Source organism: Anas acuta, chromosome 3, assembly GCF_963932015.1.
Source record: "Anas acuta chromosome 3, bAnaAcu1.1, whole genome shotgun sequence".
Classification (NCBI taxonomy): domain Eukaryota; kingdom Metazoa; phylum Chordata; class Aves; order Anseriformes; family Anatidae; genus Anas; species Anas acuta.
In genome coordinates, this window is record NC_088981.1 from 107,817,642 (window position 1) to 107,889,730 (window position 72,089).

General features: G+C 37.3%; 1 long non-coding RNA gene across 2 annotated transcripts; it reads right to left on the reverse strand.

Moving 5' to 3' along the window:
* Nucleotides 1-21,139: 21,139 nt before the first annotated feature.
* LOC137854800 (uncharacterized) lies at nucleotides 21,140-57,867 on the reverse strand. 2 transcript variants are annotated; one of them, XR_011095401.1, is made up of 5 exons: nucleotides 57,667-57,867; nucleotides 54,557-54,817; nucleotides 53,415-53,639; nucleotides 29,188-29,354; nucleotides 21,140-23,887 (listed from the first exon to the last, which is right to left on the reverse strand). It is a non-coding gene; the product is annotated as an uncharacterized lncRNA (long non-coding RNA). The 2 variants fall into 2 exon arrangements; XR_011095402.1 differs by lacking the exon at nucleotides 21,140-23,887 and adding an exon at nucleotides 27,581-29,054.
* Nucleotides 57,868-72,089: the final 14,222 nt, after the last annotated feature.

Consider the following 72,089-nt stretch of genomic DNA (forward strand, 5'->3'; position numbering starts at 1 on the left):
TGCATCTTAAAAGATATTTATAAATATTCCTCATCACCAGTTCTAGTTAAAAGCAAAAACACTTTATTCTTGTTCACAATGGCTGCCAGGTCTCAAAATGTTCTACTCACAGGTTAAAGGTTGAATAAAATCACAAGCATTGTAAGTAGTTCCTCCTCGTGGGAAAAGTACAATAGCTCATGTAGTCTTCCTTAGCCTAGCCAAGCTGTCCCCTTCATCAGCCAGTTTGGTAGGAGCACCCTGAATACTAAGAAAGGGACCAGAAGGAGGTAGAAGGAGGACATGAACTGCCAACACCTTCAGATCTATGCAGGGCCCCCAAGGCCAATCTCCAGGATATACTTACTAGCTATGACACGTTCCACCATGTAGACAGAGAACTGGACAACTTCCTTTTATCTTTACACTGTCTTCAAGTTAGTAGACTGGTGACATTTACAGTCATGCTTAAGATATTTCAATATATGCCCAATAACTGTTGACCACAGAACAAATATAATTTGCATTGTTTAGAGCTGTAAAGGGTAATCCCACTTAGTTTCAAGGGTACAAAGACGAGCTTGTAAATTCTGTCAATTTTGAAAGATTTATGATTTTTGGCTCTGTTTTTCTACATCTCTTAGACAATTCTTGGAGGAGAAAGATTTTTTTTTTTTCTGCTAAATGCACTAATTACTAGGGAGACATGAATCTGAGGCTGCACTGATACTCTAGTTCTGCAGACATGAGAATTGGCATCAGGCTCTTCACAGTGAACTAAAATTAGCAATGGACCTGAACCAAGACCAATTATATCAATATACTCAATTTCTAAAACCATGATTCCACCCACAATTACTTCAAACCTTCACATTTTAGGGAAAAGTTTCCCACTTTACTGATTTTCAAGTGACTGAGTTTGAGATTTTTTTTATTAGAATTCCACAAAATAAAATGTGCAACATTTCTCCTAGGAACTGTGGGAGAAATGTATGGAAAGGCTTTTATGATAAATACACTCAGTGGGCCCTTAATGGATGAAGCAAATAAAAGACAAAAAGGGGACGATGTCTGAAACAAGGAGCAGGAACAATCTCTAATAATTCTGCAATAGTATTTTTCATATTTTTATATCTAGGATGTTAGTGTCACATTGCACAATGACCTGCTTTTCTCACACCTCCAGCGTGTGGAAGCACATAGGTTAGCTCTGAGCAAGCAGTAATGGAATGAAAAATGGTGTGGTTGTATTAGTACAGATTTGCAAACAGTGCAATAGGTTAAGGAGCCACAGCACGGCTTTGGTACTGGTATGGGACACTGATTCTCTTGCACTGTTCCAGAAAAGTGAGCTAATTTGGAGGAACACTGGTGCATTGTGCTCTGTAGATGTTTTAGATTTTTCTGTGTTACTACAGGATTCTCAATACACTGCTCTATCACATGGAATACATGTGCTAGAATGGCTTTCATTTGGAAGGGTAAAAGCAATTTTCAGACATGGAAATGTAAAGCCAGAAATACATGTATTCATACCACTGCTCAACATAAGATAACTGGTCCATTGTCAAAGTATGTGCAGAATTCACCTCCTGACTCACTAATGAGTAACTTCTCTGTTAGATCAGAGGAATACTTATGTATTTCAACTGCAATTTTATTCAACTCATTAGGGACTATACAGATGAACTTATCTTCAATATAACAAATGCCAAGCTCATAATAATGAATAAAAGAAAGATAAACTGTGCAGTCATAACTGTTGATGAATTTTCACCTACACAGCTTAAAACCCAACTGCTTTGGTTCACAAGAACTTATGAAATTCATCCCCTATTTTTTCCTTTGCAAGGACTTATTCCTTTTTAACATAAACCACTGGGTTTTATCTAGTTGTGGGTCAAAACAGTGCATTTTCCCTGGCTTGCACCTGAAACCATAACTCAGCTTAGACTTGCTTCATCCAGCCTCAGACCTTTAGAGCTGTGAACTCTGACAAACCCTTTAGAGAACCTGATGTGAGTTTCAGGTTTGTAATGAAACTCAAGCCTGAGCAGGTTTTGGGTTTCATTACAAAAGTTTTGCACAGCTGCACTAAGAACTCAAACCAGGTTTCATAAAAGTACCTGTTGTGTTTAAGCCAGGGCATCGCACTGGGAACTATATTTAATAAGTAAGAAGTTGTAGGAGTGCTGATGTAACTGTGTAAAAATTGTTTTTAAAATACAGGAGATTTGACATGGAAACCCTTTCTTAAATACAGTGGAATACTTGATCTAAAACCAGCACATTACTAGTCTCAGTGCAGTGCCACCAGTGCCACTTCTGAGAGAAAGGACGGCAGACCCTATGAAATATAAATCTTGAATGCATTATTATTCTGTAATTCCTAATTCTCAAAAAGTGAGGAAAAAAAAAAAAAAAAGTGATAATTTTTAGCAACAGTGGTGGCTGGGCTACTTCTCCTTTCACAACCAATTGTAAAACTCCCATATAGGGGACATCACAGATTTTGTCTGGATCATAACATTCTTTTGAACTGTACATCTACTAAGTTACATAGGGTAGTTTCTTGCAAGAAAATCCAGATGCAGTCAAATTACCTAATTTAATTCTGGTAGGAAATAGAGTCTACCCTGCACAAGGTAAGTGAAATCCTTTGATGCCCTGCTCTGTTATCCATTCCTGCTGAGATGCTTCTAGAAAATATTGTGTGATGTTCAGTCCAGGTCTGTGCATGAAGTTCTCAGAGGAGGAAGCAGTGAATCTTTTCATTCTATGTTTGCATTGTATTAAACATAACAGGATGCTAGTCTATGCCTGGGACTCTTAGCCAGTTGTCATGTTTTACATAATAAAAGTAATAATGACAGTGGTAAGTATCAGCTGTAAATCAAGAGGCTACTCCAAGCTTGAAAGAAACTTGTAGTGCTCTGACCCATCAAAAATTTTAATACATATTTGCTTTAAGCACATATGCATGTCTGTAGATCAACTCATTAGATTAAAACAGGATGTTTAGATTGCTTATTTATTGCTTTTTTACATATAAAAGTATACACATACACAAAAAAAAAAAAAAAAAAAAAAAAAGTGAAAAACAGAAAGGTGTTGTCCTGGAATCTAGGAGGTGAGAGAACACATAGGGCAAGATACAGGCTCCAGGCTATGATCTGAGTCCACTTCCAAGCGAAGAAATTAAAAAACAAATGCCACAAGACAGTCTAAGCCGTTAGGAGATCCAAGCACATGGGAAAATGATCTAGAAGCCTGAAAGCAAAGCTAAAGACAGTAGTGGCAAATTTGTATGGGGGAAAAGGGAATCCTTAAATAATGACAGTGAGGAAATTAAGAGATGGAAAACAACAGCATCTTCAAAACACAGAATGGGCAAGAAATTAACCTTATAAAGAATCACAGAAAAAAAAAAAAAAAAAAAAAAAAAAAAAAAGGACATTTTTCTTTATAAATGAGTGGAGTGTGAAGCAGAGATGTTGCCTATTGTCCACCAGCTGACAAGCTTAAATTACAACCCTCTACATACTTTGTATAGCTAAATTACAACATGTTTGAGGGTTATTCAACATTGACGCTTTTCTCAGTGGATCAGCACAAATACCCAATACAACTGTTTCTGCATTGTGTGACACTGAGAAAATCCAGTATTTAATGACTCTCTGATGAATACCTACACCTCTGAAGTTGTATGGTGATGTCGTTGTATAATATTATTATATTGGGCAATAACATAAAATATTTTGGACTATTGGCTGGGCCAACACCTGCTAAGCATTTTTTTCCCTGTGACACCCTCTGTAATTATTAAAACGGATGTGTTTTTTTTTAACTTTTACATTTATTTTTAAAACACATTTTTTAAATTTGATTTTAAATTAGCATCTGCCCAAGTCAACTGCCAAAACATCATTATGACATAAGGTTAAATCACGTGATTTACATGCTCTTTTTTTCATGATATTTGCAAGCAATTCTTCTTGCTTCCTTCTTATATCCCCATTCCTAAACTCAGTTTTTCATTTGTCTTAACACATTATAAATTCTTCATACTTCAGAATGTATACTTTTGAATCACATAGTGTCTCATTGTGTGATTCCCATTCTATAGTAAGTCCATCTTGAAATAAACAATAAAAAACTATAAAGAACAAATGAAGACCTGGATGAGAATCCTTCCCTTCACAGATATTAAAATTTATGGCAGTTCAAACAGCTATTATTCATTACATATGCAAGTTAAATATTCAGTCGGCTCTGCCTCTGTTACACAGGAATTCTTCAAGCATATTTCTGCCCTAAACTTACTACGTTATACTTACTATGTTATATACATGCAAACATTTAGCATATACATATATGTATGTATATAAATATATATATATAAGTATATGTATATGCACACATATTTATTAGTGCAGAACACCCACTGGCAGGAGGTCTCAGCACAGATCCTATGAGGACTCACATCTTCCACAGTTAAGTAATTATTTTGTAAGTCAGCACAGATTTTGTGAACACTTTTCCCCCTGTGTGTCTATAGATGAGATTAGACTTTACTCCATTAAATTAAGTTTCTCCTGAATATGAGATTCCCAGCTGATGAGAAGTACTGAGAGTCAAACCATTCATTAATTAAGGCCACTGAACATTAAGTTTTGAGGTGAGATGCATTGAATTAATGTAAGCAGCTGCTTTAAACACAAAGTGTGGTCTCTGTGTTGAAAGGCAGGAGCTGTACCTGCTAAGATATAGAGCTCTCCCCACTTTTCACCACTCTTATAGTGTAAAGGCCTTAGCAGAGACATAGGGTTTTTCACTTAGGATCTTATGACTGCTTTCCTCTTTGTACAGGTTAATTAGAAGTGGAGGAGGAGTCAAGCAACACTAGTCTCCATCTGTTCTGCAGCTGCTACAGCTGAGGCCAGAGGTGCTGATTTTTTTCCAGTGTCATGCTAAACAGTAGGTGTGCTGGTTGGGAAGCACTGTGTTGCTACTAGTATGAGACCCACTGCTCTCTTTAAAAACTTTTAGAAGAAGCCCGGAGGTTTATTTGGCTCTAGAAGCTAAATAACTTCCTATTTATTCTCTTCTGCATTTTAAACGTGTTCACATTAACCATTTAGTTTACTGCCTTATTAAATAGTTCTACCATTTTCCAGCTGATTTCAACACAGCTTCACAGAGAAATTAGAAGAGAAGTCACTGTAAACTCATGTGTATGATACGGTTAATGTGACCTACTGGGTTTTTGAGCATAGGATGAGCATACCACCCCATGATCATAGCTGGATTTGTAATCCTTTTTCTCTGCTGCTGGAGTAAGAATTGTACCTCTCACTCAGTGCTAGCCAAGACTGGGCAAATGTGGGGATTCTTCTGGCAACTAGATATCTGTGTCTGAACCAGTCCCCTATTCTAGTAAATATAGTCAGTGCAAGGCACAGCTCATCTTGTTATGTAGAAGATGTCTAAAATAAGTCAAGAATCATTCTGGATCAACTCATTTTCTCTTTGACAAAAAAGTAGCCTCGAATGACTAGCTCAGATGTAGACGTATATACTGCATACACCAAAAGTTAAGCAACATTACTGTTTACTCCAGGGACTTGTTGAGGCATAGCAATTTAATTTTGTTTGTGAGATTTAGTGCAATAAGTGTTATTTCTTTTATTTGCATGGCAATAACATGTAGAGGCTCGGATTTGTTTGTGCCAAACCTTACACAGATAAAACTTCTTTGTCGTGGTCTTCATAGATAAAGTCATCCCCTACATTTCTATGTCAAGAACCAATTGAAAGTAAATGACCATCTATGAATAATAAATCTGGGTTGAGTAAGGGACATACATACAAATGTATGCTATCCGTTCAAGGTTACTAAAAAGTTGCTCTGCATTATCATAAAGCCACTTTTTACCATTTTTGAAAGGTCATGGAGAGAAGATGTCACAGATCACTAGAAAAGGGCAAATACACCTATTTACAAGAATGACAAAAAGGAAGATCCAGGAAACTACAGACCATTCAGTTTCACTTCTGTCCCTGAAAAGACTATGGAATAGATCCTCATGATAGACATTTCTAGACACATGAAGGGCATGCAGGACATTACTGGGAAAAAATAATAATAATAATAATTAAAGAAAAAGCAACAGCACAGACATAGCAAGAATATTTTGTACTTGGCAAACCTTATTATCTTTGACAAAACACTTTGCTCAGTGATGAAGGGGAAAGTAGATATCATTTATCTTTATTTTAGCAAGACTTATTCTTCTACAACATTCTTGTTGACAACATGCTAAGATATGGACTGGACAGATGGAAAGACAGGTTGAAAACTAACTAAAATGCTGAGTTCAATGGGTGGTAGGTAATGGCTTAAAGCTGAACTACAGCCCATTACAAATGTGAAGATCCTCAGAAGTCAGTCAGAGGTCCCCTCCAACCAGAATTTTTCTATGATTCCATGACAAATAAATAAATAATTAATAATAATAATAAATCTTCTTTTCCTCTATTAGTAGAGCCTATAAAATATAATTTAACCTGAAATGTTGCTTTTACCTAGGAGATTTCACAGATGGCATTATGTTGACTGCAATCTCTACTGACTACAATGGGAGTGCAAATTTCTAGTGCACATACAGGTACTCACACGGAGATATATCAGTGAGTGTCTGAGCAAGAAACACTAGGACAAAAGGGACTAAAGTGGGCAGAAATCTCTTAGAAAAAAAATAAAATAAAAAAATGTTATTAGGTTCCTGATAGCTGTTCTGCTTCACCAGTTGTTTTCTCTACCAAAGAGATATGGAGGTTTCTGCTGTAGTATTAATGCCAGGTCTAGATCAATTCTGTCTAGATCAATTCTGCCTTGTTATAACAAAAGAAAGTGAAATCTCCAGTGGATTATGGGTTTGTGTAGAAACCATTAAAGCCCTCTAAAAAAAAAAATAAATGTTAAAAAGTAAGCAAATAAATCACTCATCTTCTAGCAAGTTAAAAAATAAATAAAATAATAAATAAATAAATAAATAAATAAGATGAGACAAGATACCAATAGGAAATGAAACAAATGGAAATAATCATTCAGATAGTTATGATAAGCATTGGATAACTACTTAATTATAGGGAGTGTTAGTGATGCAGTCAAATAATTTTGGACTGAAATATACTCACATGGTCAAATAGACTGACCTTCAGGATTTACAGTGGTTTGAATGGGAGCTGCAACCATATCTCTAAGGCACTCTTACTTCTAAATCAAGGTGCAATATGTTACAAGAGGTACCACTTTTCATGTGAGACACAAAGTGCAAGGTCCAGAGTTTGACCATTCATCATTAAAGACTGAATGACAATTTTCATACAAAGAAAGGTGTGAAACCTAAAGTTCAAGCCAAATTCTAAAATTTGAAATATAGGTGATTTTTAATGGTCTGTAACTCAGGTGCATTTTGGTGGCTTTTCATCAAACTCTGCTGAAGAATTCTTTGCCCTTAGACTAAAATCAGCAATTATCAGCTCAAGTATTTTTGTTGTTGTTTTTGTTATTGTTGTTGTTTTTCCCAAGTGAACATTATAAGGTTGTAAAACTGAAGTCTTGCAATGGAAGCTGATGGCCACTGTAGTTATGGAAAACCTGTTATTTCTTCATAAGTTCATAAAGCTGTGTTTACATCCTTTAGGGCAAAATAAACTGACTAAAAGTAAGTTGTTATTAATTACACTAAGTGGAAAAAATATAGACAACATAAAGGTCTTGTAACCCTGGGTGGAGCACTAAAAATTATTTGGCTTAGCCTATAAACTAGCACTTCCGTGTTAGAAGGTCAGATGTGTGTTTTAGGTCTGGAAACTGACAGTCTTTTAGATCAGAATTGAGCAAATGTTTCTTTCTCTATTTGTTATAATAAAGGGAGGATACTCTGCCTCTAAGTTTTTGACCATCAGGGCTGAGTCAGAGGTCTGTTCTCAGTGTGAAAAAGAACAATGTTTTAATTCACATTACCTACAGAGATCACATAAATTTGCAAGTACTTCAAGACTAGTGGTTTATTCAGAAGAAGAATCTTTAAATCCCAGATGAGGTTTAAACATTGGCATAGTATATCTAAAACAGCAACTTTACAAAGTATTTTTCCCATGAACAGATAATAAAAGTACAATACTCAAAAATATAATGTGGTCCATTCCTATCACACTGGATGAAGAGGAAAAAGGGGAAGAAGAGGAACAAGAATAATCTTTTCCTAAGATTTTATAAAACATGATCATGGAAAAGGTTAGGTATTTAACACAAATCTTGTTATTTGATCTTTTGCATTATTACAATGGTGTCTTTGTAAAGACATAACTAAAAGAACGTAGCTACTTTGGTACAATATTCTACGCAGATGTGCTGCACTACATGTGAAAGTGTTTTCCATTGTGAAAGTAATTTATTATTCTACAGAATACCCAGGCTGATATACACCAGTATAATGAGCCTGTACCAAAGACTGGACAAGTTGATAGACTCACAGAAATATTGTTTGGAAGGGACTTCTGGGTGGACCATCCAGTCCAGCCTCCTGCAGGAATGTAGCTGTCAAATCAGCTGTGGCTGTTTGACTAAGTGTTGAAAATCTCTTAAGGATGGAAATCTCACTACTTTGCCTGCTGAGTAAAGGTTTTCCAGAATGTCTAAACTGATACCAATTTTTTCTACTCTAGGTGAAGCCTGAGGGACCACCCTTCCACTTAAGCCAGCATGCAAGGTGTACTCACAGCTTGGCCCAACACCTGCAGGAAATTTTCACTTTCACAGGGTGAGAGTTTCACCATGAGCAGGCAAATTTCCTCTTATTAATGAGAAACAGGGACAAAGAGAGAAGATGAGACTTACTAGCTTCTTTGTTACTTTCTATGATGAGATTTTTTACACCACAAAAGAACACTGTTCAATTTCTGTTCCTCAAACTGCATAATGTTTTCACAGCTTTTTGTCAAGCAGTATCTCTCCATCCTGTGTATTGTTTTAACGATCAAGGTGTCCATGATTTAAAGGTGAACTTACAGTAAATGCTGACTGCTTCACTGCAAAAAAAAAGTCTTTCTTTCACTTTTACTATGCAATTGGTAGAAACATTGCATGTTCTTGGCAAGAAAAATAGCTAGAAACCTCAGGAATGCATGATTTCTAATTTCAACAGAGTGGTAGTTGATTATAAGTATTAGCATAGCTTAACTTTATCCACTATCCAAACTTAATATTATCTTTTGTTTAATACACTGATAGGAAAGAAAAAAGAAAAAGAAAAAGAAAAAGAAAAAGAAAAAGAAAAAGAAAAAGAAAAAGAAAAAGAAAGAAAAAGAAAAAGAAAAAAGCACTCTCCTCTGTATGACTCTATTGTTTTCATTCTCTGAGGCCAAAGTCAGTGTTGACATAAGCAGGCTCAAGTCCACTGAAGTGAATGAAGTAAAACCTCATTTGCCAGCAATGAAACTCAGCCTCTGGAGCAATGCTAATTATGGTTTGTTTGTATCAATTAATCAACACAAGGTTAGCTTTCAATCAGCGCATGAAAAAAAAATAAATAATAATAATAATAATAATTAACTGAAAAACAATGCAAATTCCTTCAAGTTCCCATGAAGTAGAATATTTCTGTAACCACACAGAACAAGAGCAGGAAGAACTAACCAAAGTAGCTCTGAATATGCAATCCCCTGACTACAACCATATCATTAGGACTCAGCTCAGGGATTATATAGCCATACTTCCAAGCTGCTGTGCTTCTTAGAGCCAAACTGGTGTCTTATGTGGCATCACGCTGTTCCCTATGGACATACTAACTCATTTAGTGCAAGCTGACAGGTCTCAATCATGGTGCTCTGTTGTGTAGCATAGATATGTTCAAAATATTAGGTGCTCTAAAGGAGTGAAATTTCACCCAGTAAAATTAGGGCTACTTTTTTAAAGGATGGAAGAAATATTCTAGGTTTCAGAAGTTGTTCAAAATGCATTAGCAAACAGGATGCAAAACCCTACCAGATATACTGAAGAAACTATAGATACTGAAAAGAAAGTACATCAGAAATTTCACAGTGATGCCCATCATTCACTCTGTCTAGCTGCTAAGTGAAATAAAGACTTTGTGTCTTTGACTAAATGCACTGCTCAGAACATAAGATACTTTTTTACTGAGAATGACAAATCAATAGTTGACAATGACAAATTAATAAGTTCCTTGAAAATTTTTCTCATGTATCACACAATTATGGTGTAGAGAATTCAGAACAGTGAAGAAAATTATTTCTCACCTGTACAGAAAACAGTGAATATCGAATTGGTCTAATAAATTAAACTTTTATTTTGTTCTGTCTGTATTATAAGTGTTTTACAAGAACTTTACTAACACAGGATGGTTAGTATTTCTGGGTTTTATTTTATTCAAGCATTGAGCTTTGAAGGAGCCAAGTTCAAGCACCTCACTGAAGTAAGGCATAGTTTGAACACCACACTAGTTAGTAGAAAGGTAAAAAAATGAATTTGGATGGTAAAAAGTATTTCATTTCAGAAAAGACATTTCCCATGAGCCAATGAGACAGTGCTAGGAGAGTTCTGGATTTTGAAGGAAAAGTTGAAAACAAAACTGATCATTAGGTAACAGGAAAGTACTGAACAGACAGGTCTCTCAACTCCCGCTCAAGAAAGAACATAAGATCATGTGGGGTTTAGAGAGTATTACATAGAATTGCTCTCTCCGTGAGTGTCTTATGCTTTTGATAAGATAGCTTTGGTGCTTGTACAGTAAGTGCTAATGAAAGGCTTTCTTTTAAGCATTCTGTAGATGGATATGTGGCAGAGATGTAATGCATGATGTATTTGAATGCAATTATAATCTAAATTCCAGCCTCCCTTTAAAGTAAAGCAATCTGCATTACAAATAAGGAAGAAATATTATAGGCTAAGTCTGGAAATAACTTACAGAGCAAAGATGAACAGTCAAAGCTCAATAGAGTTGCCTAAAAAAAAGATATCCCAGGGAATTCAGAATATCCACGTGGGACTGTCAGATGGCACATAGCACCCATCTGCAAACTGAAGCTAAGAAAGATGCCCTAGAGTTTCTCAAATGGCCTAAGACACCTATGAATTGGATTCCCATTGTGTCTGTGCTCCTGCTCTGTAAATAACTCTGAACTCCTGTTTTGAATAACCCTGTGTACAGTTTACCTGTCTCCTTTACCTGTATAGGGAAGGAACTGAAGAAAGGGGTCTCTGAGCTTTAGGTATTCTAAATTAGTGTGAATACTGCTTGCTCTCCTATTCACTCCCAATTTGCAACTACAGCATCCTCAAAGACACAGAAAGACTAGTTCAAATGAGCACAGTGAAATATAACCTAAATGACCAGTCAGGGAACAGGGCCAGAGATGACAACTTCTTTGCCACCAAGTCAGCTATGGAAAAAAATTAAAAGGAAGAGGATATCACATTTCCTGGAGGATGAAAAAGACAGAGAGAGAGAGAGAGAGAGAGAGACAGTCAGGGACAGAAAAGGAAGGAAGGAAGGAAGGAAGGAAGGAAGGAAGGAAGGAAGGAAGGAAGGAAGGAAGGAAGGAAGGAAGGAAGGAAGGAAGGAAGGAAGGAAGGAAGGAAGGAAGGAAGGAAGGAAGGAAGGAAGGAAGGAAGGAAGGAAGGAAAAGAAAGAAGGAAAGAAGGAAAGAAGGAAAGAAGGAAAGAAGGAAAGAAGGAAAGAAGGAAAGAAGGAAAGAAGGAAAGAAGGAAAGAAAAGAAAGAAAGAAAGAAAGAAAGAAAGAAAGAAAGAAAGAAAGAAAGAAAGAAAGAAAGAAAGAAAGAAAGAAAGAAAGAAAGAAAGAAAGAAAGAAAGAAAGAAAGAAAGAAAGGAAGAAAGTATTCTTGTGCAGACTAAATTAGATTTCCTGAAGTGATGTGAGCCATTGGTTTACTTTTATTAAATCTAAAAATATTCTGTTAAGGGATGGACTCTGTGAGCTACTACTAAAACTGCTGAAGTATCTACTTTAAAATCTGAGATAATATATTTCTAAACAAAATGTAGGATATTGTCATAAACGTTAATCAGCATCCAGTAAATGCTGGAGCAGTATAATGCAACTGGTTTTGCTGAGCAAACAGAATATTCAGACAGAAATTGCTGCATTACTTAGGAAGAGTGGGGGACATTAGACAAGTAAACAGAATGAGTGATAAAGGATCTTAAGTGAAAGTCACCAAACAGAAGAATGATGGAGAAAGAGAGTTCATCATTTAGCAATTTGAAGGCTTTTTAGTGGTACTGGATCACCAAAGGACATCTGTGTAACATTTTCATCAGTCTGACAAGAGAGCCAACATCAACATTTGTCCGCAGGAACCAAACTAAATATTTAAAGGTGAACTGCTAAGCTAAAATGAAAATTGAGTTAATCATGGAAATATGTACTAAATGGCCCTACTAACCAGGTTGCTGGAGACAATTCATCACAGAAATAATTTGATACTCCTATTTATCAAGTGGTTTTTTTTTTCCTTTTTCTTTTTTTTTGAAATTTCCCATAGATTTGGTGCTTTACAAAATATAATAAAGGAAATTTTCTGTGAGGACAGAAAAACTTTTTTGTTACCGTAGATATTTGCTGTCAAAGAATAACATAGTGTGTGATCTTTAGCGAATTAGAAAAGCCAGAGGATACCCTCAGACAAAAATATGAGGTCAGTAAAGTTATTGTAGCTAGCTTAATTTGACTTCAGTGTGTAGAAGAGCCTATTAGATAGGCACATATACCTTTACAGTCACTCCTTGCTTTGCCTCTTTGGAATTTGAATTAGAAAAAAAAAAAATTGCTACAACTTCACTGAGGTAGATTTTAATAAAGAATTTAAGAAAAATCAAGAGTTCTTTCAGCACTTATGTGATTGCTAAGTTTCTTTTGATGTGGTATTGTAAAAGGGCTGAGCAATAGGAACAAATAAATTAATTTTTCCAGATAATTATGAGGAAAAATGGAAAAATATTTGTTAAAGGTATCAAAGTGTTTTCAGAATGAGATTTCATATTCTGTTAAAAATGTCCCTGGATTCTGATTCTTGGATTTTATTGGCACTTTTTCAACTTATATTATTCTTATAGCCATTAAGTTCCCTACAATTTTCCTTTATTCCAACAGCAGTATCCAACCTGTGGCACACATACTGACTGCCACATAGTAAGCAAACAGTCCAGCTCATATTCCATCTTCTGCTCCCTTCAGAAGAATGGAAACATGCAGAAATAGAGACAGACTGCGTACACTGATTCATAAACTTTGGAGTCAGAGAAAGCACAGGGCCATTCCAAAGCAGGACACTTATTTCAAAGCCCAGAGAAACCAGTGGGAGTTTGGCCACTGAATTCAACAAGATTTGGATCATAAATATGCAGACAGGGAGACTTTGCCTGTACAGTCAGCTGCAGGAAATTGAGAAGTAACGTCAGCATGTGAGGGTGGTTTCCCATAGCAGACTGTGATTTGAGAGCCATGTGGCAGCAGTGCAGGGGCATCAAGCGTAGGTTAGCCTACCCTGCCTTGGGAGTTAGTGCATCAAGCACTGTACAATGTTGATGCAGCTCTGCAAGTTGTAGATCAGCTTCTCATCTCTCATGCCTAAGCCCTGGTGAGAGTAGCTGTGTGGTACTCTGAATCTGGCACCAGAAGGGCTCCCTGTGCAGGATAGACAATTGAACCAGAGTTTGATTACATGCAGGAACCAGAGTCCTATTCACCCTTACTGGTGAGCCCATTCTGCTTGTGAGTTTCTTCCTAACCAACTGCAGCTTGAACAAACTTTGGTGCTTGTTTACACATGTAGGTTCTCTTTCCATGCAGTGCAAGAAAAGTATTAGAACACTTTTTTTACTTGAAAGCAAGTAGAGACTCCCTTGACATTAGCACAGGCCCTGAGGCAAGGTTTTGGCAAGTCAGCCTGACATTCAGTGAAAGTTAATCAGTATTTCTGTGAAAATGCTTAATCATTAACAAATAGTTAATAAGCAATGGTTAATCAGAGAAATTGCATGAAAAGACTGGAAACAGATTTTTTATATCTTATGGGAAAACAAAGCAGAAGGTGATGGCTTCATCTCAGATTTACTAATTATTTTTCATCTATTCATTATTTGGAATCTAGTATCAATTTGGAACTGATACTAGAAATGAGATTAGAAAGAAGTCTTTTGGGACTAAATAAAGGTTCACATAAGACATAAAATCTCACAAAGTATGTTTGTTATTAAAAAATCTGTAAAGTCCTATAAACATGTGCCTGTTCCAGAACTCAGAGAAACCGATGGGACCTCAGCCACTGATTTCAACAGGCATTGGAACAGATTCCGTGTTAGCTAAGCACACAGCTATCAGCATGGCACTGAGCCTGGGTTAACATACTCTGCCTCTCATCAGGACTCTTTGTTCCATGGCATGTCTCAAGCAAGTCTCACAGCTAGTCATTAATGAAGCATGCTTGAAAATATATGGATGGAGATTTTTAAGGATGGTTCAGACCATCATCACAAGAAATTTTAAAGAACTGGACAACATGACTCTTGCAGTGATGAGTGTAAAAAGGAGACAAAAAGTAAGAAATTATTTTACTGCAATCTGTAAAAAGAGAAAGTTGATAGTATCAGGCAAAGGAATAGTTTTTTTGTAGATAAAATGCCTTCCAACAGCTGGAAACTGGAGCAATACAACTCAGGCATGAAATTACATTGAGGATTACTAACTAAAGGAACAACACACTAAAAGTTGTAGTGGATTCTACATCACTGAATATGTGTTCATCATATTGGCCTGTTTAGTGAAATATATACTCAGACATCCAGGGAATTCCTATGGCTTTTGCTAAGTAGGAAGTTAAGTTAGTTCCAACATATTAATGTTCCAATTTGCAACTCCTAACAAAATATAGTATCATAAAAGACAGAATCATTCACAGTTATTCATATGCCTTTTCTTGCTCTCTGACCTGTCTGATTATACTTTAAATCAACCACCATGGAACTAAAGGGAATTCCACCCTAGATCCTCTCCAGTTTTTGGCTTGATCAATGGTATGAAAGAACGGAAACATAAGAGTACCAGCTGACAAACAGCTTGTTGACAAGGCTACATGTAACCAGAACAACAGAAGGATAGTCATCTAGGGAAAAGTTGACACCTGCTGTAGCAGAAATTAAGAGTTTACAGATGTTGTAGTTAGGGTAGTCAGCTTCTAATCCACACCATCGTAATTCAAGCCTCAAAAATTCTTAAAACAATTGTAATAAAGAAGAATCCAAGAAGTTAGGAAAGTGAAGCAAATTAAGGCAGAGCAGCTGTTTTAATTAATGTTTTGCTTAACCTGAGAACCATACCCATGCTCACTGAGATCATTAAAATAAGTCAAGTTTTGCACTGGTAATGGCATTTTATTTTGCTCTTCTGTAGTATCACTGCTAGAAATAATCATTTGGAGGGAATAACTAGTAATGCCACAGCAAACTTTGGTCATTAAAAATAAACACCCCACACACACATGCACAAAAGCAAAAACAAATAAACAAAACGTTAATTATAAATTGCATTCCTGCCTATCACTAGAATCTGCAGTTTTATGGGCTCATCTTTATGTTGCTCTCACCAAACATTTTTTTTCCTGATGATCAATGAAGTTTAAACCACAAATGACCACTTCCACTTACTGGAGACTACTCTGCCTAGTTTTACGAAATCTAGGTTATGAAGAATGAAAAAAAAACATGTATGAGGATATTCATGTGCACATCTAATGGTATGCGAGAGTCAGGGAGCGCACAGTGAATCACAGCTAGTTCCATGGATAACTTTCATGCTCAACATAGCGGATGGGGTTAAGATTTTATTCTCTAAAACCTTCAAGTTCTATTGGATTATATAATAATATAAATGTATTATTTGTTTTTAACTAGTATACATAAATATGTTGCTGTCAAACAGGTGAAAAGGGCACTCAACTAGTGGTCTGTGAGTGCTTACATCTAAGCACCATGTTGTGTTGACAAATAGTTGTTATGTCAACACAGACACTGAGTGGAACTGGTAGGCAAATACCTTCTGCTGTGTGTTTTAACACACATCAACAACATGATGGGTAAAAATGCAATACGGAATAAGCATTAGAAGGTGGTTGGGAAAAAAAAAATATTTTTGAACGCTTTTTCCATTCTTTGACAGCTAGAAAATCCCTTACCCAATTTGAGGAAGAAAACAACTTTCTCAAAGCTGGAAAGTTCTAATATTTTGGAACTCTGTTTTGTTTATGTTTGAGAAAGTTGTGGAACAGCAACAGGCAATGAAAGCATACATTGGCACAATTAAGTCTGGTAACTCAAGAAGCCAGATATTGTTTTCACTTCTACACACATATTACTTGAAATTTGCCAACCCACTTGAATAGGCTATTTTGGAAACCTGTGGTGACAACATGTGGATAAAGTTCTGTTCTGCTACTTACCAAATAAAGGAATCTTTGGCTGGAAAAATAATGATTTGTGAATTGAAATGAAAGGAGGCAAGATGATCCTCTGGAGAAATGTTCAAGAAGAGAAAGAGTACTTATAGAAATGTTTTTCAGTATACACTTTCTCCAAAATAAAGTGTAGCTACTTTACAAGAGATAGTATCCTCATGTGTTAGCATCACTAAGAGTGTTTTAAAAATAATAAGTAAATAAATGTACAGGGTCTTCTGTGATCTTCCCTGTATACACTGCTGTTTCAAATGCCCCTCTCTTTCTGGAAAAAAAATAGATTCTAGAAAAGAGTTCTACGCTGAACAGAAAATGAGAATAAATCTCTCTTGTTTGAAGGGGCTTTATAAAGAAAGCAGACTGTACCAGGAGAGGGAATGACCTGTTATGAAATTAAATGGCAGTAAACTACCTTCAAGACAGTTTGCAAATCAATAGGTTCTTTTTGTTTGTTTGTTTGTTTTTCTGAGATAGCTTTTCTTTACAAAGCACCTTCATGAGAGAACGAGATGACATTCAGGCAAGCTCTAAATGAATATGGCAGCCTGTTGACAGGAAAGGGACTCTTTGAGGCCCAAGGGCCTTGCCCCATCATGCCCTGGTGAAGAGGCCCTGCGTGAGCAGTGGGCCAGGCCCCATCATGTTTTAAGGACCCAAGGCACCAGGATCAGGCAGAGGCCCTGCAAGGGCAGAGGGACAGTGACGCAGTAGTGCTGAGCAACATTGGCTCTTTTTCAGCACAGTAATAAGTATGTTTTAAGCATAAACAGTTTGGAAAAATGGACTCTAAGAGCAACACATGATACTCATTCATCACGATAGGTTCACTTTTACACCGGTGCATCTGGACCTCAGAGGAGAACAGAAAAAATGACTTAAGAAATTTCTTTATAAAAGAACTATCTAAAGCTAGTGATATTGGATGTGCTCAGGAGCTCCTCCATGTTAGGACCTGCAGTGCTGCTGGAGGGTCCAGGTGTTGCGGCAGGAGTCCCCTGCAGGAAGGCATTAGTGCTGTGGGTGGCTATGGACCTGTCCTCCTGCCGTCCAGCACTGGAGACATCCTGGTGACTCGGTTGCCTCCAGGCCTTCTCTTTGCACTGGTGCATGATAGTGTTGACAAGTCCATAGACATCCATTACTGTGCTGTCCTCCAGCCAGGCCACAGCTGCTGGATCTGAGCCTCCCTGTCCAGCCTGATAAAATCAAATAGCATGGTACAGTTGGAAGGGACATACAAAGATCATTGAGTCCAACTGCCTGACTACTTCAGGGCTCACTAAAAATTAAAACACATTATTGAGGGCATTATCCAAATGGCTCTTGGACACTGACAGCCATGGAGCATCAACCATTTCACTAGTAAGCCTGTTCCAGTGCTTGACCACCCTCACAGTAAAGAAATCTTTCCTAATACCTAGCCTGAACCTCCCCTGGTGCACCTTTGTGCCATTCCCATCGGTCCTGTCACTGGTTACCAGGGAGAAGGGAACAGCACCTCCCTCCGTTTCCCCTGCTCGGGAAGCTGTAGTGAGCAATGAGGGTTCGCCTCTTAGCGTTCTTTTCTCCAGACTAGAAAACCAAAGTGTCTTCAGCTTTTCCTCTGAGGGCATGCCTTCCAGAAATTTATTTGGCACAAAGTGTGCACAAAGAGCCTCTCCACTACCATTGCCTGCCACCACTGTGTCCTGTAGATGATTGCCAGATCTCACCACAGCAAGGGCAGCACAGGGTTGAGGATCTTCCAGTGCTGCCTGAAAAGTGCTGCCCAGACCTTGGTCAAGAATCCACCCATCATAGCCCTGGTCTTCAGCCCCACAGCCCCCCAGTCAGCTGGTAGAGAGGATGGAGGAAATGCTGTGGGACCATGGGGGTAAGGGAGCAGTGAGCAGTGCCGGCTTGGATGCTGGCAGGTGCTGGCACTGCAGCAGGGCAGACAACGCATTCCAGATAATCATCATCTACCCACACAGAAACCATTATGGTTGTCATACTCACCCTGGCAGCACTCTGGCTGGCACCAGTGTTGTGCTTCTGCATGACTGTTTGAGGCTACTGCAATGCCACTTCCCACTCCCCCTCCTACACTTTCATCTTCTGCTCAGTATCAGTGTTTCCCATCAGTCACCAAGGCCTCAGACATATCTTCCCAGAGCCCTGTCAAGTGCTTTTGTTCCAGTCCAAATTACCAACTGAACTTGCCTGAAAGCAGTTTCAAATGACCATTAGACATTTCCACCCCACTTTTTTTTTTTCTTCATTTTAAATGTCCACAGATATTATTACTGTTTGTATTTACAGTATTTCAGATATTACCTCATTTTCTAATCCTTAATTTGCTGCACGTATGCATTTCTTCCTGTCCTCCTTTTATACTATTCCTTTGACATTAATGCATGGGTTTTTCTTTTTTCCTGATTGAATTAACTCTAGTTGGTCTTAAGGTTATATGTTTCCTCTGATTCTACATCAGCAAACTAAATTTTTCACTAACTCATCATGCAGAGATGACATTTTGCATTATCCAAATTTTCTACTTCTTGCTTCAGGAGTGCATGGTCAGTCTTTCCCTCCTTCCTCCTTGTAAGCATCTGGTCTTTTTTTGAAACATCTCCTATTATCTCTTTGGCAATATCTTTCTTCTGAGTATGACCCGTTTTCACTGGAAATCACTCTTCCTACAACTCTCAAGTTTCCTGAACCTCAAGTCATGATTTGTGGAATTAAGCCCCTCACATCATAAGAAAAAATCAGGCTTGAGACCACCCGAGGACCTTGAACATAAAAACATCTATGAGATGGATAAGTAATCATCCGGATGGCAGCACCCAAAGACCTACAGTAAACAATCTGTATGGAAACCATTAATAAATATTGTCCCTCAAGGTTCCATACTGTGACTATTAGTATTTAATAACTTCATTACTAACATTGATAGTTTGAAGAAGACTTCAAACTATCATCAAGTTTGAAGAAGACTTCAAGATGAGTGGTGCAGTTGATATGCTAGAGGTAAGAGATACTATCTGGGGGATCTGGACTGGTTTGAGAAGTGATCCCATGTGAACTTCTGCAGCAGTACTATTTCTGGACATTTGCAGTGAAAACTACTCTGTAAAAAGCTAGAAAAGTCACTCTAAAATTCTTGAAAAAGCACTGGGATTCTTTGTATAGTCATGTTCAGACTGCTTGATTCTAATCACTGTGCATTATTTTATGCTTCTGCAGTCATTTATTGAAAGAGATACTTTTTTTTTTTTACTTTTTTTTTAAGGTGCATTTTAGGCAGTAGCTAGCATAGTAGATTACTGAATCTGCATTAGATTACTGAATCTGCATTGGATTTCTAGGTATTTTATTAAAGAACAGCCAAGCAAATATAAAAAATTTAATATTTTAACTTGCATGTGAGCTTGGAGTTTGACATGGCTCCAAAGATAAGTTTCAGGCTTTATCCGAGCTCTGAATTTGGCATTTTTTATATTGCTCTACACCAAGATAACAGCCCAACAGCCTGTCAGATAGATGGCTCAAACACTGGTCACATTACTCATGGACAAGCCTAAAAGCTGATAAGAATTAGAATTGAACATATTATCCCATTATGAAATATGTTTTCTTTTAACCCTGAATAGCAGGTTTCAGAGTCATTTCTACGTTATTTGAAGTCATCACGTGTATGCAGTGCCAGATAAAATTTTGGCACTTACAGTCATGCAAAAGATAACTTTGCCAAAAGATCAAAAAGGCATTTCATTGTATATTTGTAACAAAGAAACCATGTTCAGAAAGAAGTTAATGACCTTTCCTGATATATCTATACATAGATTCCTGATATATCTATACATATAGAGATGTGAACTGTACATGACCAATCTTAGAGCGTATGTGTAATCACCAAAGACTTTCAGTATTGGTCTAACTCTGCTTTCTGTAAAGTCATCTCAGGTCTTACACTTGGCTTTCCTGTAAGCAGAGATAGGCCAGCACCAACTGAGAAGTTTAGAACATCCCAGCTTACATATCAAATGCTAAACAATTCTGTAACAATGCTCTTGGGTTAAGGTGAAGGTGCTACCCCATACAGTCATTTTACTGTATGCAGGATCTGGAAATGCAGTGCAACGTATTTCTGTGACTGTTAAAACTATAACATCTGGAATGCCATCCTGGACATTTTCCAGGTGATTTCCATGAGGAACACTTTGTAAAAGTTGTTACCCTTCTAAGCAGAATATGTTCCCAGGCTTGCATAGGAGCAGAGATTGGATTATAAAGTGCTAAATGTTTTTTTTATAACTGCATAAGCAACAATACTGTATGGGTAACTATTCAAGGGAAATTATTTTTACAGACAATTTCAATGGACTTATTCCAGTCCTCAATAATATTCATATTTCTGGAATTCAGAAATGTAAGATAACTTCTCATCTCATCATGAAATCAGGATACTCAATCTAACACAAATGTCTTCGATCTTCCTATTTCCTCTCATATTCACATGATATTTTCAAAACCTAAGGCATGAACAAAATGGTGTGGGAGAGGGTATAGAGAAGTTGTGTTTGTAGCAATTTTAAAAAGCCAATGCTGGCCATTCTCACATGGCCTGGACAGCCATGTAATTCAAGCATTTATCAGAGCAGGCGGGTACATGGTTATGGGAGCAGGCAATAAAAGGGTCTTTTGGATACAGTAAGAGGTTAGAGACTGTTCCAAATGCTCAGAAGAAGGAACAGTGAGATGTCTCGTCTCATAACATAAATTCATTGTCTCATAAAATCATTAGGACTTTATGTCATTTATGTTCCTTGTTGGGAGTCTGTTGACTTCAAAACCTTGGTGAAGGCGTCCTGCCCTACAAACACACCACAGACACACTTCATGCTAGAGAAAGAATGTAATAAACATGACTAGTTTAATTAGATTAGAGGAGAGGAAGAGTAAGCAGTAAGGGAGTAAAAACAAGAAGATATTTGAAGGTTTTGGGCTGAGTGACTAGCACAGACATTAAAGTCAGTAAGAAAGTACAAATCTGAGACTTGTGTATGAGGAAATATTACTGGGAACAACAATAACAACAACAAAAGATGAGGAGACTAAGGAAAAATAAGTCATGACAATTTTGGCATAACTAGGTACCCATGAAAGAGTCTGAAAATGCTGCATGGTATGAAGTGCTAAAAAAAATCTGGATGCAGTCAGCAAAACATCTCAAAGAGACACAGATTTTGACAGCCTCACTACTACTATTCTCATTGCTATATGTCCTTTAAGAACAACATTTAGTTGATAATTTCAGAATCTCTCAGCACCAAAGACAAACCAACAGTCACAGCTGAGTTTTCCCCATGATTTGTGCCTCTAAAACTATCCACTCAGATAAGTCTTCTGGGTAATATACACTTTAAAAATAATTTTTCAGAAAATCACACTAATTCATGTGGCTCTACTCACACAATTGGTACATGAAGGGTGTGATAATAATAATACGAATTGGTGAAATAGTATTTTTCTTTTTGTGGGCTTTTAACACTGTATTGTTGTTTTAACTTATTTCTTGAACTGCAGTTATCAACTGGGTTTACACATTAGAGAGAATTGTTTTCCAGAATAATACTTCATGTTACACATTAATGAAATAATTGGATATAAAAGAATAGATATGTTTTTGGTTTTTTTTGTGTTTGTTTTTTTTTTTTTCAGGTAGAAAGGCCTTCTGAGTTTTAATTTGTTTTTCAGCAAAATGCTGTTAGACTATGATGTTACAATAAAACTAATGAACTTTTAAAATTGCAAATCTTACCCTGTCTAAAATGTATTTCTGATTGTGTAGATATTAAACTTAATGTTATTCAAGATTTTTTTTTTTTAATTTCCTGATCACAAAGCAAACAAGAGAGTTTTTAATTCTCTTAGTGTTATCTTATCTGTCCTAGCAACATCAAAACTATGCTGAATTTGTATGGATATATGATGTATTCTTTAAATGCCTCAGCTCAATACCATCAATTCTAAATTATATTTGACACTGCAATTGCAGAAGTTCAGTGACTTTGCAGTGTAAATAGTACCATTTAGACAGGAAACTACTTAATTGTTTCAGAAAATGACCATGAGTTCAATTTAGAGACTATTCAACCAAACTTTGTGTCTTTTCAATTTAAAGGGCTCAAATATGCAAGCCATTTCTGTGAGTCTTCTGGCAGTCTTCTGATTGGGGAAAGTTGAATACAATTACCCCATTTTGACAAATAATTTTTTTTTCTGTTGAAATAAGAAAACATTTTACTTTATAAAGTAGGATGGAGATCTAAAAACTCAATAAAATTCAAAAGATTTTGAATAAGAATAAAGAATTATATTTTCTTGTAAATAATCAACTATTATAGATAAACCACATCACTGAATGTTCAATCAGAAACATTTCAGACCACAGCCAGGACAGAAAAGTTTGTTCTGCCAGGAAACAAATACCCACAACCTCTTCTGAATTCATGTTACTGTACTCTATGTATGGGTAGGACATGTAGGCTTGAAGAATGACATATTAACCATGTTCGTTTCCTCCCATATCTATACAGCTAATGCAAATATGGGCATCTGAAATGTTCATCAGATTAATCCATTTGTGCACCAAGAAGATAAGGGAATTTATCTAAAAACTCTTTTCTGAAGCTTGAGTTCCCTGTTTTTAAAGACAATAGTCTTGTAGCCATAGTCACCTCTTACTTTAACATAACTTTGGGGTTGCTTGTTCTGAAAATGGCTATAACTTTCTCCCATGCTTGTACACTGAGGCTCACATGCTGTACCAGCCCATTCATCAGACAAAGTGAAAGAAATGGGATAAAGTTAAATAAATAAAATATTTCAATATTAGCCCTTCCAGTGTAAATCAGCTTGTGGACCTTCAGTGGGTCACATGAAAACCTCACGCTCACATTTAATTTGCCCATCCTGAAGTATTTTTCCTCCTAATGCCAAATACCATAATGCTCTCTGTCAGTGATTTGAAATTATTGTATAAGCTACATATCGGGTACACTATTGTTAATGAAATGCACACAAGATGATGAACAACTTCCTTTTCCTGCTGGAGCCCAGCTGCAACCAGGCCCTGTATCCTTGATGCTGTAAATCAGGCCTTTGTACTCCGGGAGGATTCAATCAGCTGCAGGTGTGGGCCCGCCAAGGCCCGCCTGGGATTAGGTAGCAGTATTTGATATGAGATCCCAAACAGCACCAGCAATCTACACACCACATGTGGCCAGTCTTTGGAGAAAGCAAAGGAAAAACGCTGATGAAATGTGGCACAGGACCATGGAATGCAATTTCAAACTTCCACATCTGCAGGAAAGAGAGAAAGAAAGTTCCTAATTTTACAATGATGATGTCATTGAGAATACATGATAGTGAAAATGATGTGCCAAGGCTTTCATAAATTTAACCACTTAGGATGCTGCTAACTGAAGGTTGAGATGTGTGTGTGATACTTCTTGTTGTAGGTTCATTAAAGTTCTGCAAAGCAATGTGGTGGTCTGCTGCTCTGTCACAGGGTGTTTGCTTGTGTGTTTGCATGTTTGTGATGTGAACTCAAAGACCTAGCACTGACCTGACACTTGTACTCTATGCAGATGCAAAACTGAACATTGCTAAAGCTCATTCACTAAACACTCTATGTTATTAAAGTGGGGTGATTTGATCAAACTTATTACAGCCTAAAATGGGAAAGCACTTGCCATCAACAAGTAACAATGAAAATGGTTGCTCAGTTCACTCTCTGAGGTTAAAAGTTGTGAAGAGCTTATTTTTAACATATATCCTTGATATCTGAGGGATAAAGAAATGTTAAAACAGGTCTGGTTTTGTTATTACCATAAAGATAAAATATATTGAAAAGAGCATGTCCTTGATTTTTTTTCTTTAAAAAAATCTGTTTTCCATTAGCTTATCTTGATAGCTGAAGTTAATCATTATTTTCAGCCATATATGATTTAGATATTATGTCATTAATTCATGTACAATCCATCTGAATAATGATTGTGGTTTTCTGCTTTACAAATTCATCTACTTCACTGAGAAACCAAGAGAGTCAAATTCCATGCAACATCTGGTTTCCATTTTATGTAATTGCTATTTTCAGAGTTATAATCATGTGTTATTGTAAGGACCACAGTGTCAATCATGTTGCTAATGGGGAAAATTCAATGCCTAAATACCTGAGAGAACAAGAAGCTGACTTAAACAGGTGCATTTAGACACTTGGTTTTAAGTATAATTCTGGTCTACTAATTTAAATAAATCATTTTAAGAATAAACTATATTCCTTCCATATCCTCTATTGAACCAAAGTTTATTACGAGCTTTCTACACTATGAGCCTAGTTTTGTTCCCACTGATACAAAAACAGCAGAACTGGATCCCATGCAAGTTCTACTACCAATATTCCAGGGCAGGTCTAAATCCAATTGACTTAGCTGACGTCAGTACACAAAGTTAAACCACTTTTACGAATATAAGTAGAGTGGAGAGCAATATAGTTCCTTTTAAAGAATATAAAGTTTGCATGTGGTTTATTTATCACATCAATAAAAAGGTGTAGAAAATAGATGTAGGACAAAACACAGCAATCCATGTTTTCAAGTAAACTTTTACAAAAATGCAGTGCATATATATCTCTGTGAGCTTAACTTTCATTTTGATAATATGTAGGGGAATACAAGGTATTCATCATCATTCAGGGTAGTTCCAGCCCAAGACACAGGTCATGACAGAAAGAGCTCTCCAGTTAATACTTCTGTTTTCCGGTTCCTTTTTTAAAAAGGTAATTTTTTTTCATGCAAACTTTCAGGTAGAATATATAGTTTCTGGTTAGAAAGAAAATATGAAACTCATATACATCTGTCTAATATGTGTAATATTTTATCATGGACAATAATTCATGTATATATTTAGTATATATTTACATGTGTTTTATCTCTACATATCCAGGGACATTTTTTTTTTTGGGGGGGGGGGAGGATACATTTGTTTATATTTAAGTATTCACTGTATCAACCAGCAAGTGCTCACTCACTCATTACCTTTTGGAAGAAAAAGGTAAATATAATGTAGGTACATAAAATATTTCTAATCACTGCTTTTGAAAACAAGATAAGGAGAATAGTGACAAAACTTACAACTCTGGCAGCAAAGACCTTCTGTTCAAATGGTGCTTAACAAGAGGAGTAAAAGTTTTTTGTTTGTTTGTTTGTTTTTCTGGGTTGTTTTGTTTTTGTTTTGTAAGAAAAGAAAGTTGCTCTCTTTTGTCCTAGTGAATACCATTTTGAAAACGTATCAGTTTAAACCAATTAGATGGGGCAAAACAAAGCAAAAACTAAAAAACACACCAAGTTTCTGGGTTCCTTCTCTGCAGGATGATGTCTCTAGGCCTGGAGACATTTATACACACATACACTCCTGTCATTGATACCTTTTGAACACACTCCTATTTATTTCATCCCAGCTCTCCTCCTTAAAACCTTCAGGTACACAGTGGTATAAGTATACAATCCAAGAGTGGCTTCTGTTTAAGGTAAGAGAATTGAGACTGGGAATGTTTTTCTGACCTCACCCTGAAAGCTAATCTCTGCTGGTTCCTCTGGTGAGCTTTTGAAGCTCAGGCTGAGATGAGCTGCCAAGCTGGAAGCTGTACCTGTTATTGCCAAGCCACAGTGGGCACACCCCAACTCTGTTTTCCCAGGTCTTTAGCATTAAATTCTCTGCAGTCACATCCACACAAGTAGTTTTGCATGTATGTGCAGCCTCAGCTCTGCAGGGTGTGGTTGGATCCTTTTCTAGCTTGGATAACGCCTCTGTGCACTGTGAGGAAAGAGCTGCATTTACCCATCTGGTAATTTTATAGCGACATTAATGGACGGAGAGTAAATTTATGTATTAGCTTGTAGGCACATATCAGTCAGCCACGATTATTTACCAGGATGCCTAAGTTGATTAAAGAAGATAAATAAGACTATGATACTGGATACTATGATACCCAGGAAGCCCTGAGCTGTCATGCCATCCAAATTGTAAGAAAACAGTCCATTCCTACTAGAAACATGCAAGTAAAGGTGATTCACATTTTCACCTTCCCAAGGAAACAACTGACTGAGGTGAAGGTTCATCTGTGCTACCTGTAAGGAGTGTGAAAACATGGAAACAGACACTGTGGATTAAGCCAGAATGTGGTGGAGTGCATTGCAATGTATTCCAGAGTATTTTCCCATCTGAGTTAATATGACAAGGTAGCAAATACAAAAATGCATTGTTACACAGGTGAAATGTGGTAGGGGAATGACAGGTGCCTTGGCAGCACTGGGAACCCTCATTGTTTTCATAAGGGGTCCCTGATTTGAGGGTTTGTGTTGGTTTCTCTTTTTCTTTCCTAGATCAATTTTCAGCTCAGGATTAAATGCGAACATTAGTTTCCTCTTTTTAAAAATGACATATCAAGCCTGAAGAAACTCTGAAGACTTCAAAGATAACACCTCTGATGACAGAAGGTAAATCAAAAGAATTCCAGATTTATGATTGTTTTTAATCTTTTAGTTTTGAGAGGATGCAGCTCATGGTTTGTATTGCACAAGGTCAGCAGACATGTAGACATGCTCTGCATTGTGAGTCTCAATGCAAAGCACAAGACATATACTATACCAGAAGAAATTCCTTACTTCTTCAGGTTGTTGTAAGACTAATTGTAATGCTGAATTTGTGGGTACAAGTTTTGACATCTTATATTAGTAGTTCTGGTAATAAATGTTTGCAAAACGCTTCTCTAAAGTAAGCAAATTGGTAACATTCTTCACATGCAAATAAATGAGAATTTATTGGATTTTATTCTGATTTTTCTTTTCAAAAGTATTATATTCTTTGGTTAAAGCAATAAACAAGGGTAATTACCTATTATTCCTGAATTTACTTACTTTTGTCATGGAAATCAACTTTAGATTGACGTCTGAAATATCACCAACATGAATTTTGTCATCATTTATTAAAACAAAGGGAACAAAAATATATACACAAATAAACCTTCGAATCAAAATGTAGCAGAGAAAAAAATCTTAATGGAACTCATGACAGTGAAGCAAAACAAAACAAATTTGGCATTTTCCATCTCAGAGATGAAGATGAATGTATGATAATTTTCACAGAACTTCAGTTAATTAAGCCAACAGCAATAATCTCACTAACATCTTCTAGAAGTAAATTTTTTTCAAGACACATTACATATATTACTTATACAGGACTACTTTTATTTTTACAACATCAGGGTCAACATAAAGTTAAACAATAAACTGTAAGAGAATTTCTTATTTTAGTGAACATCTTTGTTTGTATTTTGAGTATGCAGTCATGTTGTTTCTCAGTTATTGGCAATGAACTGTCTGTCTCAGTCCATTTCTTGAGAGTTATTACTGTAGTATTGCACTATGAACTCAGTAGAGGAAGCCTAATTTTCATAAATAAGCATACAATCAACAAAGCTCCAGAACATTATTTTGTAATTGCCTTCAGTAGGTTTTACACTGCTGATTTTGGACTTCCTATCAGGTGATACTCAGAACACCCACATTTAGGTTTTAGGTTGGCTATATGGTTGGGCCACTTCTATTAAGGGTGTTCAAATTTGATATCATTGATAACAATGTGAATAGCCTAGACAGCCATGAGCTAGTGTAATCATTTATTTGATAGTTTCCTGATGTGGCCATCATTTTTAAGCATATTTGAATTAGGTGTCAATGGAGTATCCCTTATTTTCTTTTTTAAACTTTACCTGTCCTACTGCTAACTAGATGCCCTAAATACACTAGTAGTGAAAGACAATAAAACACACCAAAAATTATCTTGTGTTGTTAAATTAGATGAATGAACATAATTCTTAAAGATTCTGAGGCATCTGAACATTTATATTTGAGAATTTCAAGGTGAGTTTGAGTTCATAGAATCACAGAATCGCAGGGGTCCCAGATGCAGGCGCTCGCACGTGGCTTTGTTGAACCTCATTAGGCTCACACAGGCCCACTTCTCAGGCCTGTCCAGGCCCCTCTGGATGGCATCCCTTCCCTCCAGCGTGTCAACCACATCACACATCTTGGTGTCATCTGCAGACTTTCTGGGGGTGTACTCAGTCCCACTGTCCATGTCACCAAAAAAGATGTCAAACAGTGCCAGTCCCAATAACAGCTCCTGAGGAACACCACTCAGTGCTGGTCTCCACTTGGACACTGAGCAGCTGACCACAACTCTTTGAGTATAACTGTCCACCCAACTCCTTACCCACCAAGTGGTCCATCCATCAATTGGGGCATTATGTTTAGGCTACTGAAACCCACTATGAGTAGTAGCCAGTGTAGTCAGAGAGGCCCAGGCTCAGGTGATTGTAGCACTCATTAAGGTAACTTGGTCTGAAAGCTGAAATCCACCAACGTCTCATCTGTAATCATAGTAAAAAAGCTTTTCCCTGTAGAAACTAAGCAGATATAGCCACAGATTATCCTGTGTCAAAAAGAGGTTGACCTCAATGTCCAGACTTAAGCTTAACATCCTCATTGACATGAAGAGGACTTTTCATAAGACTTCACATTAAGTCTTTTTATGTTTACCTTACTCAGAAGACTAATATTAAAGTGGACGTTCTCGGTGCAACTCAGCTGCCTTAATAGAAACAATGAACACCATCTGACAAATCCTCTGAAACATCCACACGAGGCTGGCAGCTCTGACAAAGAACCTTGTGGATCAGCAGTAGGGGACTGGGCAGGATCCTGTACTGAGTTTGAAAGATACAAGATAACATTAGTGGGCAATGAAATCAAACCTCCTATGACCAAGCCCCAGCTATGAAGGTGTACATTTGTTCCAGGCACAGCATGATTTCTGTCCTTAACACTCTAATGATCACAAATCACAGAATTTGGAAAAGACCTCTGGAGATCATTTAGTCCAACCCCCTTGCTCAAGGAGGGTCCTCTAGAGCACAGTAGCCAGAATTGTGTCCGAGCAGCTATTGAATATCTCCAGAGTAGAGATTTCACAACTTCCTTCATCAATCTGTTCTAGTACTCAGTCACCTTCACAGTAAAGAAGTTCTTCTTCATGTTCAGCTAGAATTTCCTATGTTACTGTTTGCGCCCATTGCCTCTCATCTTATCATTTGACACCACTGAGCCCCATCCTGATGATGCCCAAGAAAGATTTTTTTAATTTGCATGGAGAAGGAGACATCATGGTAAACAAAACAGTAAATGAAAACAGATGAAATTATTTAGGAGAAAAATATACTTTAAATAGTAAAATCATATTCCTAACATCAAGGTCTACCTGCCAGTTTCCCAAGGGAACTCATAGTAAAACCATTGATCAACCATTTAAAACAAGGCAAAACAAAACTTTTAAGAACAAATATTTCTGTAGGGAATGATTCTGTATGTGCAAGCAAATCAGCATGATGACCTCTTAGCTCTAGTCCATAGATATTTTCTTTGAGTGTGTGATACCAGGTAATGAATGTATAGATTCAGTGTAAAAATTAGCTAGCTTAAGAGGATTTAAAAAGTAAACATGTGGAACACAATTTGAAATATTCATGTTTTCCTCTCATAGCAGGCCAATGTAAATATTATTCCACATGTTATCAAGTAATTCCAAAGCTAAGTGTACTCACCCCAAGAATGGTCATGATCAAAATCTAACAAAGTCGTTATGAAAGGGTTCAGTGTGTATAGATTAAAGGTAGCCGAAGGAAGACGTGACTCCATTCTAGCTCTTGGGGAGAGAACTGAGAGCCACTTGCTCTTGCTAGTTCAGTAAACCATTCCCACTGCTAGCCCAGTCTGAGCTCCAAGCAACCTGTATGTGAGACAAGGAACAACTTGCTTATGCCTTTGCCTCTCAGAAAGGCCTTATTCATTACGCTTAAGCAGAACTTGGAGAATGCACATGGGCACTGCTTTCTTTGTAGTGCACACTCAGAACAGTAGCTTTCATCCAGACTGAAGGACACAACTGTTTACAAAATGAAGAGTGGTAGGATCAAATACTGAGCAATGGTATGATTTTCATTCAGCCTTCAGGGCTTGTACTGTCCCCATGACTATTGCATTCAACTGTGCAGTGGCTCAGCTCCCAGAAAAGAGGAAAGCAATGAGTTCCCTTCACATATATAGCCAGCCTGCTTAATTGCTGTATATTGAGAAAACTCCTCAGAGAAGAGCAAATATCCTTTTGAATTCCTCCGACTAGGGAAGTCACTGAGTCCAAGTTTGCAGATAATAAAGTTAGGTTGTCTCTGCTTCACATTGAAGCAGGTGAAGATTCCTAGTCATCATTCAGGATTTAGGGACTGCAGTTTGAAAGAAGATGGTTCCTCCACATCTCTATCTTTTTGGCTAGCTTTAGACTGCTCCTACTGAATTGTCAGGAGTAAGGAATGCCTCAATGGAAGTCATTCCATTCAAAACATGAACACATGCCTCCGTATAAGAAAACTATGTATTTAGATTCCCCCCCTCTGTCCAGATATGTACATATCGACATTGTACTGCCAGAAATAGATGCCCAGAAAGGCAATTCGGAACCTGACCCAATGGGAAATAATAATGACATATCTATCACAAGCTAGTAATAACATCACAAAAGGGGAAAACAATATTTTGCTATTTACATTTAATTTTGGCTATACTTACAGATTTTCAGTGAATTAGCTTTCTTTAGATGCCATAGCTGGAAAATATTCCTGAGATATGAAAATGAAAATTTTTATTGTTCCTATGTATGTGTGCTACTCTACTTAAGTCAGCAGTTATATTCCCTTATCCCAATGACGAATTTCTTCCAAAACCTTAACTGTAAATAATTACCTCCTTATGGGCAGAACCCATTTCTTAGTTAAGCTACTTTAATCAGTTCATTGTTAAAAATATTCTCTAAGTTTTGCTTCACAATCTGTTTCTGGAACAACATTATTGGTAGTGAAAAATCTTTGCTACCGGTTACATTACTTTCATCAGCCCCATAAAAGGAAGAGAAGCTGCATCAGCAGGAATCATTTATGGAGGAAACTTCTGGATACACACACAGCTTCTGCAGGATGCTGAAAGCTCATATCTTTTAGTCAATCCAAGATTCAGAAGCAGGGGAGTATGTGACTTTAGCATTGCCAAATCTCGTAATTTGCATCCTGAGTCTTATGACAGTTTGCTGTTTCTTTTCCATTAAGCTTCAGCTCCTGGGGTCATATGATTAAGCAAGAATCTCAGCTTTCCTCCTATAAAATAAATAGATTCCAGTTTTGAGACTAGAACTGCAAGCTAGAAAAATGAACCAAAAGAAACTAGGAGTTTCCCAGTTTTATTAAGTCATGTGATTTTGGGGTAATTTTTTTACCATTAGGAGACCAGTACTCTGAATGCCAAGGGCTGGCAGTCTCATGGCTCTCAGATCGTACTGCAAACAGGGAATGAAGGTGCTTACTTGGAGTGTTGCTTTACAGCATGACAAAATCCAGAGAAGATAATTGAAATGCTGGACCAGTTGTTAAATATATATTATCAAAGGGCCACCTGCCTGGCAGATCAAGGCAATGAATCTCTACAGAAATATCGAGGGTGCTGATTTTTGCACTTCCTTGACTTCAGTATGGTTTAACTTAACACATACACCTGTGAAATTGAAATCAATCCAACCATAAGTGATACTCAGGCACAGAAAAAAAAAAAAAAAAAAAAAGGAAAACTAAACAGAAAAAATAACAGAGTTAACAGGACCGGCACTACACCAGTAAAAATAGCTGATGAACCTTGCCAGCTGTTGAAAAACTGTCTGTGGGATCAGTTCCTTTGTTCTTCTCTAATAATAGTTTTGGTTTATGTTTCTTTTTTTTTCCTTCTTTTCTTTTACTTTTACTGTTTTCATTTCGCTTTGATGTCAAAAACAGCCACAGCTGCAATACAAAAATTATTGTTCCTACTTTCATACACAAGTTCATGCACTCAGAGGCAACTTTCTTTATGCATACACATCACACGTGCAAATACATATTCACACATATAAATATATACATGAAACAACACATAGAATCTATACATTTTTGTGAATGTATCCTGATGTCAAATGACTATCAAAAAAATGAACTAAGTTTTGCCTAACAAAAAAAAAATAATACATAATCTTGAAGATCCTTTCAATTATAACCTAATAACACATAAGAACTACTTCAGCTCTGCAAGTCTCCTCCAAATATTTCAGTTCCCTATGAAGATATTACTGATTTATTTTTTCATTTTAATAAATGTTATAATTGCAGCAGATACTCTGAGCATCATAAACAGGCTTTCAAATATGAACTAACAAATTTCACAAGTATAACATCAGCCCAGATTAGCAGCAATATAAAAATAAATAAATAAACCTTCACAGATGCACAGTACCAAGTAACAGAACCTCTCTTATCCAGCTTTGTCTAAAGCAGTTCCTCATATGCAGAGGAGCTAAGATAGACCCTCCATGGTGCTCTGAAGTCTAAAGCTCTGAGCATATTGAGAACATGAGGTTGTAGACTAACTTCCAAGAGCCAGAACTCTCCTAAAAATTATTTTTCTCATTTCTTAAGTCTCATGAACCTCCTGTGATGCTGATAGATACATTTGTTTTTTGATGGAAGGAAAGAGAAGAACTGGGAAATGTAAATGGCTTATTCAAGGTGACACAGGAAGTCTGTGAAGAGCTGCAGATTGAACCCAGGTCTTCCAACTCCCTGTTCAGTCTTTACATCAGTCACAAAACCGTCCTTCCTTTGGATATTTAAAATATATATATATATATATAACTTGACAAACAGTTTCTTTCCTCACACATCAAATAGGATGCCTGAAGTGGTTTTATTCCGTTTGAATTTGACTTAACTTACTGCATAGATCCAATTACACTGTTTCTTAAAATGCTAAAATGATAAGAATTTCTAACTTCTGGAGAACAACTTAGGAAAATTAGGAGAAAAATATATCAAACCAGCTCAGGTCACTGAATCATTTTCTCAAGTGGATCAGGCACTAATCCAAGCAAATAAACTTAAGATCATTGTTGCAACAATTTGGACAACATAGTCCAACACAACTACACAAGAGAATAGGAGCAGGGTTCAAGATTTTTTTGGTCTGTTTTTAACTATTTTTGTTGTTGGTAGAAGTAGTAGGAGTTGTAGTAGTAGTAGTAGTAGTAGTAGTAGTATAATTATACAGCATAAAAAATGTTTCAGGATCTCATGGCATTTGATTTCACAAGTAATATAAAAAATGCAGATCCTACTTTCTAGAGTTTACATTTGAAGACGAGATCTGCCACAGAGATGGTGAGTATTCTTTGGTAAATCACATCTATTTTCTATTTTATTGTGAATGGATGATAATCACTACTACTTCTCAAGCAGCTTAATTGCAATACCCAAATAAAAGGGTGAGGAGGTTATTTTGTCTTTACAATTTATGATAGAGACACTAGGTCCATTTGCAAGAAAATAGACCAAAGGACTGAACTCTGAAATTAGAGATAAATCTCTAAATAAACACCATCTTTCACAGAAATTAACCAGTTCAGAAATATAAATATCTTTACATGTATTGAGTTTTTATGTGTATAAATATTGAGTTAAAAAAATCAGAAAGAGGACTAGTAACTATGTCAGAACGCATACGCACATGCATGTGCATATGTGCTGAAAATACTGCTGTCTCTTGGAAATGTCTCAAGAATGTCTTCAAGTGCTAAAAATCATTACCATTACTTCACCTTACCAGGAAGATAAAGGAAATTGTTCCAAGTATCTGAATAAAGAAATATAGTTTATGGAGGTGACATGAACACAGCAAGCAGCAGCAACAGCTTATTTGAAGTTTTTAACCATTTCTGTATTTCTCTTCTAAATTACTCCCAGCTCTTTTTACAATGCCAGCAGCCAGAGTGAACTCTCCTTCCTTTCATCCTGTCTGTTTCCTCTGGACACTTCCCATCCCTGCTAAAAACATTTCACAATGTTCATTGGTGCTGTAGATCTACAACAGGAAACAGCTGGTATGGGTGGCCTGCAGGCACAGGACAGCAGGCAACATGGGACTCAGATCCCAGCACTGTAACTCCTGTGAGTGAACATGTTCTGTGGCTTCAGGTTATTACACAGTGAACTTTACCTAAAAACAGTAGCATGGCAATCAGGGGAGGCAGAGCCCTGCTGTAAAACAATGCTGACCTCTGACAGGTGGGATGGATCATTCGGTAAGAAGAGGAAAATAGGTTCTATTTTCTAGCCAAGTCTCTCTGTCACAAATGTAGATGGTTGGCAATCCATTTTATCAGTGTGCTCTGCAGACACTGAGTTCATACTTTATGATACAGTAGGAAGCAATTGTTTGGATTTTTGTGGGGGAGGTAGATTATTTCAGTTGCAGCTGGAGCCATTGCCAGCACAGCAAGAGCAGCTCCAGCTTCCTCTTGAATTTTAGTTTTCCTGGAAAAATATCACATGTTGTGATACACTCTTCCTGCCTCAGGGAAGAGGACCTAATGGGGAAAAGTCAGCTTCTCTCATATTCCTCCAAGGACTAACCATTTTTCTTACTGGAGGGAGGAAAGGACAGGAAAAGCCCGGTTTTCCAGCAAGCAAATTCTTTAAAATTGTAGCTGTTGGATGTCCCTTCACCAGACCTCGTACTGTTAAACAATGGAAGAATCCTGAGATGGACATCCTTATTTTGAATGGAGAAGTGAGTGAGATGGGAAGATAGCTACTTTCAGGATCTCTTAGGATGAACAAAAATGATATTAGGAAAGTAAAGGAAGAAGTAAGGCTATATCTCTTTGGTGGTGAAAAACAATGTATGGAATGAAGAGATAAATGAGTGGTGACAGAACTGATGATGCTAAAAATGGTAGGAGAGCTCTAGGAAAGTTTGCTGAATCATCTGATCCTATACATTTGAGAGAACTGGGACTAGGGTGACCTTCTAGGGGACAAAGTGCTATGGGGCTGAAAAGGGATGGGAAGACTACCAAAGACTTAAGACAGAACAAATAATTCAATATAATATTTTTAAAAGAAATTAGCTGAAATATACTTTTGGAATTAGTCTCACAGTTTTGCAATCCAGACTTGTGATTTTTGATCTTTTGGAATTGTCAACACTATGCAGTGCATAACCACAAATGTAATATAGCTTTTTGTATGTGAGCAAGGAAGAACATTAAAGTGTCTCCCAAAGTATTTACAACATTAATAAAATGCATTTATTTTTTCATCTCCCAGAAACCATGTTCATGAAAAAGGATGGTCCATCAAAATCATTTCCAGGAAAAGCCCATCATAAGCTTGAGCAGATGGTTAAGGGTTTTTCTGTTCTTGTCAATCAAATAAAATTTACTTGTTCCATTTATTATGCTGCTTCCATTTTCTTATCTCTTTAGGCTGGGGTTTGTTGTTCCACTTCCATGGTCTAAGATGATATAATATACCCACATGGCCTTTGTGTGCTTTCTAGCACCACATGCCAATGTCCTCCCACTTTGGTTGGTTCTCCCATATATTGCTTGACCATTCTGCTGTATACACAGAACACAGAGATGGAGATCAGTACTTAGTTACAACCCAGGATGAAAGCAGACAATTTTCAAAGGGGACTTTTGTAAAAAGGCAAAAAATATCTTCTTTTTTTTTTTTTTCCCATTCTTTATGCTGTTAGTATTCTTGTGACTGCTGCAGTCTATTCAAATAGATAATTTGGTTTCCTTTGCTGAAGTTGAATTACACAAATGATTGCATTGTTTTTATTTGACCTTTCTCCTTTCTAGTCCTGACCATTTTACCTTTCACCCTTCTGTCACTCTGTTATCCTATCAATTCAAACTACAAACTACAAATGCTATCACAGGGAAGATTTTTCATTTTATTCCAGAATGGGTAAGGCAAGGGACAATCATTGAACAAACATGACCTATCAAATTCCCACAAGGAATGAAATTTAGTAATTTTGTTAGGAACAGGTTGCATGAAGATCTTAGCATCACAATCACGGTTGATCCTAAATTCATGGTCACAGTGGCGCAAGCGTACTAACTCCAAGACAGAATCAGAATCGTTTGTTTCATCTTTTTTCTGCTGTTTTCCACTTGACAGTACCCTGTGCAAAGGAAGAGAAGGAAAAGGTGAGAGACTTTTGAGTCTATCTTCTATCGGTCTGGCCAACTAGAATACCATGACTGTTGAGTATATACACCAATGTATACCCACATCTGGTATGAAGTCAACATATATAGAATTGTTTTGTTGAGGTAAGTTCTCTGTGTTGTTTTTTTGTTGTTTGTTTGCTTGCTTCTTTGTTTCCTCAAATGCAGTTCTAAAATATTTCTCTGAGGCAAGATGTGAGGCGTTTGCACTACAGCTTCCATAAAGAGCAGTTTAAACAGGTGAGTAGAAGAGAAGCATAGTTTTAAAAAAAAAAAAAAATCTGAACAGATATACCAAGTAGCCAGAAGGTAGTAATTTGGCCTGGGCCATCAGCAAATATCACCAAGTGACCTTTCACTAGTTTTTTGACCATTTTGTGCCTCAGCAAGTTCAGCTGGAAATAAAAGCAAGACTTCACTGGAAACCAGACATTGAGTGTAAACTGTGGTTTCCTAGATAAATAAATTACAAAAGAAAGTTTTATAGGAGTCACACGGCCAGTGTCTAGCACTTTGAACAGACAATGGGTAACAAAAACCTTATGTGGGAATGCTGTGTGGCAACACTGCTGTACTACAGATTCCCCATCCAAATTTGCAATGATCTAAACAGGTCTTATTTCTGAGCCTTTGAAATGACAGTGAGCCAAGATAAGATCCCCCTGAGGCAGTACCCTCACAGCAGCATTGCAACCAGTTGCAGTAAGATATTTCACAGAGCTGAGAAATACTTTATGGCCAGAAGTGGGACACAATTTATCCCTTCATACCATAAACAAGTATGGTTCTAATCAGCTTTACTTTTCCTCATACAGCACTACTTCCCACTGACGAGCATCTACTCCAATGAATTACCCTATTGAGCTCAGTGATATTTTCCTCAGTAGTATGTGATACGGCAAATTTAAGAATGTCCCTGCATCAGCCAGTGACTGGGATTTTGAGCATTTTCATCCAAATTTGGTCATGTAAGTAATCATTTAAGTTTGCATGCATGGAAAACATTGCCCAAGTACTCAGAGAAAGCGTATCAAGAAGACAAACTCCTTGAGTCCCAGCTGACCAATTTATCTCACAAATCCAAATGACAGCCAATTATTTTTAACTTTATGTCATCAGACTTTCTCGATGCTTGTCATCTCTGATGAGATGTGCTTTAGCAGTCAGTCTCAGATTGCTTGCTACTATAATGACATTCCCAATTTTGATATGGTTAGTCATGTTTCATTACTGACCACAACTGATATTTGGAGCCTAATGTTTCAAAATCATTTGTATGCATTTATTCAAACTCAGCAAAGTTTATGAAACTCAGGAGATGAATGTTGCAGTGGAGGAAATATGAGGTAATCAGGATACCTTCACTTCGTTCCTACTAGGACTGTGGCATCTCATAAAATTTGCTGCCAAATTTGAGACCCTTAGCAGTCTATTGGGATTTACTAGCTAAGTATTCTGTCTCTTCCTGGAAATTTTGCACTCTTATTCTTCAGGACTCCACCCTTCACCTCTGCTACGAATTATCAGCATACCAGATTCCAGCCTAAAACCACTTGTTTCATATTTGGTTGATTGATGTGTGATACCAATTGAAGACTGTGTATCATGTCACAGAGGCAACCTGTATGCCTTCCTGGTCAAGTGCTGTCTCCCAGTCACCATGTGGCCGGAATGGTGGCACATGATGACAGCTCACCTGGCCCCCCACTGTGCCAAGATCCCGTTCATGCCCTGTAACTCACATCAAATCCTGCCAACCCTTTATTTCATCTTTCTCAAACTGACTTTTCAGAGGGATATCCCTGGCAGAAAAAAAAAAAAAAAACATGACTGTCAGCTGCAGGGAGCCACTCTCTTGCTGGGAATCTTATTGTTTGGCAACCAGCTTTCAACTGCCTCAGAATCGTACTGAATTGTTTCCACTCTGGTCAAAGCTAGAGAGCATTGCCAGCAGACACAGATGGGGTTGTCAAGAAAATTTGAAGTGCTGATATGGCCACGTGCAGACTATGACTCACAGTAGAAGACTATCCTCTGCAGATCAGCTGAGTCTAGGCTGACAATTTTGCCACCAAGAATGCTGTGACTTGGCTTGTGCAAACACTGCTAATATTTATGTGACCTACATGATTAAGGGTCACACAAAAGAATTCTAGATCATTACTCTTAGAGTATAGTCTGCATGTCTCTAATTAAAAGTGATTTTAACTATTAAATCAGTAATACAAGGATAATGCATAATAAAGTTTATTTCTCCTTAATTAAAGCAGATTTTTACATTATATGTTTCCAATAAAGGACCTTCAGGGGAAAGCCTTGTCGGTGACTTGCATAGGCAGAGCCCTTCAAGATACTTGAATAACACCAGAAGAAATTGTGTTCAAATTGTCAGGGACTTGACAGGAGCAGATATTGCAGTACTGGTAGCACACACTGTGGATGATAGCTATAAGCTCACTTTGCCTTGTTCCATCTTTTTACAGACACCTCAACTTATTTACTGTCTGCAGAGCAGAATGCGCAGGCAGTTCTTGCTTTGAGAGGTCCTTGCTCTGGCTTCACATGTGGCCAAAGAAAAAGAAAATTCTTAATATACACACAGTTCTTTCCCTAATTGCTTTCACAAAAGATGATCAATATGCAGCTCTCAGAGTGTGTGTGAGTGAGTCGCATTCCAGATTGCTGGCTATCTTTTGTTTTCCTCCTTGCTGTGTGAAAAGAGCAATTCTGTATATAAAAAGCCTTTGGGGAGAAACATGTTTTTTTTCCCCAACAGTGAGCAGATGGCCCACAGATTTTGTGCATCATTTGTAAATTATTTCAAAGTCTATTTATCTATTCCAAAGAGATTACTGGAATCTACATCTGCATTTTCATGTAATTGTTTCCATGTCACATGAATGAGGCATAAGAGGGTTACAAAGAAATGATGACCACCTATAACATAGCTAGCTGACATCTGCAAGAATTTGGGGAACCTCTTTCCTTAGTCCTTATTACCTTTTTTTTTTTTTTTTTTTTTTTTCCAAGGGAGATCTAGAAATCAGGGTTATTGAAAAATCTTCTATTTAAAAATCATTGACTCATAGAAATTAGAGCAGAAGGGACCTCAGAAGATCATCTTTTCTATTATCTAGAGGTAAGAAAAGATCATATCTGCCCTAAAAAACCTCAGTAGATGTTTATTTACCTTGTTCTAAAAAAGAACTTGGAGGAAAATGTTAAAAAAAATCCTGGTTATTGAAAGAAAAAAAGCAGGAATAAATGTGAAGTATTAAGCACAGAGATTTCATCTGAGATGTTAAACAAGATTTTTCTATGTCAAAGAAAAAAAATAAAAAAATAAAAAAAAGAACTTTTATAAGATCATGAGCACAATAATTATCATGACCGTTATTATTTCTATTTTTCTTCAGTACAAACTAGGCTGCTTGTCTGTTTATGGAGGCAAAAAGTTTTTAAACCAGCTCATCAGTTCTTAGATGAGGGAACAAAAGACAAGGTCTTCTCAGAGGTAACTTTAGGGATAGGCCAGAGGTAGCTGAGGTAGAATAATTATGGGCATTCATGTGGTAACAGACAGCTTCTGACATAGCCTCAAACATGTAAATGTCACAAGTCTGCTTTGAAGAAAGTGTAAGGATAAGGCTCTGATTCTGTGATTATAACATAGACACATACGCAGCTGAGCTCAACAGATCATTTATGGAAAGACTTGAATGAGGAGAGGATGGAAACCAGTTGGGTAGACCAGGTCAAGGGAGCTCTTTTAGGAAGTTCTCTAACTTAAGTAAATTTTTAAGCCATACTGAAATGCAAACTGTAAAGATATCAGCTCAGTATTAAAGATTGAAAGGTGACTTGCTCATTCAGTGCAGAAGCTCATGGATGAAAAAGATAATTTGTGAGGGAGGGAGAAGGAAGGTACTCTCCATCTGGTTGATGAAATAAATGAGAATTTTGTAGTGGGAAGATAGAATCAGATTTATGTAAGTCAAATTCAACTTTTCAAAACAATGTGACTTAATTCTGTATCTTATAGGAAGTATGAATTAAAATGGTTGTCTGGTTAAACCATTATACTTGGGAGAAACCATTTGACCAGCTTTGGAAAAGTACTGAGAACCCCAATGATACCTGATAATTCTACCTAATTATTTACTTCCAGGCATTAGTTTTATATCAGGCTATGAAGACTTGTGAGAAGTTCTCCAAGGGGCAAAAACATTGTGAGGAATTTACATAGAGACCAACCCTTATGACTGGGGACACAAACAAGTTATCTTAGTCACACCTTCCCAAAAAGATGCTTATCAAATCCAAACCTGAGATAATATTAAGTCTATGTATTCCAGTGTTACCCCAAATCTGTTGTCATCCATCACACACAGGATTTCCTGTCTTGAGAGTGCAGCCACAGTTAAGAATAGATATCATAGCCTGTTTATCAAGGGATAAATGAGGTCACTGGGGAGCTCTACTGAGGATTCCACTTGAATGCCAGGGAGTATGCTGTGGTCTCAATATAATCCAAGACATTGGGAAGACAGAATCCTAAAAAGCTAACACAGGATACAAAAAGCTCCTCATTATGAATAAAGAAATAAATAAATGAATAAGAGTGAACCTAGAGGGCAGGAAAAAAAAATGGGAAAGGGAAAGGGAAAGGGAAAGGGAAAGGGAAAGGGAAAGGGAAAGGGAAAGGGAAAGGGAAAGGGAAAGGGAAAGGGAAAGGGAAAGGGAAAGGGAAAGGGAAAGGGAAAGGGAAAGGGAAAGGGAAAGGGAAAGGGAAAGGGAAAGGGAAAGGGAAAGGGAAAAGAAATCATCCTAGCAACTCTCATGTTACCCTTCTTGAGGGGTAACAAAATGCTTAACTAACCTAACCTAAAGTCTAACCTAACTCTGCACTCAGTGTATGATTATCTGCTCTTTCCTATACTTAAACTCTGTTAAATCTCCATGAAATTATACTGTACAAAGTAAAATACGTAAAATCCTATTCTAAGTATATTTTAAATTCAGTTTAGATATTTGCTCTTAATTTTGGGACCCTTCCTGGTGTAATTAAATTTCCTTGTTCTGTGTTTATGGAAGCAATATGCATGGGTCAGGGTTAAGATGAAAAAAAATAAAAAATAAAAAAAAGGGAAGGTCCCCATCTTGGAGAGAAGAAAATGTATTATTCACTGATTTATTCTTCCACCTTTATGTCTGTTGGTGTCTTTATTATTACAAGAAACACACAGTTTCAATAAATATTCATAGTGCTGTATGTTCAGCAGGCAGTTTGCAAATATGGATTTGATATGGAAGGAGCATCTTTTCCTTTTGAATGTGTGTTCTGCTTTGCACAAAGAGGCCCAGATCCCTGACCAAGGATCTGTTAAATTTTGCTGTCACACAGATGAATCACTCTGGTCTGTCACCAGCTCAGAGGCCATAACAAGCTTTGGAATGTCCTGAAATTGTCCAAATGGAATTTGTTTATTTTTTTATAGTAGAAGAAATGTTTATGAATTTCTTCAACATACAGACCTCTAGAGCTACTGAACCAATCTATTTAAAACTTGGCTTGCACTTGAGCACTCAATGAGACATACATAAGTCAGGCTTTAAGTACAATTTTTATTGTTGTAGCAGCTGTAAGGAGCATATTGTTTCACACTTAGAACTACAACAAAGTATTTTTGACTAACTTCCTCAGAACATTTGCATGTGAGTTTAACCCAAAGCAGAACATTTCAGTTTAGTAAGAATCAATTTGTTAGAAAGAACAAGGAAAGTGAATTCTGTATCCAAACCAGAACAGACAGAAAGTAAGACTGGACAAAAGGAAAAGTAGCAAGTACACAAAAACACCTAAATCATGTATTTTGGACTTTGTAAAGTACTCCATAAAACCCTTCAGATAATCTATTAGATGATCAATTATGTTTTTTTGGTTTGGTTTGGTTTGGTTTGTTGTTGGTTTGTGGTTTTTTGTGTGTGTGTGTGTGTGTGTGTGTTTTGTTGTTTTGTTGTTGTTGTTTGTTTGATTGTTTTTTAATTTCCAGCCTCAATGATCTTTTTTTATAGATCCATGATAATAGCCAGTGTTTCTGCAGAAAATTGAAAGAGTGTCCCACAGTCAGCAACCCATGTTAACTTGACTATGAACTCCTAAAACTGAAACTTCACCAAATACTGGTTTCTCCCCAAAGAAAAGAAGTGTTCCAGATACATAGATTCTGAGGAAAGCATGCTCCAAGCAGGGGCAGGAGCAAAAGGAATGCACATGGGAGTCCTTGGGGGCTCTGGCATGGGAGTAAAAGTGATGCACTTCTACTTGGTGCAGAAATATACTTCAGGGCAAAGTGGAGAGGAAATTTCCCTTGGAATCTAATCCAGAAAGAAGATATTGAGGTTGTACAGAGTATTCTTTAAACACTGTATATCTTGAATATCCTTATTTTGATAATTTTATACATCCCATAGTGGTACAAATCTTTAAGGTTGAGAAATGCTAATTACAGTGTAATTCAATAAATGCTTGGAGAAGAAGAGAAGAATAGGAAAAAAAAAAAAAAAAAAAAAAAGATGAGTTATTTTTGTTATTTTTTCCAATATTCCTTCCTCTCCTGCTTTTCTGCCAAGTTCCAAGTGCTCTTTCAAAACACATGTTGCACCTACATTATGTTCTTCAGAAATTTTATACCACAATTTCCTTGACTGTAAACTGTTTATGTTAGTATTGCATGATGCCAAGACTTTCTAAAGAGTCCTGCACAGGGATCAGAGAGTTGTTATGTTGCCCCAAGAGCAGACCCAGAACACTGATAATAGCCAAATCACATCCATAGTTATGGCTTTCAGAATATTCTGGTTTGATCTTTACTCATGAATCAGGTAAAACTCTGACTGATCAGCATTTGAACACAAAGCAGTGGATTGATTATTTCCTTTGCAGAAAGGTCCATGTTTTAAATTTAGTGTTATAGGACCCGACAACATCCGGTACAAGTTCTTCTCGTTGAGATTTAAAAATTCTCTTCACCTTTGCCTTGGACACACATGAAGAGGAAATAATCTTTATTAAACTCTTGTGGGGCTTTTTTTTTCTTGCTACATATTTGGATCTAGATCTTATACCTATAACTTTTTAAATCTAGTTTATTCTTACCAATGATTTTTTCAATACACATACTTATTAGAACTAATGAACGTTTTTGTTTGGTTGGTTGGTTGGTTTGGTTTTGTTTTCAACTCTCCGACTATATTATTCCTGTCTGGAAAAAAAATAAAATCGAATGTTTAATGCATGATGTAAAAATTCCTTTACATCATTAACAAGAATGTTGAGGCCTAGTCTAATTATAGAACCTGTCATTAAGCAAATTCCAAAGCAAATTCTGTTCAGTGTATTGTATTGTATTTCCCCAAACTGAATGCATATATCTTCGAGTAAACTTGCCGCTTCTTCTTTTCCATATAAAGTGAATTTTCTAATGAAATCAGGTTAACCAGAGGCATTAACATAGCTCAGTAAATCATAAATTTCTGACCCTGTATCATGTAATTTTTCCAGAAGCTCCCAAAATCCTAATATGGAGGAAATAATTATAATGAGGTCACCCTTCACCATGGGACTGCCAGCAAGTCACATACAGAACACATCTATAAACATTAATTAAATATAAATCCAACATCAATTAAATTTAAACATCAATTGAATTGAAATACACCATTCATTTCATTTAAAAATGCAGCTGCAACAACAATAATAATAATAATAATAATAATAATAATAATAATAATAATCCCTGCAAGAAAAAAGAACCCTACCCTCCATAAATCCATTAATCTCACTTCTGTGCTTGAATTCATCACTTTCATAATACGTACCAACCAAGAATCCTCTAGGACAGCTCCCAGCCAATTTTAGTAAATACTTTCTACCAAAAGGGAACCAACAATAGCTGGTCCTTTTTCATGCCTTTGACACAAGCTGTTGCACATTTGCTCTTACACACAGTGCTGTCGAAGTCTGTGTGACATAACTGTGTAATTCAGTTTCAAGTTAGATGAATAAGCAGTACCAGAAAGAAAATGCATAACAAGAATGTCCATGAATGGTCCTCCTTAAAGAGCTTTCAAAAAAAATAGCATCTAGATTACTGTATCTTATCATTTACTACAAAGTGTACACACTTCTGCTTTTCTTGTACATTCCCAAAAATATTTTCAGACATTTTCTCTGCATTTTCTGGACTCTCAATCACTGCAGCCACATGACCATTAGTAATGGGTAATTTGACTTCTTGGATTCACCACTGAGATAAAAATAGAACATGTGGCTGATACATAAGGAAGCAGATACTTTAGCAAATTAGTGTTATTTTGGAGGGTCAGGAATACTTACTGCAGTATAATTTATGTGGGGAAGGATGAAATTAAACAACAAAACTCAAAATTTTACTTGCATCTCAAGTTTTGTTAGGAGCCTGTCCATATTTTTGGGCACAATTAATATTTGGTAAAGGAAGAAACTAGTAGCTCATTAGAAGCTAAGCACTAAATGACACTATTTCTCAGGCCAGGAACAAAGCAATCAATTACTAGCAAACAGCAGCAACAACAGCTGGTAGGGAACATTGTATAAGAGTAGTGCTGAATAAGCCCAGAGTAAATGAAATGTGTCTTTGATAGAAATCGTATGTCAGGCCTTCACTGATGAAGCTGCAATATTTCCCATGGTTCACACTAATGAAAAACAGTCCTCATGTCTTCCTGGAAAAGTTACTCTTTTTCAGCAAAATATTTTTGTTTTAATTTTGTTATTTCTATGGATGTTTTCTGGAAAGAAGAAAAAATCATCGTTAATTATATTCAAAAGTTTCCTATTTATAACAGAGATAGTTTCTCTGTCATGCAGAAAGCATGCTCAATTGCTGTTTAACAAATACCAGAAAGTAGTGATATCTGTATTCCAATTCAGGTGCCTAAAAATTGCTTGTATAGGAGCTGTTTTGGTGCAACCTAAAATCAATGTCCTTTTCTTCACACATCTATTGTACTCCTCTTATTTTGATTCTCAGTTATAGTTCTTGAGGTTCTTGCATACCCATTTTGAAAAATTGGACTTGAGTTTATAGTTCAGCCATAACTGTCAATTTGACAAACTGCCTTAGTTCACGACAAGTTCAAACAAACCACAATTGTTCTTTCTCAGTTTAATCAGCAGATAATATAAATAGCATGGTCTACAAATAGGGTAACATTTAGGAGTCAGTCATCCCAGGCTCTTGAAATAGCCAGTGATGAGAGACAGGGGGTAACCTACAATGTTCAAGAGGTGCCTGGATTTTGCATGTAGAAAGCATTTGTCATCTTCAGGTGTATAAAACCAAGAGATACAAACCAAGGCTGAGGGGGGGGTGTCCCTGTCCTGTAAAAGGCACTTACAACAACTCTACTCATCTTTGGTCCTTGGGCTTAGTGACCCAGGAAAGCAGGCACAGTTCCCCTTCTCATCAAGGATGTGCCTTATCTGCAATGAAAGTTCCCCTTTCTCAGCATGCTGAACCCCATTTTAGAAGTGGATTAAGTTGTGCATTTTATATCATGCTCAAATAAGTGTACTTTGCGTTCAAGGTATAATACTATCTCACAACTTTCAATACTAGACCAAACAGAGTAAATGGTGGATCAAATAAAACTACTAAATTCAGTGGCATCTTTAAAGGGACAGGTTTGAAATTTGTCTAGCACTCTAAAGTACCAGAATCACAACATATGATATGAATCAAGGATCAAACAACAAAGGAACTGAGAACCTGTCACGTCTCAACTACCAGCTCAAAGTTGGATTGTGTCAGTAAAAGTGATTGAAAGTCCTGAGAATTCTCCACACCCAGAAGGTGTGTTTCAGCTTCTATGAAATTAGTGAGGATTCTTCATTCAGCTGAAAGCAGGATGTAAATCCTGCTGATCTTTGTCTCAAAATGTCATTAAAAACAAACACAAACTGTAACATTTTAGTTTTGGATGAGTTCTGTTCTGTTCCTACAACAGTGATTAAAAAATACCCTTCCCAAAGCTATAGCAACAACTCATAGATCCACAGTGATGTTTCTAAGAATTATTAGTTCACAAGCTGCAATTCCATAAATGACAGCTCCCTTAAGAAATTCAGTGTTTGGGTTATACTTAATGTTAAACATGTTTTAACATATTCAATGAGCCATCACATGATGTCACTACCAGGCAGAATAAAGACAGTTTGGGTGCATTTACAGTGGATCTACATACCTCAGTATGCTTGCATTTCTTTTCAAGTGTAGACTAAGCTACACTATGATGAAGCTTCAGGAGTATTTTACAGCCAGTTTAATTCATAATCCCCTCACATTATTGACAGGAATCTTCACTGCTATTCCAGCTTTGGACATCAGAATAGATGAAAGATAGTTTCATGCAGAATATGCCAGAGATGAATAAAAGGTTAGAATAACTACTTCAGAAGAAAAAATGAAGTCTTTTGTTAGGTCTCTGCCTCCAAAAGCCATATTTTTTCACAAGCACTGATTTATGTATATTTAAATGTTTTTATAAAGACAATTAAGTAAAAAAAAATCTTCTTGCTACTATGAAGATATCTAAGCAAAGGCCTTTGTCGTGTAATCAAAGATCCTTGTCATCTGCTGAGTATTCCATGGCTAAAAAGCAACCAGCCACAATGCATGATATATTTCACAGAACTACTGGTCTTGCATATTGAGAGCTTTGTCATTACACTACTACTGAAAAAAAAAAAAAAAAAAAAAAAAAAAAAAAAGTATACTCATAAATCCATAGGAATGAGCTAACATTTCAGTCCCACAGATATGATTCCCTGACATTGAGATGGTTGCAGCAAGTGTTATTGTTATTGTAAATTGTCTCCAAAATTGTCATATAGCTCACATCCCCCTTTTTCATATTGCAAATATGTGATCCTGGTGTGAGCACCCCCTGTTGCAGGGGAAGGAGTGGGTTCCGAATGGCAGCCAGCAGGAGGCTTGGAGACTTTTGCACCTTTAATGACTTTCAAATCAAAAGCATGAAAACCCAACTGCACTTCTCAAACTGTTTTCCCATTCAGGCCTGATAGCCTGCATCATTTTCTCCTATGCTATTCCTGTTATTCTCAGTACTTGATTTTTGGTCTTTCAGTGCATTTTTTAACATGGAGGGAAGGGGGTAGGGTGGGAGAAGGGATCTGTCCAATGATCTCAAAGCATATGTTTTTGATTTTAATAAGATTATGGATACCAAAGGAATAAAAATGGAAATCACTACTGCCAAGATATGAAAGAAAGTTTGCATAGTAAAATAATTTAAACCCTAACATTTGGACCCAATAAGGCTAACAGAACGTTTATTCCATATTTTTGGAAAGTATGCTTTTTCTGCACATTAAGTGGTACCAATAAAAAATAATGATTCTCACTCAGTTTATTTCTATAAATTATATTGTTTTATAGTTTTCCAGGGCACAGTTATGTGTCAGATTCTATGGCAAACACCTGGGTGTAAAATGCAATAAGCTTGTTACTTCCAGCAGTGGTTGGGGGAGGAGTGCAAAAACCCTCCATTCTCCTTAAAATGTACCTATGTCCAAGAAAACTGGATTGCAGTTTACCTAAAAACAGCCAAATTCTTTTTCACACTTTAGGAATTATCATTTGCATCTCCTCTTGACTTGCTAGTGATATAAAACTGAAACCTTCTGGGACTTAGAATCAGATGGAGCAACAGTTTCAGACATGAACATGAATTTGGTGGTCCTTGCCCAATGTCTAATAGGTGACTGCCTCTGTCATGGGTTTGCCCTTTAATTTAGCACAGTTCAGTGTACATTGAATACAACACAGTCCATTTATGTGAGTTTTTAAGAAGTTATGAATGTTAAAAAAGTTTCATAACTTTCAAAAGTTATGATGTTACAGAGACTAACACTCAGAGATTATGGATAGATTACAGTTAGGAATGCCCTTACAGCATCAATTTGGCCCCTTTTATGTATGCACTATAATTACAGCTGGTTGGAAATGTTCCATCAAAACTTTTTTTCAGTGAAAAAGAGTTTTCTGTGGGAAAACAATACTTTTTCTCCAGAAATGTTTCAATTTTCCATAGGGAAAATGTAAGCAAAATACATTCTTTTGGTCAAGTCAACTGGATTCTAAATATTTCATCTTGTTAAGCTGGATAAAAACACTTTGCTTCAGGTCAATGTAACACTAATATATATCTGTCGAAACTGCTGTGTTGCATCACAAAACTTGAAGCTTAGACCAGCTCCTGTGTTGCAAGAAACATACAGTTGAGTCCTCCTCTTGTTGACTTTCCCATCATTCTGTATGTGGCAACAAAAGACCCTGCCTGAAACACAAGACCCTCAAAGCAACAGGATTCAGTACAGCAGCTCAAGTAACCTGAAACTGCACTAAAATATGAGATTATTTCATATCCTACATTAGCCACCTAATAATTAGCCATGGTGTCTAAGCAGGATGGTTAAATCTATTGAATAGAGAGAGCATATCCTTACAGAAGACAACTTATCGTCCCTAAATGCAGATGATTAAATTAGGTATCACTGAAGAGGAATTCATCTCTGTGGACTACTGATGGAGTGTAGATGTCTACCTTAGTCTAGACACTCACTTGACTGAAGACAGTGAGACACGCCTACCCATTGGGTTGATGTCTCTCCCAGCCATCTCTGTTCTGTCTCTTGAGGAAAATGTCTGCCTGCATTTCATCTCAAAGTTAAAATGTAGAGTAAAATCCTTGTGCATGAACAGCGCCAGAAGACTTCACTGAAGTTTCATATTGGCAAAGACTTCTGCCTAGGCTTGGGACAGTGAGCATCAAAGTGAAGTAGTTACCCTAGCAAAAGAAAGACAACTACTTAATCTCTACTGACACACAGGTATAGGGAAATTGTAATAATTTTGGTGGACAAGGAGAATTAGAACCTCTGGTAAAAAAAAAAAAAAAAAAAAATAGCTAAGCAATTGCTTAGCTAAAGATACATCAGAATGCATATATTTATAGAAATAAGTATTGTTAATTATTTAACAATATTATTACTTATTGTTAATAAGTATTAATACATCAGAATGCATATATTTATAGAAATAAGTATTGCTGAACTGTACTTGCTACAGAAACGTCCACAGATCAGTCAAGTGCAATGCAGTAAATTGTCCATACTCTGAGGAGCGGATACCCTTTACCCTGCAGAACTTAGTCTGGGTAGACAGGACAGATGGGAGATAAGAGAAAGCACTAAGACAACATCAGCTCATGGTGACAGCTAGTACTGCATTGGAGCCATGTGTGTCATGTGCTATTTGCTAAAGAAGGTTAGCCATAGAAGAAAGGCACTGAGGAGAGGGAGGAGGAATATGAGAGGGACAAGAAGGGAAAGAAGAGGAAGTGGAAGGTGAACATGGCCAATTACATTGGAGAGGGGGAGAGTCCAAAGTGCATGCCTCAATAACTTTTGCATTTCTTGAATTTACAATACTTACTTTTGCAACCTTATAAAATGTTCATAATATTGTTTTAGAATACAGAATATAAACCATATGTGCCTGTGTCAAACTACATATAATATGCATGTCCTGGGTATTGTGTTTTGCAAATTTAGCAACAGTCTCACACACACGGCTCTCATTAGCATATGTGCAACCACAGTGAAGTTAATAGGATTAGAGCTTGTCAGGAATTTTTCAATTAAACGTTTTTTTTTTTTTTTTCATTGGAAAATACCACTTCATTGAAATTTAAACTGTGCATGAGAACCTGGCAGTTTGGGTGTAATTTGCTGCAGGAAAGGTTCCTCAGGTTCTGGAATTTCTGATCAGAACTGCAGGGAAAAAAAAAATAGAGTAACATTGCAGTCAGAGTAAATAGATGGACATTGAAGAACCACACATGAATCTCTGCCATGTTGTTCACATGCCATCAATGAGATCCTGACTCAGTCTTTTGCGTATCTAGGGGTGAATCCCAGCAGTTTGAAGTTGACTCTATCAAATCCTGAGTGACAACAATAATATCTCTCTGGGCAGTCTCTCCACTGGATGGGTTCCATACATTAAAAAAAAAAAAAAAAAAAAAAAAAAAAAAAAGACTAAATGGGAAACTTTTTTCATGCCCTGATGACTGTCCAGAGCTATCTGTATATCATCTCAGAAATCACCCCACCAACAACATTGCTTTTACCAGTTACTCTCAAGATGCAGGAAATACATGTTGCACTGAATGAAAGGACTCAAACAGATACATGAAATGAAAATTCCAGATGAAAAAATGTGATGGTGTTATTTGTTGTCCAAGTCCTTCAGAAATGTAAAGATGTGTTTTTTAATTTTGCCAGTCGTGCATAGCACAGAATCGTGCCATATCTAAGCTCCCATACACACTTTGACTATAAGGTGCCTCTTTGCATATAACATAGCAAAGAGCCTGCTGGCTGTCTCATCTTCTTCTTGTTTTAATTCAGACATTGTATTATTTTTCCTCCCCCTTGAATGTGTTTCTTTTAAAAGAAAGGTAAAATGGTTTGAAATCAACAGTTAAGGTTTGCTGAAGTAACTCCTAAATTTTCTACAATGAACTGAATGTACTGTCAGAGCATGGTATCCCTTTAAAAACAGAAAATATGCTGGAAAGGCACCAAAGAAACTTTGATAATTCTGAACGGCATCTTTAAAACAGCAGCACTAGAACAGAAGAAGAGCTCAGGGGAATGCATAGAGCCACTTACTCTCCAAAAATAAAGCTAGTAATACTTCACTTTGTTGAAGTTACCAGCGGTCGGTCATTGTTGGTTGAAAACTAAAAATGTATACTTTTACATTCTTAGCACACGTACACAGTGCCAGCTGGCTTTATGGCTTAGCTTTGCAACCTAGGGGGCTTAAAGGATCTCAACATCTGCAAAATTATGCTTTGATTTCTGGCATCAGCAGATCTCAAGGGAATGAAACTAAAGCAATTGCCAGCCAGAACTCACATTTTGACATGTTAAGCAAGGGACTGTTCCTGAGAGTTTTTGCCATTTTGAGAAGAGCAGTAATCCATATACTTGAAGGGCAGAAGAGAAAGAAAGAGAAGCTGACAGACATCAGGGTTACAATATTTCTGCTACCAGGGAGAGTGGCTATTGGAACCAGTGTAAAGGAACAAAGTATGAGAATGATAGGAATGGAAGGAAATTAGCAGGTTCTGTACACTAATGCTTATTTTTCAGTTGCACCATGTTTGTTAGAATAACCGAAAAAGTAAAAAAGAATAATTATTTAGTGTTGGGGTTGACATTAAAAGAGAAAACAAGAACTCTAGGGTGAGAGAAAATATACACTGTTATCTTTTACAAAGCTTTTTTTTTCCTCCACTCCAACAACCCGGGATCTTACTTAAAGATTTATGGCCATGCAAACAAAAATATGGCAGTTTTATATTAAAAAACAGCACATGAGGTTAGCAGATCAGAAAAAGATAAGTACTTTACCTATGCCCTATATAGCTTTTATTGGACAGGACGAGCGAAAAAAAAAATCAGAAACCTGTGGGTAGGAACTTAATTTTCCCCAAGTTCTTCCACACTCAGCACTTGAGGAATTGCAACTCTGCAGCTCTGGAATTACTGCCTGACACTCATCATAGCTGTTTGCTGATCCCAGGGATTTACAATAGGTCACTGGTGTTTAGTGACTGGTAACTCTTACCACCCTTTCTCACAAGAAACCGAACACAGAAAACGAGCTGGAGCAGTTTTTCAGAATGAAGACTGCAGTGATTTCTTTCCTGGCCTTGGGAAACAGCATCATTTCCATTCATATCATCTCAGAATGATCCTTGGAACATAATTTTCCTAGTATGTCACTTTAACCACATCGATTTATCTCTTTTATCTTTGCTTCCCTCCTTTAATTCATCTCTTTTTTTTTGTGTCTTCAAGATCTTCTCTATATCTTGCCCACCTCACTCCTCTCATTTATTAAGAATGACAAAAGAGCAATCTTCTGGTAGTTTCTCCTAGGTATTAAACCTCAGAATCTACATTGTCAGTTGTCACAGAAGTACCTTACACTTTTGCTCCTAGTTTCCCTTCATGCTCAAGCATTTTTTGTAAGCATCAAAAACAAGGAGATGATTAAACAGTTTTGAACATAAAAACAGGAAGATGAGAGTATGTTTAGCTTGTTCATTGTCCTTCCTTAGCAAGAAAAATGCCTCAGGCCCTCCTGTTGAACTTTGCTCTGACATGATACCTCCAGTAAAATGGAAAATATGTAGATGCTTGATTTTCTGATATGCTTGCAGACTAATAATGTCTCACAGCTGCCTCACCCTTCTTTACTTTAAATTGTTTAATATGTTTTACATACCAGCATTGCAAGTTCATTGTCAGTGTGGTTCTGGTGTGACAGAGAGAGCCATTCTGTCCCATGATTGCATAACACATAGCACATCTTCTGTGCTAGGCTATGCTGACACGGTTTGCACCAATACAAACAAATATAGTAATTTTAGAAAAGCATTGTACTCAGATTAAATTTAGGGTCCAACAAGATGTTACCTCATGCTCAGGAAATCCCATATCACTGGAGGTTGGGTGGGAGGAGAGAGAAGACGGAAATATCTCTGCGTGACCTTCACTGGCTTTGGACGCCTCCCTTGGTGTTTTTCAGAGCTAGGCTGCCAGGCCAAAGAGACCTTTAGTCTGATCCAGCATAGCCATTTTCATATGCTTCTGTCTTTTACCATCACCTGTATGATGGACAGGAGTAAGCACTAAAATAGCCTTTTGGAGAAAGAAGAGGGAGAGAAGAGGTGGATTTAATGCTTTCAGTACTTAGGCTGTAAGTCGTAATCGTCTCAAAGGCAAGCACATGGCTTTGAGCTATAGACTAAAGATTGTAGGAAAATCTGAAATTATTTCCTTGGGAGAAGGGGATTGTGGTCATCTTAGATAAAATCCTGTTTTCTTCACGATGCTTTCACATCAAAGACGTTCTGAAAGTTAAAAATGCTGAAGCAATCCTGATTCTCCTGTAGTCTTAGCCAATACCACTGAAAGAAGATTTGGGCCTTTTGTTAACAGGAATCGATTCAGCTTCAGAAAAAACAGAAAGCATCAGCAGTATCTTCTCCACCAACTCTTTTACCTGTGTCATGGGTCTTAGAGGGAAAGCCAAATATACATTCAAAAAATACATTTAGCAATATAGTGAGGAACATACTCTGATCTCCTTTCCCTGAAGTACTACAATTTATTACCTTAAATAAGAAACTTTTTTTTCCTTTCGAAAACAAAACAAAACAAACAAACAGAAGAAATTAAAACTTCAGGGACAAGCCACCATGAACATCAAAGGTGATGGAGGGCAGGATCTACTAGACTCGTTTAGACTACTAGACTGTGGCAAAATTAAGGTGAAATGTTCTCTTCTGAACTACACTTCCTTGTTGTAGCTAAATGTAAGGAAATTCCTCCCAAAATGTCAGGAGAATAAGCCTTGGAAATACACAGCACCATAAGGTGCTTTTGTTTCCCTGCAGGAAGGACGCCTCTTTGTCATCTGGATTTCAGTCTGATGTACTGCCATCTCCTTCTATTAGCCCCATCAGTTCCCCACAGGCAATATCGTGTCACCACTATCCAGGAAGACAAGAGTTCAGCATCTTTCAGTCTCGGGTAGTGAACAAATCTCAGCCTACCTGCTTCCTCCCAGGAGGGACTTCAAAGCAAGAACAGAGACTGCAGTCCTCCTGGTGACCCTTCCAGAGGAGCTAAAGCCAGGATACTTGATGGGACCCAAGCAAGTGCTAACAAACAGGATAACCGTATGTAATCCTGTCATTCATTTTTCTTGTCTTCTCCAGCAGCAGCGCCAAACACTGCCCTTTTAACAGCAGCCTCTCACCTCACCAGAAATGGCCTGAATCACCTCTCAAATAATCATCAGCTGCATTCAGCATCTAGAAAAAGACACAGACACAAAAAAAAAAAAAAAAAAAGATGGAAATTACTTTGATGGCTAGGTAGCTCCACTGCAGGAGAAAAGGCTCATGGGATGGGAATGGAATAGAGTTTATTTGCTATCTGTGATTGACAGATCTTTAACTCTTGCTTCCTGACTGGCAGGACCATTGACGGGGCTGCCAGGCAGGATGGCGATGAGAGACAAATCCTTTTTTTTTATTACTAGTATTTATTTATATTTTATGTTTATTTTTAACCTTATAGGACATTTCCCTTTCGATGACATTACATCAAGCTTTTCACTATTGCTCTGCAGGAAGAAAGGGAAGAACAGCCTCAGAGCCCAGGCACTGCCTTGCCTCCCAGGAGAGGATTTTCAGTCTGTTTGCCATCCAGAATGGTACACTTTCCTCTTTTAACTGGAGGCTTGTTATAGTTTGCTGTCCAAAACCAGAGAGTACTTCTAAATACCCTTTTCATGACTTGAGAGAATCTCTCACATGTGTAGACATTTCATTTTCTGTATAAGATATCTTCCCCTGGATAAGCTCACTCATTCTTGGGAAGTGCCTGTGTCCATCCCTCTATGCTGAGAGAGAACAGTGACTACTTTAGAGTTAGACCCTACCTCTCAGATGCATCCATCAGTGCATGGTCAGGGCATGTGGCCTGAGTGCTGCCCAAGCCAAGTTCCTCAGTTCTGCCTCCATACTAGCTCAGAACCTGCTTCAGTTTTTGTATAAGTAGAAGGGAGATTTGACTACTTCTCTGTATACATAAAATAGCTCTGAGGGTCTAGTCTGACAAACCATTATTAGAACTAAAAGAAGAAATTAGAGGTTTAGAAAGGTCTGATGATTATGCTGTGAGTCTGAATCCTGGGGACATGAAGAAAATCATATAAATTGTAAAATATATGATAAAGGTGGAAGAGGAAGGAAAAATGAATCTCACTCCATTGGTGTTTCAGGGCCACCCAGGTATCTGCAGAGTCCATATTATCCATCAAGCTGCAAATAAGATGTGTGATGGTACAGCTTTAGGAGCTGTTTGTGTTTCTCCTGGCTTCATCCGGGCAGCAGAGGCAGGAGCAAAGCACTACTTGATACACTTTGTTTAAACACTAGCACACATAATAAAATCAAAACCAGGATCCATACACAAATGTAAAGAATTCCTCTTTGTATGTTTAGGTTAAAAGAATTAAGCAGCCAGAATGAGATCAGGCCATAGAGAAAAAGACATAAAGCTGTCATGTTCTGATGTTAAAACCACCCTTGTGTGAATGGCAAAGAAATCTCAATATATATGTTTTATCTGAAATCACAACTGACATTTACCACCCTTCATAAAAACATGTGAATCTGACCCAGCTCCCGTAGCAAGAGTGACCTCCATCTCCCCTTTGCATGACTTCTCAGATAGCAGAAGAGTAAGTCTGTGAGTCACCAAAGCCACAGTACCCGTTCATATGAAGCTGCAAGGGTATGAGCTACCGACTCAGCATAAATGGCCCCATACATAAAGAAAAAGAAAACAATATTCAAAAGATGTCTGACAGACTAAGATATTTGAGGAAATTAACTTGACCTCTACATAACATCCAATAGTAGCACATCTGTAAAAAATAAACAATTCCTACCACCTACAGGTGCCATATTTAATAAGTAAATATGAACACAGCAGCAAAAAAAATGAAATCCAATCAGCACACTGGCGTGACCTTGAGTGATACTCTTTTCCACAATGGCATAGCAGTCTGTTCAGAAACATAGTGCTTAATTCAGTACATGTCTCTCAAAATGTATTAGGTAAATTATAAATTATCCTTATGTCCATTTTACAGACAATGTGGGAAACAGCCAAAGATGCTTGCTGAGAGTCTCTCATCATATCTGTTACAGAGTTGGAACAGAAAACAGATCTTCTATTTGTCACAATAAGCTTAGTATCTAGAAATATTGTGTTTATTATTAATAATAGAAATAAAATTAATTAATATTATTCCATAATATTAATGCTAATTTCAGTATTAATAGCATACTAACTGACCTGAATAAGTGAGGGGTTCTGTCATTGTAAATATTGCCCTGAGCTAACTTCTTTTTTTTTGAAGTGGGCTGAAGGATGACCCTCTACCTTCAAATAACAATCCAAAGGACAGTTTGTTGGAAAACCATACAAGAAGTTTGTGAAGGACACGATAAATTCCTGCTAGTTACATTAGTGCTCATGCTCTTTTCTCATTTTTTCTTGAGACTTGACACACATTAATTGGAAACTGTGAAGTGAAGGAACTTTAGGAGTAATATTTAAAGTAACATTGTTATTGTCACATTTCAAAATCTGTAAAAAGTAGATATTTCAAATCAAGTTATTTGATTTCAAATCTAGGTCTGTTAGACAGTTGTAATTCTTGTGGACATACCCTTTTTGTTTAAAAATCAATAAAAGTGGTACTTGGAATTTCTGACATTTTCCCCCTTATTTTATATTTATGCCAAGAGCCAAAATAACAAGCACTGATCATCATGACAGTCATCTCAGTTTATGTATCTGCATTGTGTTGTTTAATTTAAACAACGTTCATACTTATGCCAGTAAGTGAAATTCAGGTTTGTGCAGTCACCCAGTGAATCAGATCAGAAAATGGATATAAAAATAATTATTATTACCAATTCTGTTTAATTTCTGGATCTGGTTCACCCATCAACAGTTGCATTTAAGATTTTTTGTGCCTAAAGATATCTTTTACCAGTTCTGTAGTTTGTTGCTTCCAAAAGAGAACATTTTTCCCCCTTCCCACCTCTGTTGTCTAGCCCACACCATTACCCCAGCTCCTTACCTAACCACCAAGGGGCCTGTTCAGCTCAACCATCAGCAAGCAGCAGGTTCTTCCTCTCATATCCCTCCTGCTGCAGGACTGAGCAGCAGATTGCTTCAACACCCACAGCCCTTGTTCTGGTTTACTAAACCTTCCCATTGCTGCTATTCACTATCCTGCCTTAGGACCTTTTTTGTCTTCTACTTCTTCTCCTTTTTTTTTTTTTTTAATCTCAGTGGGAAAAAAAAGATCTTGTTGCTTTAAGGAAATAATGATACACTTCAAATGTCAAACTGTACAAGACCTTAGGATCATCAGAGACTTTAATAGGTTGGAACTGAAAGGGCAACCATGTGAGGAAAACTACAGATGGTTATAGCTGGTTATAAATCTCTTTGAAACTATCTAGTTAAGTACAGGAATGCCACCATTTTGAATCTAACTTTTTTATGTCTGTGCTGACAAAATATCATTATGTTTCTTGTCTGAGGTGGTACTTAATGTCAAAGGCAGGAAATATGGTACTAATTATGTCTTTAGCATCCAAAAGAAGAGGAGAGGAAGGAGAAGCCTTTAAAGTCCTCCTTGGTATTGTATAGCATGTGTCCGCCCTCAGAGTTTGTAGCTTTTAGTTTTATGCCTTGAAGTCATCATTAATAATTACTTACAAGTATGAATGTTAATGTTGAGCATAGCAAGGGATAGGGTGTGCCGCAAAGAATTCAGTGAGGTAAAAGATTAAAGGGAAAAATAAGAGGAGGGGGTATAATATTATAATACCTCAATTTTTAGGAGCATCCAGAGATTAACTAGCTTACTTGAATCTGCAGGGGAAAACATCCCATCCAGTGGCCCGGGGCTGGGGCACTGAACCTCAGCTGCAGTGATGGTGTGCAGAGCAACACCTCTCTTGGTCATCCTGCCACACACTAGCTATTCTTGCACCTTTCTGATTAAGACAATGCTCTTAGGAAGGAGACAACATGTACCCATTGCCCATTACAACACTACAAGAGAACATGCTGCAATAATTCCTACAATATGTCACATTTGTATGAAAAAAAAATCTTTCAACTGATTTCATTTTCTGACATGCACACTACCCAAAGGAAGGACATCACCTTTATAGGCCTCTAAGTTCATAACTTAGCTCAGCTCCTAACTTTAGTGAATGAAACTTGAAACATGTTTTAGGTTAGCTGGGAAGAAACTCAGGTCCTCTTTCCAAAGAGGTGTCAGTAAGGCTCTTTCATTCTCCTGCCCTCCCCCAGGCAAAATAATTCAGTATTTCTGTCATTGTCACATTACAAAATAAGAAAAAATAAGAAAACTATCAGGCCTGTGTGCCTAGATCAGGGGCATATTTTACTGAGCTTCATAACTCCTGAATAATTTACTTAAGATAATGAAAAATCTTTGAAGATTAGAAATGAAAAGCCAGATTTTTGGTTGCTTATGTTTAATTTCCCCAATACAATATGACTGGTTTTAGGAAGCACTGCTTTTTTTCTGCCTTGTCACCTTGATGTTCATCAGAAGTGATATTGCTTTTTAAAATATTTCTTATAAGACTTTAGTTGTATAGAAGTTTCAGTCCAAGGTATGTGAACCTTATTTCTATATGGGCTAGAACAGAAAAGTGTTGGCCACAAAATCCTGCATCCTTGAATCCTGCAGAAAAGATTCTCTCCAAGTTATGTGGTTACATTCCAAAGGCACCTGAATCTTTTCATTGCCTACAGAGGGAACTTTAACACATTGCTGCTTATTCACTAAGCACTAAAAATTTCATTGCAAGTTAGATGTTTAAGGTAGGAAACCAGGCTGCTCCCAAAGTTGATCAATTCGTAAAGTTTAGGGACAGATGAGACCTATATATCATCCAAACTAACCTTATGTTTGTCACAGATAATTAAATTCCACCATTTTACCTCTGTGCAATAAATTAAACATGCTTAAAAAAAGGCTAAAATATAATAACTGAAGTCAAAATATAAAGAAAAACTGCAAGCAATCATGCCAAAGGATAGAGATGATCAACTTCCTGTCCAAAAAGTAGTTCCTATGTTCAAAAATATGAACTCTTTTTTGAAATATTTCAAACATTTTTGTGATTGGCTAAAGTGCATACCCTAGTTGGACAAGACATCTGGGATGTCTACATGCTCTCAAATCATCCTTCTGAATATACTCCTCTGCTTTTGATTCTGACATATGCAGCATTTCAAAGAGAGTTTGCCAGGACACATACATAGCCAGAGAACTTTTCCCCTTTCACCTACCTGGAAATTACTAGTCCTTTAAAAGTTCTTCCACCCATGAAGTTGTCCCTCAAAAGAAAAAAAAAAAGTATATTGGCATGCCCTTAACACACATTAGTTGCCATTAAATAAACATGACAGATTTCCTATGACTGGGAGGAGAGTCTTAACCCATGGAAGTATCTTTGTACTGTTTAGGTGGTTGACTAAATCACCAGTCACTGTTCCCCAGAGGTCAGTGTTGGAGCCCATCCTCTTTAATATCTTTATTGATGATTTGGATGAAGGAAATGAGTACACACTCAATAAATTTGCAAACACCAAGTTGGGGGAAAATGTCGATCTGCTGGATGGTAGGAAGGCCCTGCAGAGGGACCTGGACAGGAAGGGTCAATGGGCAGAGGCCAATGGGATGAGGTTCAACATGGCTAAGTGCCAGGTCCTGCACTTTGGTCACAACAGCCTCATGCAGCTCCACAGGCTTGGGGCAGAGCGGCTGGAAAGCTGTGCAGAGGAAAAGGATCTAGGGGTGTTTGTCAATGCTCGCCTGAACAGGAGCTGGCACTGTGCCCAGGTGGACAAGAAGGCCAATGCCACCCTGGCTTGTGTCAGGAATAGTGTAGCAAGCAGGGCCAGGGAGATGATTGTCTCCCTGTACTCTGCCCTGGTGAGGCTGCACCTCAAGTACTGTGCTCAGCTTTGGGCCCCTCAGTACAAGAAGGACATTGAGGCCCTGGAGCATGTCCAGAGAACGGCTAAAAAGCTGGTCTGGAACGCAAGTCTTATGAGGAGTAGTTGAGGGAACTGGGGTTCTTTAGTCTGGAGAAGAGGAGGCTCAGGGCAGACCTTATTGCTCTCTGCAGTTACATGAAAGGAAGGTGTGGGAAGCTGTAGGTCAGCCTCTTCTCACAGGTAACTAGTGATAGGACTACGGGGAATGGCCTCAAGTTGCACCAGGGGAGGTTTAGGTTGGAAATTAGGAGACATTTCTTCTGAGAAAGAGTAGTCAGGCATTAGAACAGGTTGCTCAGGGAGGTGATGGAGTCACTATCCCTGGAGGTGTTTAAGGAAAGGTTGGATGGTGGTTCAGGACATGGTTTAGTGGGTGATATTGGTGGTAAGGTGATGGTTGGACAAGATGATCTTGAAAGTCTTTTCCAACCTTCATGATTCTATGATTCTATGAAATAATACCCTAACAGAAGTTAGTGTCCATGACACTAAACAAATTTTAGTGTCCATGTAGTTAAGAGGTCTGAAGGAGGAACGACTCAGATCTTTGCCTCCAATATAGCTTTATATCTCCAAATCAAAAATTGTTCCCAGAAATGAGCAGACCACTACTGATGATAACCTCTGAACTCAAGAGCTGGCAAGCCTCACACCTTTCTTACAGAATATTAAATAGTTTTGGGCAATATTTTGAAGCATTTTTATTTTTATACTAAAAAGTTCCCAGACACTTTTTTAGTGGTTAACAAAATAGTTCATATTCCAGAACAGTAGTCCAACATCTTCCCAGGGCTTGGTACCACCCATAGAATTTCTAAAGACAAAAGAGAAAGCAGCAGTTCCTAACATACAACTAGATGGGTTTTGAAGATCCCCTTCACAAGTGTTTGAGAGCAGTCTGTGGAGAAAAACCTCTTTTCTTATCTGGCTATTCATACCATTTTAAGAAGAAAATAGTGCTTGTATGCAACAGTATGGCCAAAGTGATTGTTTCAATAATGAAACAATAATTTTATAAAAAGTGCAGTTGCTACGTTTTTGCAAGACTACTTAGTGACACTGACATTTCTTTAACCTCCATAACAAACCACACACTCATTCAACACCACTCTTTGCATGTCACACTGCCCCAGTGTTATGTGATCATGTAATGAAAGACCCTATCATAAAATATAATATGCACAATGGGAACAGAATTAAGGTTACCAAGGGAGTCTTAATTCTGAATTTCCTGACTCTTGTGGGTTTAAATCTCAAACTTAACATTGTATTAACATATTTTTAATTGAGCAAGAGGGGGAAGAAAAGTACATATTAAAAGCCTTTATTAGTTAAAGATGAGGATTTCCCAACAAACATGGTTTATCTCTCCATTTTTCATTCCAAGTTTTCTCTGTAATTCAAAACTAGCTGCTCTAGTCTCTTTGCAATGAGTCATCTTAAAATTAAGACCTGTGATATGACACAGTTCATCTTTATTCTCAATTCAGTTGATGTTGCAATCTCTAATCTTGCAGGATTAGACCCTATTCCCTAGGAAGCATTTTCCAGCTCCTGTTAGTTGAGAAGTGTATGACTTTTACTCTTATAATATTGGCACTATTATTAAATACTTTTAAGTATATAATAGGAGTGGGGAGTAAGCTCTTCTGCAACAGAATGTAGTAGGAGTTGGTGGGAGAGTCTGTCTAGAAGGGATTTAATTTGTTCAATTCATTCTAGAACAGAAAGAAAACAATTGTTTCTTTTTTTTTTTCTTTTTGTTTCCATTCTTATTCTTTTATAACAATGAATTTTTACCCGAAGATTTCAGGTTTTATAAGACTTCAAATCTTATATAACATTTTAAGCCACAACAGAGAATTGTTCATATTTTTATTATTTTTTTCACATCATTCTGTTTTACTCACCCTATGGAAAAATCAAATATTTGATGTTGGCTATTGTATAAAAATTCTTTGACATGTCTCTGAAAGTGTGGTAAGTCTGTTGTCCTTGGAGAAAAGTGCTTAACTGTCTGATGTAAAAACTTTTTACAAATAGAAATTCTCAGTATATGACTCATTTAAAATTAATTTAAGTCAGCAGGAGATTTTCTGTTAATCTTTTTTTTTTTTCTTCTTTCTTTTGTTTTCTGATTGCTTTCTATTTTTCCTTTTTTTGTTGTTGTTGTTATTTTTCTGATCTTCTTTAGCTGTTCTAAGAATTGGACTATTTAATGTAGCTATTGAATAATACTCTAGAAGAGGCACTCATTTAAAAGGACAAAAACTCACCTATCACCAAAGAAAATCCACAGCAAAATAATAGAAATTTCCAATTCTGAGCAGTATTTGCAGTTCTTGTCTGTCCTCATAAAAGACCATTGGAGATGAAGTTCTTGAGAGGCAGCTCTTTCTCTGCACAACCCAGTATGAGCTCATCAAAAGGTTCACTTGATAAGACCAGTATTATGAATCTAGTCTCCAAAAGGAAACCAGGGTTATTCTGGTGATAGAAATCAGCATGTCCTCTAACACAGCCAAGTGTCCTCTGAGGACGCCACTGGGAAATCAATAGAGTTTTATGAGGCTAGCTGCAGCTTTTGTGTAAACGCCATAACATTTTATGATGGGAAACATAGTATTTTGCTTTTTATGTAAAAATGGCATTGATTAGGGTTTTTTATGCCTTGTGTGTCTGAATTGTTGGGGACTGTTAAAAGCCCCCAGCAAACCACAGTATAAATTGTGGTTTCAAAGCCTTGCTGTCCAACAGTAGATAATGTTTTATTTAAATATTTTTTGTCCATTAAAATAAGCAGAGATTTGGGGGCCTTTAAACCTCTGAGGTAATGAAATAGGTTTTGTTTTCTAAGAATAAATTCTTAGAAAAATTGCATTATAAAAATGGTTGGTTGCTCATACATTTTTATTACATACCAAACACGTAACAGGTAAAAGACCAGCTAGTGAGTTTCTAAACCAAATTATGGCTAATGCTTGTTTTTTAGTCTGGGATGTTTTCCTCCTCAAGGTTCAGGATATCTTTTCTTGTTTTGAAGGAGAATTTCATTCATAGTGGCTATCTGATCACAAGGTATACTTTAGAGTTGAATCCTGTCTTCTCTTTCAGCAAGTGTGGTGTTTTGAGGAGGAATTACACTGTTTCAAAAGCTTTTCATAAAATGTATATGCAAGTGTCTGTATATATATATATATACACATACACGTATATAAATATATCTTAGCTTGAAATCTAATAGAAATCAAACTGTCACTCACTAATCTTGGGCACAAGACAGTGCCAATTGCTTTGGGGAATCTTGGTCTTCCTGGTTTCCTTTACATCAGCCCTTGGGAAAGGAGGTAGGACATGGTCCCATCCCAAAACCTTCTACTTTCTGTCTGTTCCCTCATGACTGGGGTGGGATGACAGAAGATGCCTAAATTTACAGTGTGAAAAGCTGTTTGTTGAGTACCTGCAATTATGACTAGTCCTCCCATGATCTTTACAAGAGGTTCTGAAACATTTGCAGGCTTTTAAGTTAAGGTCCATGGGTATTTCTTTCCATATAGTCAATAAATATTGAGTATTGAGTATGATTTCCAGTCAAAATGCTGTATTTAAAACCAAATATATTTTAAATGGGGGAAAACAACAGTGTAAATATCAGAGTCCGTGGAAAATTTCACAGCCCCTCCAGGAAAGGCTTATGACCTAGGTCATGGTTACAGCTATAGTTCAGATGGAAAAAAATAGTTCCAAAAAAACAATACCAGTGTTCATACACTGTGAAATAAAATTCACTAAACATCCTTGCCCATCCCATCCAACCTAAAGCTACTCCTGGCAGACAGCAGCAGCTCTGAGAAGTAAAATTTATGGACTATAAATAAAATCGGTGAAACATTCCTAATGTAAAGGTTATATATTTCTTCCTACTAAGTCCTTATTAAAGGTGAAATAGTCAAGCTTTGTGTGCAAAACACACTGCATCAAAGTGGCTTTTTAATTATACTCCAGTGCACTGAGAAAAATATGTCTGCAGATCTCCTAAGGTCTTTTATTTAAAGGAACAGTTCTAGGGTCTTCTTTTGTATTTTTATTTTTTCAAGTTTTATCTGATTATTTAGTTAAAAAATTAGAAACTGAGCCTTCTATTTACCCATGGTGCAGTGTTTGCAGCTGCAGAACAAGCCAGCTTCCTCACGCTGCCCTGGGGGTGACCCCAGGGCTGACCTGGGGGGACCACCCTTACGGGGTGAGGGGGAGCCAGCCCCACTCCTGCTCCCCCCGGGGCAGAAACTGGTGTTTTACAAGATGATCGCGTGTCGATGAGAGACAAAGCTGAGGCCACCACATAATATTCTGACTTCAGCCACAAAGGTGGAAAACCAGCAATTTATCACCCAGCCACCCAAGTCCTTGGTGCGATTCCCAGCTATTTAAGAACAAACATAAAAACGTGTGGATGAAATTCTTCCTGAGGTCTCAGCCCACCAGCCTCAGCTTGCATCCTCTCCAAGGGATTGCAAAGAGTGTGAGCCAGTGTAGAGTGATCTATTTTATGTCTTTTAATTTGCCCCAAAGAGTTCTTATTTGCCCAGGAGATCAATTTATTTTGGACTTTAAAAAATCCATTTACCTGTCAAATTTTCCCCACAATTATACCACAGAACTGAAATAACATTTTAAAAACCTCAGGGTAAGATCCTGTGCTGTTGAAAAATTTAGACCTTTTAGAAAATGGTTAATTTTTAGGATCTTTTTTTTTTTAAAAAAAAAAAAAAAAAAAAAAAAAAAAAAACGCAGTTGCTTTAAATAGCAATGAAAGGCTGATTCAAGCCATTAAATTTTATGTTGTGTGTAATGTTGTAATTGATGTCAAGCCTTTCTCATATTCTTCACACTGACATTGGGCAGCCTCCTTCTTGCTAAGAGTGCGGTTACAAGAATCCAGACCAAGCAAAGTACCAAGGAATGGGTGGCAGAATTGCTAAGAACAGAAAGTTTCAAATGTAAAGTAATTAAGAGTGAGCCAAATCTTGCCATTTTTTTTCCCATCCATTTATTTCAGTAGATAATTGGGTGCATTAAGTATTTTGCGGCAAACTGTTTCTTCTCTGTATGCATATAAAACTTTATTGCCCTTGTAAAACGCATGTTGTGAATTCTGATGCTTCTGCGTGTCTGAGAGCATATAATTATTCTTTTTGCAAGAAATGCCTTTTACCTACATCCTAAAATGAACAAGCCAGCTTGCGAAGCAGAAGCTGCTTGTAAGCATAGCATGCTGGACTTAGAGCATCGTGGATGAAAAAATGCAAATTCAGTGCAGAGCTGAACAAGCCTCATCTCCTTACTTTAGCACAGACATTAGCATAGTGCTTTGTCTCACCTTTGCTATTTACTGATAATCCTTAAACAGTTTAAGAAAATCTGTAGTGATTTAAGGCCCTAATCCTAGCAATACTAAAACAAGCTGAGTACCTCATTTATGAAAGAGCTGCCCCTGAGGTCAGCAAGAGCATAAAGTGTATAAAGTTTCAGAAATGCCACTGTCAAATGAGCAGAAAAAGCAAGCTAAGAGAGGTTTCCCTTTACTACACTGTTTTTCTGTAGGACATGTCCATGTTAGTAATTTAAGCAAACCCATCCCACAATATTTGTCATGCATAATATCAGGCCATGGACCACTCCCAGCAGGCAGTTTGCATGCAGCCACCCTGTTTTGAAGAAAGAGGACATTTACTAGTGTCAAGATGTGCAGATCATATCAGGCAGTCTCAGGAGTGACCACAGCTTGTACACAGCTCAAGGAATCTTGCAGTCCAAAGGTGGCTCATGTAAAGCCACCCAAATAGCATGAATTGCTTTCCTGAGCAGTACCACCACCACTTCAGCAGCCCACAACTGATTTAGGATTGGTGCCCGAATATTCACCCGTGTGTTCATGAGTATTGAAGGATAGATTTTTTTCTTTTTTTTTGTGTGTGTGGATGTGTATGTGTGCTCTTCCCTGGTGTAACTGTTTTATAGCAAAAAAAAGTAAAGCATGTCTATGAGCTTTCTTAGGGTAAAGAAAACTTCCACAGGGGTTTAAGGCCATCACTGTTGTCACCTCCCCTCCCCTGAGCACTGTAGTTCTTCATTTTGTCCTCTCTTATATTTCATGTACATTTAAGAGGAAAAGGCCAAAAACAGAACACTCAACTAAATAGAATTAATTTTGTGATTTTGGAAAAAAATGCAAAACAGGACAAACTACATGCAACAGATGTTAGTCACATCACTGAACATGTGACTAGAAGATGTGCAGTTGTCATAATAATAAGAAGCACTGATATAACAATTTTTTAAAGATTCAATAGAGCTTTGAACTGGCCTCTACAAGTGACTCCAGTTGTTTTATGATGTTTACCTCAGACAGTGAGGTTAAGCAGTAGCCATTGCTCTTAGGAGTGATATATTGCAGTGAAATAAGAGCAAATAAAATTGAATAAAAGATAGGAATGGCATTAGTGCAATTAGAGAATTACTGTGACATGCTAAAGAGTGAGTGGGTGGGACTCTGACCTCTAACTGGGAGTGTTCTGCAGTTATTCTCATGGTCTTCCTTTCCCCTGCAAGCAGATAGGTTGCTTTCCTAGATTTTGTGAGCAAGCTCAGAAGAAGAAGGAAAAAAAAAAAAAGAAAAAAAAAGAAAGAAAAAAAAAAAAACAATAAGAAAAAAAAAGAAAAAAGAAGAAAAAAATGATTATGGTGATTACTTGGCCCAAGGTCCATCTGCCAAGGGGATGATTGCTTTCATTTTAATGTCCATTGTTCTGAAAATAGTTACAAAAAAAGCAATTCTGATGCAAAGCCACAAGCCTGCTTTGATATAGAGTTATGTTATTCCTGTACATAAGTCCTGTCTTCTGCTCCAGTGCCAGCCTTTCCTGGGGGCAGGATTCATCACACCCACCTAAAACATAGGTCTGTCCTCCTGCCACCTGGCAGACTGTTCCCTTTACAGCCTCTCGCATCCTAGGACATGTCAGACAAATCATACCATGTTCTAGATATATATGTCAGGTCCTGCCCTGGAAGTCCAAACCTGTTCATTGCAGATGCCAGACTACAATATAGCAACATCCTTTTTTTTTTTTTTTTCCTGGCCCATAACATACTTTTTTTTTTTCCCACAAACCTTAATGCAGAAGCAAAATCTTTCTGTTGTGGCTAGAGGAGCTAATTTGAAGTATATGGATAACTTACAAGGGCACTGATTTGCAGAATGAGACCCCAGATCAGTGTAAAGAGGCCACACTCCAACTTCTGCCTTAGGCACACAGATCTGTCAGTTTTAAATCAGTCTGTGCTGTGACTTTTAACCTTGGCACTAAAATCTAAGTTCCAGGCACCCTTGCCCACTGCTTGGAGGCACCAAAAAGAAGCTAATTATTTCTCACCCTGTTACTTGCCAGATCTCATCTCACAGTGCAGAATGTATTTCCTGGAATAGACTCCTCTCTTTTTCTTTTTATGCCAAAATAATTCATTTCTGATTCCATAATTCCTTTGGAGATTTAATAAATATATATAGCCAGAAAAGGGCAGCTGCTTCTTGCACAGCCCTAAAGTCTTAAAATGTCAAAACCAGCAGGACGGCCACCTCTTCAGATCTTTAATTTCACCCTAAGCAGATCTGATTTGTTGGAGGAAGTAACAGTTTACACATTGCAAAAATAAATGGTGCAGCAGGCGTTCATACACAGTAGGAGGTGTGAAAAATGGGGGGAAAGGGGGAAGGGAGACTGATGGAAACAATCAACTAATGCAGAATGAAAGCCTTTTTCTCTCTCCAAGTGGAACTAATAGGAACATCAAATATGTTAAACTAAAACAGAAACATGAATGATGAAATTGTTTTCCACTTTTTTTTTAAGAGCTTTTTTTTCCAAGATTCTCACGCATACTTTTGAAGGGAAAAAACAAAGGCTTGTATCTAGCTCAAACAAGCAATTTCAAATGATTCTAAAAAATGAATTTTGTTCATCTGCATATCCCATGTGTCTACATCAGCTGTCAGTTTAGAGGGGATAGGCTCTGTGGTGGTTGGGGATGGCCCATAGTCAAGGGATATTCCCACAGGTGCTGGAAGACAAGCAATATCACGGTAAAAATTGGCGGATTAGTAATTGTGAACATCCCCCAGACCTTCAGGAGACAAAGCTAGCAATTTCCAGCAGCCTCAGTGGGCGTGTTTTATATTACATTCTCTTGTAGGTGATGCTGGAAGAAAGCAAGACCAACATCTGGTCCTACCAAGCATCTGGTGAAGGGCATGGGCATAAAAATGCCAGTTTAACTTTCATCTGATACTGCCCATAAATACTGCTGTCACACCAAAACCAAGTGGTGACTCCATCAATTCACCTGCAATTAAACTCAGTATTTCAAAGGTGTTTTTTCTGTATCAGAAAAGACTTTAGATGTTAGAAAATATTTCATCAACAGCACTGTTTGGAAACAAGAAGCATCTTGACAGGGCAAGGGCAAATTCTTGAGGGAAGTATATTGGACTCAAATGTTAAAATAGTTAAAATAAAATAAAGAAAATACAAAATGGTGAGTGACACATTAGCCCAGTTTCACTAACAATACCCAAGTTAATGTAAGAAGGTTAAATTATATATATTTATTTATGATGTTATGGAATTGTCTTACAGGCTAAAAGAAGTACAGGATGAATTTATTCACAAATTGTCTCTGGTCCTGCTGGTGAATAACATTGATTTATTTATATTTATTTATTTTTAATTCCAGAAACCATCATGCTCACTATCAAATTCTCATCCTTCTCAAGCAAATTAGTTGACAACATGGACTTTATTGGTCTCAGTACTACAAAACTCTCCAGGGTACTTCCACAAGCCTAACTCAGATTTTGTTTGGCAGGCACTCCAATTCTATCCACCTCTTGGAGCTCTCACACTTTGAACATCCACAGTTTAACTCTCAGAGCTGAAGAAAAGTACATGGGAGTGAGTCTGGTGGCATAACCACTGCACCTCTATTAGGCACTACCATCACCATTGTCTAAAAGCACCCTCAATAACTTGACAGTGCTTCTGTGTGCAGCATCAGACTTTGCAGCTCCTCGATACTTGGTGCTGTGCTTTCTCTGGAGTTCCTATATGATATAGAAATAATGATTACATACGTACTGGCACATGGTCCCAAGCACTGGAGCTTGATTGTATAATAATTTTGCTTAAAAGATTTGTTTTTTGGCCCATGCCAACCAGCATTCCCTTAAAAAAATCCCAGGCATCACTGAATAGCTGGCACAGTACAGGGACAATTCCCAATGGATAATTTGGAGACAACACCCCTGCTTTGTAAGAAAAGAATTTAACTGTATGAACACGGCCAAACCGCATCACCTAACCTCACAGCCATATAAGAGGCACTAGTACTACTTTCTGACGCAGATGTTAGCAATAGACCATGCCTTGTACGAATCTGGATTACTTGGACTAGTTCATGTGTGGTGAGGAACTGTCCCAATGCCAACATCACTATTCTGGCAAGTCATTAATCATTTTCTTTACACCAAAGAAACACCTAAGACGGTGTTGCACCAATTTGCTTTAGGAATATATGTTACAAATAAGATAAAATGACTGATGATTTTCCTGACCTGTCTTAATCTGGAACCAAAAATGCAAACCATTGGAGTACAGAGATTTGACCTAGCAAGATCCAAAACAGGCTGAGGAAGCTGAGATGTTCCTATAAATCAAATATCAATAAAGTAAAAATGTTTTCATCATGCAAGGACTTTTGTTCACATATTAACTGATGCAGCTAAGTCTGTCATGACATCAGTTCAGAGAACCAATGAAGTGCACCCTGAGTATCATGCATGTGAGCTGATATATTGCAATACACATGCAAATTTAGATTTGGAGTAAAGTAGATGTCTTGAAATAGAGCTCATATGTGTATTTTGGAAACAAAATATGAGAAAAACAGAAAAATCCATAAAACAAAGACTGTTTTTGTCCAGCAAGCCACTGATGCCATAAATGTGCATTTCCTGTTGCTAGCTGTGCAAAAAGTAAATAGCTCACAGAAGTGAAATTAAATTCATATAAATTGGTGTAATTGCAATTACAATGATGATTAATTCCATGATAAGTTGATGTTTTTGGGGAATACAGTTCCTTAATTCTGAAAATATATATAAAGTAACACTAAAGAGAACACTAGTTGAAATGCCAGTTTATATTTGATAGTTTATTCTTGGTACCTACCCATTATACTCATCTAATTACACAAGTGTTTTTTTGTGAACTTCTTGAGTGTAAACAAACTGTGTTAGTATCCTTCAGCTATGGGCTTCAAAAGACCTACAATTACAAATTTTATTGCTCAGCATTACAAGATGATGGTATCTCAAGAGAAGGTGACAGTGAGTTAACAGATAGGTCCCCAAGGGCAACTGGCCCAGACCTACAGACTCCCTTCTCCAAACAGAGAAACAGGCACAATTAGCAACTTTCAAAATGATAAATCTCTTTCCTTCATTCACCAAGCCTAAGGTGGCTGAGTGGACTGTCTTTCATTCACATTTTAGTACTAATTAACTCATAACATTTGGCTGTGTCTCAGAAGAATCCCTAGCTCATTAGATACCATCTCACAACATGAGGGAAAGTCATACAAATAATGTCAGAAAAAAACAATTATGAAGGGAATTCTTACTTAAATCACTTTTGGTGAGCTGTTAGGAGTCACAGCATAATGATTTCAGGTACACATTTATTTTAGATTTTTCTAATGTGGCCATCAGCTCAGAATAGCAGTACCAGTGACAACAGGAGACAAACAATAGCTAGAAGTCTTAAATGTGTAAATAGCAGCATTTTGAACATTCCGGCTACCTTTCTAACATTCTAACTACAATATCTAATAATTAAGAAATACATTATTAGAAAACACAGCACAGCACATAAATGATTGGTTTGTGTTTGTGTGTGTGTTTCAATAAAAGTAGGATGTTTCCAAATGGGTATAAACTGAAATATGGGCTTTTACACCTAGAGTTAATGACAATCTAGGTAAGAGCCAGCTTTGATGTAGGACTAGCTTTATGATTCAGAACTGAATAAACCAGTTGCAGATATATTCAGGAGATTAACATTTTTCACTCAGGTCCATCACTACTTTTGGCAACTGTTGGGTAAAAGCTGATACATTGTCAGGAAGCTTAACACCATTTTTTTGAAGAGAATGTATTTGTACGTCCTCTATTGCATTTACCTCTTAACCTAGCGATGTGAGGCAGAACCATGATATTGGACAGTACGTGTGGTGACGTATAGAAGATACTCCATTAAAAGGCACAGAAAACATCTCGGCAATATTTAGAGAATTTCTGGGATGTCATTCCATTTCAGAGACAGGAGTCATTAGCTG